Genomic DNA, 72089 nt, shown 5'->3' on the forward strand with positions numbered 1-72089 from the left:
CTGAACTGTTCAGGTAAAATCAAGTTTTTCCATCGTATCCCCATAACCACCCATTTGGAGGATGGGCATTTCAAATCACGAACATCAGTAGGTTTGTACCTGATTTACGCAATTCAAGCAACATCACCCCGCTTTGGCCAAAGGCTTGCATATTTTCATTGCGTCTTGTCTTCTGACGTTTTCTTCTCCGGCCTTTCAGATGTTTGCATACAATGGCGTTATTGCATTAAATAAACTTGACTAATTACATGGCATCAATCAAATTTGAAATTTGACAGAATGTGGCCACAGTGCTGTGTTTGTTAACAAAGTGGCAATCAGCAAGTGCAGAACATATCAAGATCGGCAAATCCTGTTGAAACTAATTACTAACAACAGGGAGCTGCAAGACCCTGCCATGAGCAAGCCTTCAAGAGTGAAAAACCTTTCTGGGATTATAAGTAAGGATCCTGAGCAACCCCCAAAGTGAAGACTCACCCCACAAAGAAACATGGAATACATAAAGATAGCCCCAGAAGCTGGAAAGAGAAGAATTATTTAATTACCACACTGATGAGATTTTAAACCAGCTTGTTATGGAGCTGCCATGGGTATCCCCATTCAGACACCTTTATCCTTCATATTTTATTGTTCAGGATGAAAACTCGTATGCAGTTCTCCTTCTGAAGAAGGGGTTCAAACTTTCCGGACATCTCCTTTTGGTGTTTTTACGTGATTCTAATGCACAGTTCCCCTCCACACATTGGTCTAGTGATATCTGTATTTTTGGCCTGAAGGTCTAGGATCTGGTATCTAGAGTTGATGGACCCACACAGTGGCATCTCTAATAGAACGTTCCACCTCAAAAAAACCCCACAATGTTCCAGTGAAAGAAGGCTGTTCTGTGAGACTATTTGCAGCAAATTCAGAGAGCAAACTGCTCTAGTTTGTTTACCTGGGTGGTCATGAAATTTTCATTGTGTGTAGAATGATAGTGCCTTGGTTCATATACACCCAAATCTTTATTTATAATGCTGGGAGAGAGGCTGTCTTGATTTGCGTCTCTCACTGTTTCATAGCAATCCATTTGGGGCATGGTGTTGACAAATAGGATACTCACTACCCCCAAACCATCCTCCATCATCTGTCTTGCTGAACAGAATTAGGAAATAATCCAGGGGGGAGGTACTGTATTTTCTCTCCTTTATTTAGGTGCACAGATCACTCTGAGGCAATGCTGGAGGCCAGGATGTCATCAAAATCCAGTGGATGGAACGAAAAGGATTGTTCTTCCACAGGAGAGCCGGTCTTCATTTCTCCTTGATGAATCATTTTGGTGATAGATGCAGATAAGAACACTCATGCCCTGCAAGGAAGGCTGCACATGATTTGCCGATGGAATTTTTTTCCCTGCCCTTGTAGAAGGAGATGAAAATGAGGGGTGCAATTTTCCTCATTTGCAAATCATAAGCATGAACCATCTCGAGGAGCACAGTACGGACTAGCCTCCCTGTTGCAGAGGGAGGTGGAGCCAGCAGATTATCATTTGGGTCATGACTCTGGGAGGCTGTAAATAGAGCCAAAAGTTCCTCAGGACCGGGTTTGCATTTTGTCCTACACATCAGATAGACAACACCACTGACAGGTGAGTTGGGGAAGGCTTCTAAGTAGAGACATTCTCAGCTCTGTTTTTTTTTTTTTTTCTTTCTGATGTGATGGGCACACCTGATGGGCTCAGGCTTTTGAAGGGTCCTTTGGCTATTTTCTAAAACTCAATGGATCATCTTAGGCATTGACAAGTTGCTTTCAAACCAACTTTTGTTTAAGTTTCTCTCCTTCCTCTCTCCTTCCCTTCTTTTCTTCTTTCCTTTCTCTTTCTCAGTGAATAACTCTTTGCTTGTGGTCTCCATCATCTTGCTTTTGAGCAAGATGGATTTTTGAAGGAGGAGGTTAGTCTTATGTTCTTAGTGTTATTTTAAGGTACAAATACAAGTAATAGCGTGCCGACAGAAGATGCGTGTTTCTTTTCTTTCATTGCAACGAGTTTTGCTGTTGTATCACTTGTTTATATATTTCCCCTTCCCAATTATATATAACCATTACCTATCCTAAAATCACCATATACGGTCTGGATTTGGACTAATGCAAAATCGAAGAAGTGGATAAATTCAAGTAATCGCCTATTTTCTGGTGATTCAAATTCATTCCACATAGATCTCTTGAGTAAGTTCAGCAGCTCCTTGAGATTATACTGTCATCCACGCATGTTGTAGGGTGGGTTTAGGGACCGAGCCAATGCACTTAACAGCCAAAAAGAGTCAAGCCCCAGGAGTTGGCACAGCATGAGCTCTTTAGAAATGAGCCAACAGGGCAAATTCATCAAGAGTGCAGGGTTTGTGCCATGACAGATTTGGAAACCAGTTTTGAAATGTTGGAAATGGAGATATGTCTCCTTAATCCTGTGAGAATTTTATAGTGAGAACTAACTGAATACATGCATTTTTTTTTCTCAGGACCTTTTATCTTTGGCCAAAGAAAACAGGAAGTTACTCGGGACTACGTGATGAAGCTCAGGTAAATGAAGTAGTAAGCTACATTGCGAACACTTTGAATCTAATGGACAATTTTGCGGCATTTGTGAATTCGGCTTTACAGATAGAGGCATTCAATCTCATGTATTTTTTTCATCTGATTGGCTATAAGATGTCTAAATTGATGCTCTGGATTTGGTAAGTCTATAATAAAACAGGAGCGATTTACGCTATGGATACAAACATAAACTGCAAATTTCCAACACGCTTGTATTATTCTAAAATATTGTAAAAAACAGGAAAATGGGAAAAGGAATTCAACCAACTTTGGGCAGATGAAAAGCATTTTTGTAATTATTGCAATTTAACAATAGAAAAAGTCCTGGGATGTAGCTCCCACCTTCAAGAAATTCACAGCCTTGGAGGATATGTTTGGGTAAAGCAAAGAGTTGCAATCTCACTGGGTCAGCATTGTTTCAGGGTATTGATAAAGGGCTCTGGGTGCAGACAGGGGCAGCGACTATTTCTGTCCTCCCTCCCAGTGGAAATATTTGAGGTGGGTTTTGAAATATGAATAAAGACGAGATAGAGATGGAACCAAGAGTTCAAATGTCACATATTCATTCCCTGATAATGGAAGACAGATCCAGTGGGAAGAGAATTATATGAATACATTATATTTTTCTTTGAGAAAACGGGACTTTAGTTGGGACTGAGCAAAATGTGAGGTAGAACCCAGGACAGCCTCCCTTTGAACACTGCTGGTACCATTCCACAGCAATGGCCAATGCTTGGAAAGAGAAATTCTTGCCTGTTTTTGGGAGATGAGCCTGGTTTCCAATGAGCCTGCTGCATTTATGAGAAGGTGATGTTGGAATAGGATGTGGCTCCTGAAACCAACCAGAGCCGTGTGTTTACAATAAAATCCATGCTTTCTTTTCAGGAACCTCTTGATCTCCCTGTCTTGGATGTGTTTACTTTTAAACACATGCCTGTCACAGGAGGTGAATGATGACAAGCCCAATATTGTCCTAATAATGGTGGACGATCTTGGGATTGGAGATCTGGGTTGCTATGGCAATGATACGATCAGGTATGTCTTTGTATTGAATCATGGTTTTTTTACCTATTGTTCAGGCGGGGAAGATTGATAGATTTTAGGACTGTGTCCATGTGCAAAACCAATGGATCTGTGGAGACTTTGTGAAAAGAAGTAAATAGTATTAAAATCAGGACTGTCTGGATTTGAATCTCGGTTCTGCTCTCACGAGTGGTGAAATGTTGGACCAGTTAGGTAATCTCTGCGTGTCTTCTTTTTCTAATCTGTTAAATGCCCAGGTGAATAGTATATTCCTCTGAGCTCATATAGGCAAGGCACACAGAATAGTCACCTGGCACATAGTGAGTTAGTTATCTGTGGAAACAGAATATTATGATGAGTGCTGATTCTTATACATATTTTGACTCGGTAGAATTAATCATTTCATGCTTGCTAATTTTGGAAGGCAACAGACCTTTTAAGGCAACATCCTTCTATTTTAATAATGGAAATTCTGAAAGGAGAAAAAAGCATGAAACAAAAATTCAGAGCTTTCTGGTGGATTATCAAAGCCATCTAATGAGCCGTGCTTTTACAAAGCTTCAGAGTACATCTTTATAACACGCATGAATTGTACACTTAAAAGATTTTTTTTTGTTGTGTTACTAATAAATGCCAAAGCTGGTAGTCTCTGCTTTCGATCAAAGAAATTAGGAGTCATGAAAACGTAGGTATCAGAATTAATTATTGCAGCCCGTTAAAGGAATTAAGACTCATAAAAAGGTGCATAAGAAAATAAAGAGCAGCAATTTTCAGACAGTGTGTAGAAGGGGGTAAATGTTTTGCTGAAGGTACTAGCTACTTGAGAGGTGAGACCTTAATCAGCAGATATGCCCCAGAAATACGTTTTACAAATCAGTCTTTTCTATGCAAATCGAATCCTACTTTAAAAGACCCTAGGTGATTTTTCACATTTAAACGAAGAATCAGATAAATGTGTTGGTAAAGCTGGAACTTCTTCATGCACTAATTGCCACTCATGATCTCTCTCATGAATAAATCTAAGTCTCATTATATTTCATTTTCATCCCACGAGGCGACTGTTTCTATTCTGTAGAAGTCTCTCTTTTATTCTCTTCAACGTCCAGATATCTTTATATTTAATCATATGTCAGTTTTGGGGACCATTTGTGTGTAAAGCAAGGATGTTTCTCTCTCGATCATGTGAGTTGAACTCATCCTGAGATCTGTTTGTAGCTAGGCATCACTAAGATCTGTAAGTAAATGGCCTTAATGAATCAGTCTAGAGATACTCTATATTTTTATACATATTTTAAAAGGCAGTTTTATACTTAATAGACACCATATTGCACAACCAAATTTTACCAATCTTGCGACAAACAGCTGCCTGAAACCTCAACTGTATTTTCAACCTGAGAAGGGCAGAAAAAGGAGGATGGGCATTGTGTGTAGGTACTTCTTCTCCAGTTCTGAGCTCAGGGAATCATAGTAAACAGAGATATTGTCTACCTGCAGGTAACTCTGTGTCTCTCTGTGTTTCTGTTTCTCCTCTCCCCACCTCCTCTCTCTGATTTTCCCCTCTGTCTCTCCCTCCAGGACCCCTCACGTGGACAGCTTAGCCAGGGAAGGTGTGAGACTGACCCAGCACATCTCGGCAGCCTCACTGTGCACTCCAAGCAGGGCTGCCTTTCTAACGGGAAGATACCCCATCCGATCAGGTGTGTAAACGGAGAAGGCTCTGCCACGCCCTGCTGTCACGTCAGGATGTGAGGACGTGGAAATGTGGCTTGGTCATTTTGAAAAGTGCAAGAGTGCACACACACATGTGCTCGCGTATGCAGCTACGGAGGCCACCATGAAAACCACTGTGCTCCCAGCTGACCCAAGACCACCTTGTGTGGCTAGGTTATGTCTCTTAACCTCTTGATGACTTTTTTTCTGAGAGCCCTGTGTCTGGAAATAGGCCTGACTTTCTATCTGAAGACAAAGAGCGGGAAACTGCCTCGGAAGGAAATAGTTAACAAGGAATGTGTCTGCCCTCCTGCAGGCTGTCATAAGGCGGTATCTATCAGAATGTCGCCAACTTTCATCCCAACGTTTTAGCTCTTGTAAGGATGGGACACCTTTCGTTTCTGCCTTCATCCGATGAACTGCTTGGATTGTTTCTGCCTTTTGCCTTTTACGTATAGTTCTGCTGCGAACACATCTGTACAAGTTTTTGTCTGAATACTTCTTTTCAATTCTTTTGGATACAGATGTAGGAGTGGAATGGCTGGGTCGTATGGCTGTATTTTTAAAGGCGAGCAGAACGGTTTGGTTGATGGGCACAGATTCTGTAGTTTAAGAGTAAGGCGTGCAATTCAGAGACACTAGTATTTATGTCTACTTTTAGTCAAGATCGAGAGGTCCCTTCACCTCTTAAGGATGTCGTGTAAACTTTTACATCCTGTGAGGTTCACAATATCTGCCTTGGCTGGTACTAAGATTAATCAGGTCCAGTAAACCTCTATATATTCTCCTTTTTTTTCTTGTAGTAAGAAGAAAGTGCCAGTCACTTTATGTCAAACTCATTTTCCTAACCTTTTAGAAGGAGTTGTAGAGGGTTTCATGTCTTGAGTCACCGTGTCCAATGTTTAAACCAAGATGGCTGCTCTCTGAGAGTTCTTAGCCTGATTTGCTCTCCCATTTTTATCTGGATCTTCTCTCTCTTTTTACCCACTTTGTCCTGTCTTACTCAATTTTGCTTCCATTCCAGATTTTGCTTTGGGGTTGGGCCCCTATTTTGGAAGGAAGCCAGGAAGCGTCAGTTTTGAGAGTTCATCCCAACAAGATTGTTCTATCATATTCAATGTACCTAGGATCCTTGCATCACCCTTGATGGGACTTATGAAAACCCGTCTGGCTTCAGCTACTCTCCAGGGATTGCCTGTTGGCTATTTTGGGTGTTCTTTTGTTCCTGGATGTTTCAGGAATTCATTTGCTTTCTTCTGCTCCACTCCTGTAAGATACAGATCTTGGGTCTCTGGGTGATTTGTCTCACCTACTGGTTACCTCGTTTTGCCATAAGCAATGTCTACGGCTTTGTAATTTTCCTTTGTGATGACTCTACTTTTGTGAAGGAATCGAGAGATTCCAAAATGTTGTGTCCACTCTTCCTAGATGCACCAACTTCAGGTTTTTGGGAAGAAGTTAGCTTCTACACCTTTGCCACAAATAGAACTTAATCCTATTGTCAGAAAAAAAAAAAAAATCCGTTGCAGAAGCAGTAGGGTTTTCATGAGATTTCATTTCTTGACTCTTTTTCCAATATGTACATTACCCCATTGAGGGCAGGCACATGTCAGATGTGCAAGCAGCAGTTGTCTGTAGAAATAGTACCCTGTGAAGCTGGTAAAAATGCAGGAAGTGTGATTTGGACAGCATGTTTGTGTGTACCTGACAGTATCATGCGTGTGTGTGCACGCACAAGGGCTTAAAGGGGCTTTGTATACGGAACAGTGTGAGTTCTGTTTGGAGAATGTGATTTTCCCCTCCACAGGATGGTTTTCTCTTCCTTTCGGGATGGCACCTCATCTCTCCATCTTCCAGCTCTGAACTCTCCACAACCGTGTCCCTCTTCATCTGACAAGCACCTACTCATTGTGTGTGTTTTTTTACATTACACTTAGGCATGGTTTCTAAAATGGATTCCCGTGTCATCACCAGCCTTGGAGTTTCTTCCGGACTCTTTCTCAATGAAACAACATTTGCAGCCTTAGTGAAGAACCAGGGATACACCACGGCACTCATCGGTAAGAAGCCATCTTTGGTTTTACTCATTTATCGTCAAGTAACTATAGATGTTATTCTATCCTTCACATATTGTTTGCTTGGAAACTGTTTAAAAATGAGTTTCCATCTTGGATATGGCAGAGAAGACTCTCCGTGCCATCTGGCCTCCACATCTGCCATTTCAGTGGCTACCTCCTACCTCCATGTTGACCCTCCCCAATTAAGCTAGTTATATCTTGTATGGTCTTTGGAGGAAAATGTGTGCTCTTGCACCCTCCAGAACTCTCCCTCATCATTGCACTTTGTTCACGTGGGACCCTGTGTTGCAATGCTCTCTCACCCAGCCACACATGCACTCTTTCCTATGTGGCACCTGCCCATCCTTTTCAGACATGGTTCAGGCATGCCTGAACATCCCTTCCTACCTTCCCCCCCGGGCCTTGCCAGGTGTCCCTCCCACCTGTTTCTGTATCACTTCCTCTTTGCACAGACCACACTGTACTATGATGGTCTGTTTCTACATTATTCTCTGCAGATTCTGAAATCCATCATCTCAGCCACTGTGTATCATTTAAGAAATGTAACAAGTCTTCCCAAGAAAACACAGATAGCCTTACGTGTTGTTAACTTTTTACGAAGCGTCAACTTTTGACTCCCTAAAAAATGTCTACACTCTCTATCCATTACCCAAACAGCCAAAAAAATGACTTCTGAAAAATGTCTACACCCTAATTCTGTCACCCAAACCCGGATAAGGAGCACGTACATGGCCTCAGAAAGCTCACATTTACTCCTTTCCGGTCCATCCCTCTCTCTTAGCTCCCCCTTTCTCCACTCTTGCTGCATGAAGGTCAACTCAGAGGAGAAACCTGGGCGCTCCTTTTGGCAATGATCATGGTCCCTGGTTAATTGCATTGCAGTAAGAGGACACTGTGCACTGACAGAAACATTGATGATTACAGGTGGAAGAGATGTCCGAGAGTAACTTGTCGCCCTAATTTCAGAGAGAAGGACATTGATTCTTCCCAAGGCTGAGAGACATATGCGATGTTTGAAAGCGAGTGTTGTACAAGAAGAAGATCAAATTTGTCAGGGTCTCCATGCCTTGCTAGTTCACTCATTGTATATTCTCTCACCAACCTCATTATTCGTTAAAACTAGACCACAAGGATTTCCTTCTCCTTGCTGCCAAAGATGATACAAGTAAACTAACGATGACTCCTTTGGAGCTAAACCTACTGTGCCTGTTTGAGAGGCCTGGGCTTCGATTGTCTTGAAAATACCATGCTATTTTAAATCTCTTTGATTTTTGTAACCAATTTGACATTGATAGGAGAAGACAATCTTAGTTCAGTTGCAGGAAAGAAAAACCTAGGCCAGCAGCATTGCTTCTCATCTACCTACCCCCTCAGGCTCCCAGAGATGTGAGCACGTGCATCCTTGATGTGGCCTTGACTGCATGCAGAAAACTATTAATGTTTTGTTAGATACACATTATTATATGCTCTTAGAGTCCACATGCCAGCAGGACTCACACGGATCTTTCGGTTACCATTAGAGGTGTGGCAAGTTTTACTGAATAAATTCCTTACTTCAATGAACTTTAGTGGGACACCCTAGGATTTACAGCCAGCCAGCTATCCATCCATCCATTCATCCACATTTGGTCCATCCTCCATCATTTATCTATGTCTATCATCTATCTATCTATATCTACCTGTCTAGATATCTATATATCTATTTATCTATTATCTATCTACTCATCTATCTACTCACCCACCCATCCACCCATGTATCTATCTATCATATATCTATTCATCTACCTATCCATATATACATATATACATATATAAATGATATCTTCTATGATTTATTTGTATCTGTCATATCTATCTTTTTATGGATCCATCCATCCATCATTTATATATCTGTTTGTCTTGTATCATCTAACTTGTCTCTGTCATTTATCTATCCATGTAGGTATAATTTACATCTATCTGTCTATCTGTCTATCTATCTATCCATCCACCCATCTATCCATCCATCTATCCATCCATCCATCTACCATTCATCCACCTGCCCATCTATCTGTCTATCCATCAACCCAATCATCCATCCATCCATCCATCCATCACCTATATATCTATTTATTATATATCACCTATCTATCTTTTGGCTACAATTTACATTGATCTATCCATCTATCTATCTATCCACTCATCCATCTGTCCATCCATTCATCTACTACTCATCTGCCTGTCTATCTATCCATCCATCCACTTACTCATCCATCATCTTCTGTCTTATCTATCTCACTATCTAATATCTACCTATCTACCTATCTGTTACCTATAATCTACCCTTGTCTCTATCATATATATATCTTTGTTGCTATGACATTGTCCTCTCTGTGAATGAGAAGCTGCCCAGTTCGCATCCTTGCTGTGAACTCACAATTGTATTGTCCTCCCTTTATTTTTTATCCTATCTAGTCACTCACAACCAGATCTTAACACAAACTTCTGTGAAACAAAGGAAAAAAATGAGCCTATGCTGATGTCAGATTTTTAAGCAAAAGAAAATTACTGCTCCATTTTTGTGCATTAGCCGATTGTTTCAAATGAAGAATGATCACATGGTCTTTATGATGTCTGAGCATATTACGCTTTATTTGTGTGTGTGTGCTTCATTTCAGGCAAATGGCATCAAGGCTTAAATTGCCTATCGCGAAGTGACCACTGCCATCATCCATATAATTACGGGTTTGATTACTACTATGGCATGCCGTTCACTCTGTTTGAACCTTGCTGGCCAGATCCTTCACGTGACGCGGAATTAGCCATTGGGAGCAAAATCTGGCTGTGTGTACAGCTGGTCGCCATCACTGTGCTTACCTTGACTATTGGGAAATTGAGTCGCTGGATCTCTGTTCCCTGGTCCCTCATCCTCTCCATGATTCTTTTTATTTTTCTCCTGGGCTACTTTTGGTTCTCCAGTTACACATCCCCTCTGTACTGGGAGTGCCTCCTCATGAGAGAGCATGAGATCACCGAGCAGCCCATGAAGGCAGAACGAGCTGGGTCCATCATGGTGAAGGAGGCGGTTTCCTTCTTAGAAAGGTAAAGATATTTTTTTTTAAATCCATGCAATTATGCTAAAAAATGAGTATTTTAAGAAACGAGGGTGAGGACTTTAACCAAACTGAGTTAAGAAATGTTATATTGCTAAACACTGTCTAGACAATAATATGAAATGTTTTGGAAGACAGCTGGATGCTTCTGGCAGTGCCTAAGGAGGTGGTATCTTGTTTGAGTCCTTCTTATCAAAATCACAGTCTCTCTGTTGGCCCTGAAATTCATATTTGGTTAGACCAAGCAGGCAGACTCACACTAGACTCAAACTCATAAATCTGGCTTATTAATTTACAATGCATATTGTCACCTATTAATTTACAATGGGAATTATATCTCCCAGGGAACTAAGCAATAGAATAAGTTGGCCACTGCATTGTTTCCCTGTTAGAGAAAAAGCTACTTGAGAAATTAAAACAAGAAGGTTGATTGATCAGATGAGCATGTGATATGGAAGGGATATTATTTGGATAAGGTTAATGGTGATCGTTATAAAGCTTGATGCATCCATAACACGATAGCTGGAAACTTTCCGAGGGAGCCACATTTACCGTCCTCTAATTGCTGGACTTTCTTTTAGGAAAAGCCTATGAACACATTTTTCTTTCTTTCTTTCAACATTGAGGCTTTCTCTTTACCAATCACCATCCTGGGATCTGGCACTTCAAGGTTGAGTTCACATTTAGTGATGACAACAGACATACAAGCACATGATAAGAAATAGGTTCATGGGCAGAAGTCCAGGGTGCTATTGGTCTATACACTAGGGACTTTCCAAGACATCAGGGAAGCCGTGTTTGAGAAAACACAATCTTACCTGAAGCTTCAAAGGTGAGTAATAGCAAGAAGAAGGAAGGGTGGGCAAGCATCACTGGCAGAAATGCGAGCATAAGGAAGAGAGTGTGTGTGCAAGGATCTGCGAGCAGTTTGCCCTGGTCAGCATGTAATGTGCCAAGCCAGGAATGGCTGTAGGAAAAGTCGACATGTTCAACTGTTAGGTAGAGTTGACTGATGATGTAAAGGATTTTGTGTAACCTGATAATTAGCTTTGTCCTTAACCTGTAGCTCAGGTGGAGACAATAAAAATTCAGAGTGTGGGAGAGAGAGAACCATATTTGTATGGTAGATGCAAATGAATGGCTGGTTTCATTTAGGGCAAACTCTTTACTCTGGAACCTTTCCAAATGTGCAGAGTTTAGGAAGTTTTACAAAGGACATGTTGGCATGTTGCAAGGTGGCGTGCACCCCTCTGAAATTTAAAGATGAGCCCTCCTCTTCCATTCCATCAGCCAGTTCAAGTCTTTGCACACCCACACACGTTGTGGCTTAGTATTTTACAGGAGTCCTTTAAGAACAAAAGCTGGTGTGGAAATGTACTTTCATCACTGAAACCTCTGTTGAGTTTCAAAAGTTCTAAGTGATCCGTAGTGACACAATATCAAAAGGAAAGAGAAACTAACAGTGAACAGGGAATCTGAAGATTTGGAAGCTACTCCATTGGTTGACAATGTGGCTACGAGTAGGTGGCTCAGGTTCACACAGACTAGAAATTGCTTTCATCTGATTCTCAGTGTATGCATTTCCTATGACTGCTGTAACACATAGCCAAAAACTTAGTGGATTAAAACAACACCCATTTATTATCTTATGTTCTTGAAGTCAGAAGTCAGGAATTAATCTTCTGGGCCTGAAACTCAAGGTGTCAGCAGGCTTAGTTCTCCTGGATGCTCCAGGGGAGAATCTTGTTTCTTCTAGCTTCCGGAGGCTGCCTGCCTTCCTTGGGTTGTAGCTATGTCACTCATATCTCTGCTTCTGTTGAAAGATATCCTCTTCTCTTCCCTCACGTTGACCCTATTGCCTCTCTCTTGTGGTTGCATTGGATCATCTCCTCATCTCAAGATCTTTGACTTAATCCCATCTGCAGAGTCCCTTTTGCCAAGTAAGGCAACATATTCACAGGTTCTGGGGATTAGGGCATGGACACCTTTGAGGTGAAGCATTATTCTGCCAACCACCCTGAGCACCACTCTTTATTTTGACAGCTTAGTTTGGAATGCTAAGTGCTTTTAACACTTGGAAGTGCTATAAGTGTGACATACTCCACCCCCTTGTCTTCCTAATTTAGGTTTTAAGAATGACATGTCCTGAAAGAGATTGAATGCCACACAGTCAACTCCGGGGTGGAAAACTATCTTACCTGGTCATGAAGACACAGAGTGAAAAAATACTACAGAACTGAAGTCCATCTTGTTTGTCTCTAACAACCGGCCTCCCTGTGTATATTTTCTGTGTCTCCCCCTTTAAAATACAGCATAGGAAATCATGTAATCTCATTCTCTATCAGTATGTATATTAGTTTCCTAGGGTTGCCATTAAAAAAAAGTGCCATAGCGGGGCTGGCGCCATGGCATAGTGATTAAGTTTGCGCCCTCTGCTTTGGCAGCCTGAGGTTCACAGGTTCGGATCTCGGGCTCTCACCGACTGGTCACTTGTCAGGCCATGCTGTGGTGGCGCCCCATATCAGGTGGAGGAGGATGGGCACAGATGTTAGCCCACGGCCAATCTTCCTCACATAGCCGTCTTCCCCTATGTGTGTCTCCTAATTACTTCTTTTTATAAGGACACCAGTTATTGGATTCTGTGCCCATTCTACCCCTATATGACCTCATCTTAACTAATTACACCTCCACAGACCCTATTTCCAGATAAGATTGCATTCTGAGGTCCCAGGTAGACACGGATTGTGGAGTAATGCTATTCCACCCAGTACACTATGGCACCACTCTTTCTTTCTTGATTCATTTTTTTTTCACATTCTTTCCACAATGATATCTCATCAGAGCAGACATTTCCTACAGAGTGGCATTTGTGTTGTGTGCTGCCCTGGTTAGCTGAGGACCTATCTTTTACTCAGACGGATTGTCAGAGCTTGAAGTGAGTCAGCCTCATTCCCTGTGTCCTCACATGCGAACCAAAGCTCTGTGGACAGCTTGCCAAGAAGTTTCTGTCCATGCTTGCTCTAGGGTTGTGAAAGTGCTGAAGTTTCTAAGTAGCCACTCCTGTGCCACTATATCTTTGGGCCTCTTGGGGTGTGCCTCTAGCTTGAAATTCATGAGCCATGGGAAAGTGTCCCAAGCTGGGCTGGATTTGCATTTTAGCTCTGGGTTAAGTAGTCCCCTGTGCGTCCTGGCATCTGAGAGTCGAAGGAACCATGGTGGTGTCACCCCAACTGGGGGAAGCTGTCCAGATGCTGGAGGATCCTGGAAGCCACTCTGGCCAGGATGGTCTCTCGAAGGGGCTGTGTCTTGCCTGTGTCCCCTCTTGTGGGGCCTGGAGAGCAAGGAACTGTGTCTGTGTGACAAAAAGCAATGTTGTTCCCTTTCCCAGATGTTGAAAACTCAAAAGCAATGTGCTTGATGTCTTCTCAGGAACCGTGAAGGACCTTTTCTCCTCTTTTACTCCTTTCTCCATGTTCATGCACCCCTCCCCACGACGACTGAGTTCATCGGCACCAGCAAGCATGGCTTGTATGGGGATAATGTGGAGGAGATGGACTCCATGGTGGGTAAGTTGCCAGACCTAAGTAGACGAAACCTCCATGCTTTGATAGTTCAGGACACCCGGACACTGACCCCGGCTAGCCTGTGAAAGAGAAGGTGGGGATGATTGTCTGAAGAGTGAACAGAATCCCCCCCACCAGGGGCGTTTGGTCTTCCATGTAAACGATATAACAGATCCGACCTGTTATACCCAATCTCGGCACTCTTTGGTTGCAGAGAAAACCTTCATTTCAGGTCTGCTGGGTATTCAGATCTGAGTCTAGGGTGGGGGGACAGTGGTGAGAAGCCAGAACCCGATCAACTGTAGTGAGAGAGAGCAGGGTGGTAAGTGTGAATTCCCGTGCTGTTGTGATACATATATTGGTTAGCAAAAAGGATTCGGCTTTTCCAACATGAGTGACAGAAGAGCATGATGGTCTCTCAGGCTTGCAGGACACAAACTTGAGTGATAGTATTCTCCAAATATAGGCTGTTGGTTTGAAATAGATTTCAGTAAACAAAGAGACACTTTGGAAATCAAGCTTGACCAAGGGGAAGCCATTAAAACGCTGTCAATTCACATAGTCTTAAAAATAGAACATATTTAAAACTTAGTTTAAATAGAAATACTATTTTGATCAAATATATACACAAAGGCACATGTTTATGCAGGCATATGTGTGTATATGGGGTGTGTATGTGTGGTGTGTGTGTGTGTGCATGTGGTGTGTGTGTGTGTGTGTGTGTGGCATGTGTGGTGTATGTGTGTGTGACGTGGTGTATGTGTGTGGTGTGTATATGGTGGGTGGGTGTGTGGTGTATATATGGTGGGTGGGTGTGTGGTGTGTGTGGTATGTGTGGTGTGTATGTGTGTGTGTGTGGTGTGTGTCCGTCTCCCACTTCATACTTTCACCAGGACAAGACAACATAGCGTGTTTTTAAAATGCATATTCTTAACGTTAGACTCTATCTCAGGAGCTTTGGCTATCCTACTTGTCATTCTGTCTTTTTGAAAGGGAATGAAGTAACTCATTCCAACTCAGGATGCAAGGAAAAACAAACAAACAAACCCAAATTACGTACTATTTGCTTTAAAATTTTAAATTAGTAAAAAGTTTTCAAAATATCTAAGTTAAGATAATTAATGATGTGGCATGAAGTCACCAAATAAGGTACTTTGGTTTTGATTTGGTTTCAGTGGGATTTTCTCGGTGGCACTCAGATCCTATTACACAAATGGATGGGTGTGTTGAATGTGGGCAGACACGCCATGATATTTGAAAGCCGTATTTTGAAAAAGTGCAACGGAGATTCACAAGCCACTGGTGCCCAATGTCAGAATTGAACCTTTAAGAAGAATAAACATCTGCTTCCATATGAAATTTGAGAAATACTACCAAGTTTATTGAACCCCAAGATATCTACCCTGAAGCTATAACAGTACCCCAAACCCCAGGAATTGTTGCTTTGCTTGTTAGAAAGGTTAATTTGCAGATGTTCTTGGTTAGGATATCATTCTAATGCATTTGGGGATTAATGTGAATTGCACGCAGTAGTGTCTGACACGATGGGCTCCATTGATTGAATGGACACTTTGACACATGGCAGTTGGTATAAGACATGCACTGTTGCAAGTGTGTTCCAGGTGGATCTCCATAAACATTCTAGGAGACGGGTACCATCTTCATCATCATCATCATTGTCTCCCTTAACTGATGAGGAATCTAAAGCACAAGATACTTAGTGGCTTGCTCAAGGTTACAGGACAGGTCCAGCTGGGCCAGGATTGGAACCTGGACACTCTGGCTCTGTAGCTCAGTGGCCATTTGTGTAGGGCAAAGAGGTTATGAACAGAGATTTGGAAAGAGAGCCAGGTTCTTCTCAAGTATCACCAAACCCCTCAGGATCCAACAAGGCGTAGTTTCACAGGTTCCAGGAAAGCTCCAGAAATTCCCCCCAGCCTGGCTTCCTGCTTACTCACATCCCGTTGGAGGCTTCCAATGCAAATGACGTCTCTTACCCCACCAGGAGAAACACCTCTGAGGCCCAATTAGTCACACATCCTCAATGGGAAAGAATTCAGCAGCTCTCAGCTCAAGAGCAGGTTTCTTGAAAATGGTGAGAAGGGATGAGCTTCCAACATGAGGAGGAGAAATGAAAGTTGGGATCACGGATTGACATGGCCGGACCTGTTTGGCAGTTATGGGGGTTGGAATGAGGTTTCCGGGATGGGGGTGTCTAAGGATTGCAGGGGCACTTGGGCAGCTCCATTGAAGAGGGCGGAGAGCCTATGAGAGTGCAAAACTGTCTTAGAAAGAGAGATACATAATATTATATATAATATTAATAATAAATAAATATCAACTATATACGTAATGAAATTATTAAAGATATATAAATATATATTTAAAATATAATTATACATATTTAAAATATAATATATCTATTTCTGACATTAACTGAAATCTCTAGGGTTTTCAACATAGACACTTATATCCTTCATTGATATCAAGTTACTTTGAGATATTTCTGTTCTTAATATTTAGAGAGATTAAAAAAATGTTAGATAGTTGCCATGGAAAGGCTAGAAATATCTCTCTAGCATCAACTGAAATATGTATATGTGTCATATACATAAATTTATATTATATGTTATATATAAAGCTATATATAATACATGTATAATGTGTAATATACATTTAATATTTATATAAATATATTTAATATATGTTTATATAATATTTCAGTTGATGCTAGAAATATATATTGTTTATAATATAAATTTATATTTATAGAATCGTGTTAGCCATTTCCATGGCTACTTGTTTTTAGTCTCTATTTCATTTATTTTTGCTCTAATTTTAATTATTTCCCTCCCTCTACTGACTTTGGGTTTTGTTTGTTCTTCTTTTTATGGTACTGTTAGGTGTGGTTTAAGATTACTTATTTGAGATTTTTTGACCAGATGTGGTCTATCTTTCAGAATGTTCCTTGTGCACTTGAGAAGAATGTGTATTCTGCTATTTTTGGATGGAATGTTCTCTATATATCTGGTCTAGTGTTTCATTTAAGGCCACTGTTTCCTTGTTGACTTTCTGTGTGGAGGATCTATCCATTGATGTAAGTGGGGTGTTGAGGTTCCCTACTATTATTGTCTTGCTCTCAATTTCTCCCCTTAGGTCTGTTAGTAGTTGCTTTATGTACTGTGTGTTAGATGCATATATATTCATACATATTATGTCCTCTGATGGAATGTCCCTTTTATCATTATATACTGCTCCTCTTTGTCTCTCATTGTCTTTTTATCTTTAAGTCTGCTTAGTCTGATATAAGTATGGCAACACCTGCTTTCTTTTGTTTGTCATTTGCTTGGAATAGTGTCATCCATCCCTTTACTCTGAGCCTATATTTGTCTTTAGTGGTGAGATGTGATTCCTGGAGGCAGCATATTGTTGGGTCTTGTTTTTTAATCAATCCAGCTACTCTGTGTCTTTTGACTGGAGAATTCAATCCATTTAGATTTAGAGTGATTATTGATATACGAGGGCTTAATACTTCCATTTTATCTTTTGTTTTCCAGGTGTTCTATATTTCCCGTGTTTCTCTTCCCTTGTATTTCTAACTGTCATTTCAGTTTGGTGGTTTTCTGTGATAGTTTTCTCTTTATTTATAATTGGTGGCTCTGCTCTGATTCTTTGTTTCATGGTTACCATGAGGTTTATGTAAAAGGTCTCATAGATGAGATAGTCCTTTTTCTGATAGCCTCTTATCTCCATTAGCCTAAGCAGGTTCCATCTCTTTCCCCTTCCCCTTCCGAGTTATTGTTGTCACAAATTATTCTTTTTTGTATTGTGAGTTTATGGCTAAATTGAAGAGTTCATAGTCATTTTTGATGCTTTCCTTCCCTTTATCTTTTATGTTATAGTTAAGTATTTCCTGACCTGTTCTGATAGAGAGCTGCAATTTCCTGATTTTGTCTGTCTACTTATCTCCTTGCTGTAAGCTTTGTAAATCTTTGCCTTTTTGTCACAGGTAAGAGGGCTTCCTTCATCATTTCTTGTAGGGCAGGTCTAGTGACGATGAACTCTCTCAGCTTTTGTTTATCCGAGAAAGCTTTTATTTCTCCATCATATCTGAAGGATAATTTCACTGGATAGAGTATTCTTGGCTGAAAGTTTTTGTCTTTCAGTATTTTGAATATATCATTCCATTCTCTTCTAGTCTGTAAGGTTTCTGCTGAGCAATCCACTGAAAGCCTGAAGGAGGTTCCTTTGTTGGTTATTTTCTTCTGCCTTGCTGCCCTTAATATTTTTTCTTTGTCATTTACTTTTGCCAGTTTTAATATTATATGCCTTGGATATAATGGTCTTTTTGCATTGATGTATTTAGGAGTTCTATTGGCTTCATGTACTTGTAAACCCGGTTCCTTCCCCAGGTTTTGGAAGTTCTTAGCTAGTATTTCTTTGAACAAGCTCTCTTCCCCTTTCTTCCTTTCTTCTCCCTCTGGAATACCTATAATCCTTATATTGCTTTTCCTAATTGAATCAGATATTTCTCAAAGAATTCCTTCATTTTTTTAAAACATTAATTCTCTTTCCTCCTCCACTGGAAACATTTCTATATTTCTGTCCTCTAATTCACTAATTCTGTCCTCCATAACTTCAGCTCTATTTTTTATGGTTTCTAGATTATTCTTTGCCTTATTAATTGTGTTCTTCCTATCCAGAATTTCTGTTTTTTTTTTTATAGTTTCAATCTCTTTGGTGAAATATTCCTTCTGCTCATTAATTTTATTCCTGAGCTCATTGAACTGTCTTTCTGAGTTTTCTTGTAACTCACTGAGTTTCATTATGACAATTGTTTTGAATTATCTGTCATTTAGATTGTAAACTGCTATGACTTGTCATTTTTCTTCTACTCTGAAGTGTTACTGTAGTTCTTCATGGTGTTTGATGAATTGATCATTTTCTGGTACATTTGTGGTAGTATCAGGTCACAGATTCCACCTGCCACCACTGGGGGGGGTGCAGGAGCTATGTTTTCTGATTCTGCCCTGTCTGCTGGAATTGTGTGGGTAGGGCTACTCTGCATTTACTGGGGCTGGCTGCAGCCACTCTGCAGCTTGCACTCATGTGGGCAGGGTGGGGGGGGCGGGTCAGGCCTTGTAGGTGGGGCCTCTGTGCTTGGCAGGGGACCAGCTGAGCTACTGTTCACTACACAGGAAGGGTGCCTAAACCAGGGCTGAGCCACGTGGGTTCCATGGGCTGCTATGGTCCATGGGCAGGGTGTCTTCTGAGTGGGCAGGGTGCCTTCTCACCTGTGCTGCACTAGGCAGGAGGGGCGCCCATGTAGGGGCTGAGCCAGCACTCGGTGGGTCCCACAGGTTGCTGTACTCTGTGGATGGGGGCATCTTCTGAGTGAACAGGATGCCTTCTTGCCTGTGCTGTGCTCAGTGGGCGGTCACCTTCACAGTGGCTGAGCCACCATCATGCAGTGTAGAGTGTTCCCACGAGCGAGGCCACCAAGACACAGTGCTTGCTCCTGCAGGCTGGGTTGCAACTCTGAGAGCAATCATGCAGGCCGGGCTGCCTTCAACTCCTCTTACAGTGGCACCAGCCATTGTGTGAGGATCCACAACCTGGCTCACTACTGCTTGGGCGGGAGAGGAGTGCACTCACCTAGTTCCACTGCTTCCTGGGGATCCAGTACACCCACCTTCAGGTGCATGGCTGCATGGATGTCTCAGAAGTCCTGTTGTGCTGTGCAAGGAGTCCTCTGCTGGTTAATGAATGTCCATTTAGTTGTAACTTAAAGGGGAGAGACAAAGGGAAGAAGTCACTCTGCCATGATGCTGACATCACTTGCCTCATTATTTTAGAGTGTACTCTTTCTACTTACAAAAAAACAGTTTATGGGAAAACAGCATGCTATGTTACACTGGCAGCAGCCTCATACATCTTGTGTTTACCATATCTCTTGATTACATTATTTTCTCTTGTGCATGATTTAATCTCATTTTGCTTTGTTCATCATGGCCCCTAAGTGTATGAAATCCACTGCTAATATTGCCAGTAAGAGGCCACATCAAGTGATTGACCAGAAAATGAAATTAAAAGTGAGTAAGGACTACAATGGTGGAAAATCAGTGATGGTTATTGCTCACCAATTGGGTACATCCCATTCCACCATAGCTACAATCTTGAAGAACAAGAACAAAGTGACAGAAGCTGTTAAAGGATCTGCTTCATTGAAGGCAATGAGACTAACAAAAATTGGAGAAGGGCCTATATTAGATGTGGAGAAACTTCTAATGACCTGGATTGAAGTCCAGACACAGAAGCCTATCCCTCTCTGCACCATAACCATCACAGCTGAAGCAAAACTTTGTGGTATTGAAAGACAAGGCTAGACCCAATTGTGATGTTGAATTTACTGCCAGCTCTGGGTGGTTTAAATGATGCAAGAATCATTATTCATCACATACTGTGAAAGTGAGTGATGAGTCTACAAGTGCTAATGTGAAGGCAGCTGAATAATTTTTGGGAACTCTAGATAAGCTGATTGTGGAGGAAAATTACTTACCAGAGCAAATATTCAATATGAATGAAAACTCTCTGTTCTGGAAATGGATGTGTGAAAGGACTTTCATCCATAAGGAGGCCAAGTCAATGTCAGGTTTCAAGGCTTTTAAGGACATGGTAACAGTCTTGCTGGGGGGCGACGTTATAGGCTATGAATTGAAACCCTTTGTGATCTGGTACAGCGAGAACCTCAGGGCCTTCATGCATATCAATAAGTACACACTGTCAGTGTACTATAGGAGCTATAAGAAGTCATGGATAACCCAGCTCCCCTCCCAAGGTGCCCTCCTGAATTGCTCTGCCAGTGAAATGGAGAAGTACTGTTTGGAGACTAACATACCTTTCAAGATTTTGTTCATTGTTGATAATGCTCCTGGACATCCTCCTTTTATTGATGATCTTCATCCCAATATCAAAGTGTTGTTTTTCTCTCCAAACATCTCCTCTTTGATACAACCAATAGATCAAGGAGTTATAGCAGCTCCTAAGTTCTACAGTCTGAGGAGGACCTTTGCCAAGGCTGTGGCTGCAACTGAGGAAGATCCTGAGAAGACACTGATGCAATTCTGGAGGGATTACAACATCCATGACTGCACTAAGAACCTTGCTTGGGCTTGGGGTGATGTCACCAAAGAGTGTATGAATGACATCTGGCAGAAGACGCTCAAGAGGATCATCCATGACTTTAAGGGATTTGCCAAGGGTGAGAAGGTTGCAAAAATCCACAAAGCTGTGATTGAGATGGCAAACAATTTTAACCTGGGTGTGGATGAGGATGACATTGAGGAGCTCCTAGAGGTGGTTCCTGAGGAATTGATTAACAAGGAGTTGTTGGAACTGGAGCAGGAACACATAGTTAAAGAAGAGGCAAGAGAAAAGGAAACTGCAGGAGAAGAAAAGGAAGAAGAACCTCCCAGAAAATTCACATCGAAGAGCTTAGCAGAAGCTTTTGCAGACCTCAACAAGCTCCTTAAAAAGTTGGAAAACATGGATCCCAACACCGAAAGATTTTCATTAATAGAGAGGAATGTTCATGGTGCATTATCTGCTTATAAGCAAATCGATGATGAAACGAAGAAACAAATAAAGCAAACCACCATGGACATATTTCTGAAAGGAGTGACCCCTCCTCCAGAAGAGCCTCAGGCAGGTCCTTCAGGAGGTATTCCAGAAGAAGGCATTGTTATCACAGGAGATGACAGCTCCAGGTGTGTTATTCCTCCTGAAGACCTTCCAGTGGGACGAGATGTGGAGGTGGAAGACAGTGATATTGATGATTCTGACCCTGTGTAGGCCTAGGCTAATGTGTGTGTTTGTGTCTTAGCTTTTAACAAAAAAAGTTTAAGAAGTAAAAAAATAAAAAATAAAAAAAGCTTGAAGAATAAGGACATAAAGGAAGAAAATCTTTTTGTACAGCTGTACAGTGTGTTTCTGTTTTAAGTATTATTAAAAAAGAGTCAAAAACTTAAAAAAATTCAAAAATTTATAAAGAAAAACTCACAGTAAGCTATGGCTAATGTATTACTGAAGAAAGGAAAATATTTTTTTATAAATTCCATGTAGTTTAAGTGTGCAGTGTTTATAAAGTCTACAGTAGTGTACAGTAATGTCCTAGGCCTTCACATTCACTCACTACTCACTCACTGACTCACCCAGAGCAACTTCCAGTCCTGCAAGCTCCATTCATGGTAAGTGCCCTATACAGGTGTATCATTTTTTATCTTTTATACCAGATTTTTAGTGCACCTTTTCTATGTTTAGATAGGTTTAGATATGCAAATACCGTTGTGTCGCAGTCGCCTACAATATTCAGTACAGTAACATGCTGTACAGGTTTGTAGCCTAGGAGCAATAGGCTAGACCACATAGCCTAGCTGCGTAGTAGGCTGTACCATCTGGGTTTCTGTAGGTATACTCTATGATGTCCACACAATGACCACATCACCTAACAACACATTTATCAGAATGTATCCCGTCTTTAAGTGATGCATGACTGCAGTTAGTAACCACAAAAATGCTTACATGCTCTCTACCATCATCAACCTAAATATATACATTTACACATGTACATTATATAATATATCATGCTATATATAATATAATGTACAGATATATTGTTATTAAACATATTATAATACTATACTATACTATTGTATACCATACTAATAGTATTTGTGGTAATATATGTGTTGAGATCATATATGAGATATTGAGATTATTATATAATATACTATTAGGATAATATTAGTGTAATCGTAAAATTAATTTATTAGACGTATATATTCTAATATACGTACATACATATATATTCTCAAATATTTCTCTGTGTTAGATATATGCATTGAAATTAATACTTCTTTATGTTAAAAATAACCCATTTCAAGGTACAATAAGCAAGAAGATACCATTCATAGTAGCTCCAATACCAACACTTAAATATTTAGAAATAAATTTTCAAAAAATAAATGGTTGTATTGAAGACAACTGACTCATAGAAAGAAAGTTTAATTAGTGGAAATATACCATATTCTGGATGGGAAGAGTGACTTTTATAACACTAGTTGTTCCGAGATTAACATTAAGGCATAATGTGATTCTAATTAAGACATTAATTACTATTATCTGGAGAATGTTCATTATAAAGATGATGATGAAGTATACCTAGAAGAACCAAGTGGTGAGAAAAGAAACTTTCCAAGGACATCTGATGGGAAGGAGGTTGGTAGAAAGAACCAAAAAAGTGCTATCAAAAATAAAAACTATAAAAATTAAAACTCTGAAATACAAGTGCAAGATTTGACTTTTAGATCAGTGAAGCAGAAATAGATAACCTTGGAGCAGGACCAGGGAGAATGACGAGTTGTAAGAAAGGAAGCTTTCTAAATCAAAGTGGCAGGGATGGAATACATTGGAGAGAGTTGGTGTTATGGTTTGAAATGTGCCCCCCAAAAAGATATGTCCACGTCCTAACTCCCAAAACCTGTGCATGTAACCTCATGTGGAAATAGGGTCTTTGCAGATGTAATCACGTTCAGATGTGGTCCTTAGGCCGGGACCCTAATGCAGTGTGATGGGGGTCCTTATAAGAAGAGAAGAGACACAGAGACAGAAACCACAGAAGAACACGCCACCTGAAGACACAGGCAAACAGGGATTACAAGACCTTATGACGATGCACGCAGAGATTGAAATGATGCACCTACCAGCCGAGGACCTAAAGACTGACAGCCGCCATCAGGAGCTAGGAAGAGGCAAGGAGGCATCCTTCTCTAGAGCCTTCAGAGAGAGAGAGAGACCCTGCCAACACCTTGATTTAGGACTTCCGGCCTCCAGAACTGAGAGAGGATAAATCTCTGTTGTTTAAAGCCACTGAGCTCCTAGTAATTTGATACAGCAGCCTGAGGAAACCCACAGAGTTAGTTTAGGAAAAACCATTATCAATTCAATTGGCCTACTTTTCCATGCAGATTAAGGACATTGAATGAAATGGAAAAAAGCTGGAAAAAAACTCTGGTTAAATATTAAGTTTCTCTCTGGATGAGGTATGGAGCTAGTAAAAACCGTAGAAGTCATGACGAAAGCAAAGATCTTTGGATTTCATGAAATATCGACAATACACATCGTAAACAGCATACCTAAGGCCACTTGTAAACTGAGGAAATACGACCAAGAACGTGAGGTTGTTTTAGTTCCTTAATAAAGGAGTCCTTATAAATCAACAATGGAAACACGGAAGCCCCAACAGAAAAATCATCAGAAGCTACACTTAGGTTACAGATCAAATGTGTAAATGTCAGTGTCGGCATGGGAAGAAACCTATTTTCACTCCTCGTTTGACATAATCGCCTCTGAAACACAAGATGCTGATGAAGAACTGAGGAAACAGGCACGCTCACGTGATCTTCTTGGGCATGTAAGATGGTACCTCTTAGATGAGAAACATTTTTGCAACGGATCCCGAGGAAACGTGCAGCAGCTGGGACTGCTCTGAACGCCCACAGCTCAGAATGTCATTGGTTTCACGTGCCTCTTTTTTATTGTTTCAGGCAAGATCCTTGGTGCCATCGATGATTTGGGTCTGAAGAACCGCACTCTAGTCTACTTCACGGCGGACCATGGCGGGCACCTGGAGGTCAGGGTGGGCCACGCCCAGCATGGCGGATGGAACGGAATATACAAAGGTAAGGACAGGAAGTCGTAGGAGTGATTTGACAGTGAATAGGCTCTTTTGCTCGTTATAAGGAAAATTCATAGAATGAAGCAACGAATGCATCAAAAACTGAACAAGTTCATTATATTTGACTCTCTGTAAAAAACAAAGTGTAGTGCCATTAGCTAAAGAAATTGGCTTTAAATCTGCCAACATTTCTAGGGAATGCTAGAAGGGATATCTAGAAATTTGCCTCCTTGGCGACTCTATGAGATGACAGAATATTAACACAAGAAGATACCTTTAAGGGAGTCTTTAAATGGGTTGAATACCTACTCATGGATTATGTCTACAAGACCATCGAGAGACGAATAAGTGGGAGGAACGTGGTAGCTAGGGTACAAAAGACAAAAACTACTGGCTCCTTGGTTATTAAGAAAGCTGTGGTGCTCTCTTCCAACGATATGGCTTAGCACAGAAAGGAGCCAAGCTTGTCTCAGTTTTGACAATTAAATCCACGTATTCTATGTCCTGATGCAACATTTAGTCCATGAAAACACATCCATTAGCCAGCACATTGACCTGGTTGATAACGGATATCCTGATGTTATAACAAAACTATCTGGAAAATGTGTGGTACATTTTATCATAGGTATTGAAAGAGATTTCAAAGTGTTTTCTAGAGGAATATGTATTATTATTCATGCAAATATAGATTCTATAGACTTGGGTTCAGTAAGAAATGATGATTTCTGTATGAATGAGATAAAGCCTCTGCCTCAGTCTGGAGACGAAAAGATGGGAGTATTGGCTCTTTACAGCTTGCACAAGTAAAGTGTGTGCTTAGAAAACAAGACAAAGCTGTAAGGGAAATTGTTATTACTGAAATTCTATTTTTGTCTGTGAGGACTTTTAAAAAAATCTCCATTTCTCAACTTGCTATGATTTAGACTCTAATTTGAATCATTTAATTAAATAATAAAAGTCCATTAACTCCGTAGGATGGACATTCCTCCTCTTTTGGAATCCTGGTTTATGCCCGTCAACCTGGTGTTATTAATATTCCCTCCTGCTTTCGTCCTCAAGAATGCTCAGGTTTGGACATTAAATTAGCATATACCCATACTATTTCATTCAATTACTTTTCAGGGTGCTGGATTCCAAAGTGAATAAAACAGACAAAAATCCCCACCTTCATGGAATTTACATTCTCATGGAGGGAGGTGCACCAAAAATAAATAAATAACTACATTATATGATATGTGATGAGGTAGTAAATATTACAGAAAAATAAAGTGCAAACAAATACGGAGAAAAATAGAGCAGGAACGACTCTGGGGTGGGATTGCCACTTTAAGTAAGGTGTTCCCACAAGGCTTACTGAGAAGGTGACTTTGGGCAGAGGTGCAAAGGAGGCTGGGGATGAAACAGGTGTATATCTGGGGTAACAGCATTCTAGGCAGAAATAGCCGGTGCGAATGCCTCATATTGCATGTTTCATTAGTTAATCAAAAACCTATCAGCAGTCCAAGAGAAAATAATTCTGTGTACATGTAGTGCTGATCCCATCAGGTAGGCACTGAGCAAAGATGGTCTGTACTGATGTTGATTTACATTTTTAAACACTCTTGCCACAGTGACTATTTTAACTGGAACTTCATTGCCTTGTCCCATAGGTGGGAAAGGTATGGGCGGATGGGAAGGTGGCATCCGTGTCCCCGGAATTGTCCGATGGCCTGGAAAAGTGCCAGCTGGAGAAGTGATTGAGGAGCCTACGAGTTTAATGGATGTTTTCCCAACCCTCGCAGCAGTGACTGGCGGGACTCTCCCTCAGGACAGGTGATCTGATAGAATCTTAACATAGCTCCTTTTGATCCTCCTTTGTCTTGAGAGGATTCAGGACAAAGGAGACAGGTACACTTTCTCCCCGATACCTAGATAATTTTGCCTTTGTATGTGGCTATGTCTATGGAGTGTCATTCATGTATCAGGCATCAGTTTTATACGACTATGGTCCATCTTAGACACACTATAGTTTTCATTTTGAAGATGGAAGTGGGAAGGTTTGGAGATGAGAATATGGCCAGTAAGACTCACTCATCCATATAAGAGAAAAAACAATTTTCTAGTTTCTGGTGTGCAGGATCCAGAGGCTGAGATGAAGGTAAGACATTGGATGGATACTTGGAACTCTGTTATAAATATTTTGAATTCCATTCAAGAGGAGTTCCTTCATAGTGCATTGTTCCAGTCTCTCGCAGCGACTGACCCAAGTAGGTTTGAAGCTGATTTTCTGGCAGTTCATTGATCCCAGCTCTGTAAGGGAATCTAAAGGATCCAATCCACTGCTATTTCTCACTTCTGAGCCCAAAGAGTTATTGTAATGTTTCTTTCTTCATGTAAAGGAGCTCATCTATTTCTGAAGGAAAATACAAAGGATCGTAAAGCTAACGAGAAACAAACAAAAGACCTCCTCAAGTTTTTTTACCTTAGTTTTAGCCAATAATAGGATTTATTGGGAATTAGTATGAAATAGTTAAAGGATAGAGCTCTCTTACATTTAGAAGGGTATTTATCAATTTGAGCTAAATGATCCATTTTTTTTAAAAAAAGCTAATGATATTAGTGTAAAGCTAATTTTTTTAAGTTACTAAGCTAATCACAGTCATAAAAATAATTTTCCAACATATCAATGGGGTGGATTGACTTTGGGCATTGCTATAGTTTGGGTTCACAAAGGGTTACAGAGAATCTCAATCTGGAGTAATATTTTCCTTTGAGCTCTGATTAGGATTTTCCTTCAAAGAAATGATTTGACTTTTTTTTTCAGAATTAGCTCGAAAAATGTCATTTCTTCATGCCCTGTACATTTCACTTTTCAATGGGAAACAGAGGTGAATCACTCTGTAGAATTCTGGAAAGCATGCCTGCTTTGGAGAAACAGATTTGGTTATTATGATTCAAGTTGCAATGGACATTTTCATAGAAGTCTTTGTATGAACATCATTTTTTTGTTTCTTTTAGATAAATGCCCAGGGGTGAGAACTCTGGGTCATATTATAGATATAGGTTGAACTTTGTGAGAAACTGTCAAATTGATTTCCAAAGCGGCTGCACCATTTGGCATTCCCACCAGCAATATATGAGAGTCCAGTTACTGCACATCCTTGGCAACACTTGGTGTAGTCAGTCTTTTTAATTTTAGCTGTTATAGTAAGTGTGTACTGGAATCTCAGTGTGGTGTTAATTTGTGTTCCCCTAATGACTAAACCTCTCCATGTACCTATTCGCCATCCACATCTCTTCTTTGTGAAGTGTTCCAATCTTTTGTCCATTCTTTAATTGGATGTTTTATTTTCTTCTTCTTGAGTTGTAAGTGTTCTTTATATATTCTGGATACGAGTTCTTTATCAGATATGTGTTTTGCCAATATTATCTTCCGTTCTGGGACTTGTTTTTTCATTTTCTTACATTGCTGTTTGAAAAGCAGAAGTTTTCAACTTTGATAAGGTCGGATTTATCATTTTTTTTAATAGACTGTGATTTTTGTGATATATCTAAAAGAATGTTCCTGTTCCAAGGTCACAAAGATGTTCTCCTATGATTTCTTCCAGTGAAATATAGTTCCAGGTTTTACGTTTAGGCTTATGGTCTCTATTGAGATAATTGTTTGTATAGTGTGAGGTATAGGTTGAGATTTATTTTTCTTGTTTTCAGATGTCCGATTTATCTAGTGCCATTTATTGAAAGACTGTCCTTCATCTACTGAATTACCTTGGGGATTTGTTGACAATCAATTGACAATATATGTGATGGTCTATTTCCAAACTCTCTATCCTGTTCCATTGATCCATATCTCTACCCTGATGTCAATACCACACTGTCTAAGTTACTCTAATTTTATAGTCAATTTGGAATCATGTGGTGTGAATCCTCAAACTAGTTTCCTCTTTTTCAAAATTGTTTGGCTGTTCTAGATTCCCAGGTAAATTTTAGAATAACTTTCTCGATTTCTACAAAAGATCCTCTGGGATTTTGATTGAGATTGCATTAAATCTATAGATCAATTTGTAGCAAATTGACATCTTAACAATTTTTAGTCTTCTAATCCATGAACATGGTTTATCTCTCCCTTTATTTCTCTTATCAGATGTTTTGTGGCTTTCAGCATACAAACTTTTATCATTAAAAACAGAAGGTATTGGGGCCGGCCCAGTGGCACAGCAGTTAAGTGCGCGTGCTCGGCTTCAGCAGCTCGGGGTTCACAGGTTGGGATCCCGGGCACGCACTGACACATTGCTTGTCAAGCCATGTTGTGGCAGCATCCCATATAAAGTAGAGGAAGATGGGCACCAATGTTAGCCCAAGGACAATCTTCCTCAGCAAAAAGGGGAGGATTGGCATCGGATGTTAGCTCAGGGCTGATCTTCCTCACAAAAAAAAAAAAAAAAGAAAAGAAAAAAAGAAGGTATCCCTAGATATTTCATGCTTCTTGTTGCCGTAATCAACGGTACTTTTAAAAAATTGTAATGCGCAGTAGTTCATTGCTAAAATATAGAAATAAAATTGATTTTTTTAAGGTGGTCTTGTATCTTGTGACTTTGCTAAACTTACTTAGTTCCAATAGCTTTTGAAGGGATTATTAACACAATCATTTTATCTGAGAATAAAGACAGTTTTATTTATTGTATGATCATCTTTAGGATTATCTGGGACTTATTCTATTTTTTATTATGAGGTAGGTTTTATAATTATTGTTTTCTAATATAAGGTATAAGACATTTTCTAGTATAAGATAAAAAGCATACAATTTTTTAGAGATTCTATAAAATCCCTTTTCAAGGTAGCAATGCCATTGCAAATGAAACCGTGGCATGGAGCTTGTGAGACATCCTGTGGCTATTTAGATGGGCATTCATGGATGTGTTCTTCTGTCTTGTCATTTCACTGTAAAAGCTGAGATTTGTTTTTCTCTTTGCCACGAGAGTTGAACGTCCCTGCGAGCCTGCGTGGATTTCCTGAGTGGTCAGCGCACTGTACTCGGGCCCGGGGAATGTCATGGAATGCATTGACCATCCTTCAAACAGCCTGATGGGCAACATCCGTTGAATTCCCTCCTTTGTGTATGTCTGCAGGGTGATCGACGGCCGAAACCTCATGCCCCTGCTTCAGGGCGAGATACAGCACTCGGAGCACGAGTTCCTGTTCCATTACTGTGGAGTGCACCTCCACGCTGTGCGCTGGCATCCAAGAAATAGTGAGTACACCAGCCCCTGCTCCCCGGGGATGCCAAGAGTGGGGTCATTCAAGTCCGTTCTCAACGCTTTCTTCTTCCATCTTCCTTCTTACCCCCCCCCCAAGATCAGTCCTTTCATTCTAGGGTGACCACTGAAAATACCTTCTTGGAAAAGTTTCTAAGAATTGGTCTCCTTAGAAAGGCAGGGGGATATCTCTAAGATGTAAAAATTGTGAATAACAGAACTAATGACTATTGCAGAAGATGTGTAAGGTCATTCTAGGGGTTTCTGATGTTCTACTATAGTTGTAAGGACTGAATGATATTTAGCATTCACCTGTGGGAAAAGAGAAATAGCAGAAAAATGCTAGAGGAGGTAGAAGAACACAAGGGCAGTTGGCACATGGGTTGCATGTCTCTGAAGTGTCTTCTCTTCTCCAGGTGAGGCAGTGTGGAAAGTTCATTATGTGACACCAGTTTTCCAGCCACCAGGAGCTCAGGCCTGCTATATGACCACCTATTGCCGCTGTTCGGGGGAACTGGTCACCTACCATAACCCTCCTCTGCTCTTCGATCTCTCCCGGGACCCCTCTGAGTCCACACCTCTGACACGGGACACGGAGCCCCAGTATGATTTAGTCATCAGAACAGTGGCCAACGCGCTGAAGAAACACAAGGACAGCATCATCCCAGTCCAGCCGCAGATCTCAGGATCCCATCAGGACAGCATATGGCTGAAACCTTGCTGTGGAGTGTTCCCCTTTTGTCTGTGTGACAAGGAGGGGATCTCCTCAGCCTCGGGGTCATCGTGAGAAGCAAGGGTTGAGAGCAGGGAACCGAAGGCTGTTGACTTCGGCACTTTCCAATTTGCAAGGAATGGATTTGAGAGCTAATAAATTCTACTACCATTTCCAATTATTAAAGGTCCGTTGAGGTGTTTTTCGGGGGGATTCTTGGTGATAAGTGTTTATCTAATTCTCAAGTTTTCAAACATGCCTTTCAGAGCTAGGAATCAAGCATCAACAATGCTTAATCCCATTGCCTCTCTTGCTCTTCAAACAAACTCTACATGTAAGATCCTGTGTGCTTCCAACTCATTGATCAGGAGAGGCAAAATACTCCCCATTTAAATCATAATGCATTGAAAGTATCTAGTCTAAAGCAGACAGGAAGCCAACCAAAAGGATTTATTTTTAACAAATGGGACTACATCAGACTAAAAAGCTTCTGTATGGCAAAGGAAAGCATCAACAAAAGAAAAAGACAACCCACCAACTGGAAGAAAATATTTGCAAATCATATAACCAACAAGGGGTTAATTTCCAAAATACATAAAGAACACATACAACTCAACAACCAAAAAACAAACAGCCAGACCAAAAAATGGGCAGACGATATGAACAGACATTTCTCCAAAGAAGATGTACAGATGGCCAACAGGCACATGAAAAGATGTTCAACATCACTAATCATCAGGGAAATGCAAATCAAAACTACAATGAGATATCACCTCACACCCGTCAGAATGGCTATAAATAACAAGACAAGAAATAACAAATGTTGGAGACAATGAGGAGAAAAGGGAACCCTCATACACTGCTGGTGGGAATGCAAACCAGTGCAACCACTATGGAAAACAGTATGGGAATTCCTCAAAAAATTAAAAACAGAAATACCGTATGATCCAACTATCCCACTACTGGGTATTTATCCAAAGAACATGAAATCAACAATACAAAGAGATTTATGCACCCCTATTTCATTGCAGGTTATTCACAATAGCCAAGATGTGGAAGCAACTCAAGCGTCCTTCAACTGATGAATGGATAAAGAAGATGTGGTATATATATACAATGGAATACTACTCAGCCATAAAAAAGACAAAATCATCGCGTTTGCAACAACATGGGTGGACCTTGAGGGTATGGTGTTAAACAAAATAAGCCAGACAGAGAAAGACATACACTATATGATTTCACTCATATGTGGAAGATAAACAAACAATAGCTAAGGAGAACAAATTAGTGGTTACCAGAGGGGAAGGCAGTGGGAGGTGGGGGCAAAGGGGGTAAAGGGGCACATATGTATGGTGATGGATCAAAACTAGACTATTGGTGATGATCACGATGCAGTCTATACAGAAACTGATAAATAATAATGTGTACCTGAAATTACACAAAGATTATAAACCAATATGATCTCAACAAAATAATCGAAAAAAAAAGATTTATTTTTGTTCACAACAAACAGAAAATGAATCAAGAGTGATACAATTTTTCAGCACTACGTGGTCGTCTGCATAGTGATTGGTTTCCGATAGTCCGGAAGGCACTCCGATAGTTGATAAAACGTTGTCCAGAGCAAGGAGATTCCTGAGAGTAGCAAGAAGTGGAAACTGAAAACCTGGGAAGGGGCACCTGCATTGATTTTCCCCCCATGATACTCCAGAACTTTGATGGAGTGTCTTATTTCCTCCTTACTTCACCTTTACGATTTAGGTAGAACCCCACGCATGAATTTCCTAGGGAACCCTAACAAATCACCACATTGTGATGGCTTAAAACAACAGAGACTTATTCTTTCACAGTTCTGGAGACCAGAAGTCCAAAATCAAGGTGTCAGAGGGGCCATGTTCTCTCTGAAGCTCTGGGTAGAATCCTTTGTTGCATTTCTCTCTTAGCTTCTAGTGGTGGCTGGCAATCCTTGGCATTCCTTGGTTGTAAATGCATCACTCCAATCTCTGCTCCCTCTTCTCGTGGCCATCTTCCCTCTCTGTGTACCTGTGTCCAAATTTCTCTCTCTTTTTAAGGACGCCTATCATTGGATTAGTGCCCATCTTAATCCAGTAGGACCTCCTCTTAACTTAATCACATCTGCAAAGACCCTATTTCCAAATAAGGTCACATTCACAGGTAGCAGTGTTTAGGTCTTCAACACATCTTTTAGGGGGACATAATTCAACCCACTACACCCCTATATAAAAGGGAAAGTAACTGGGGCTTGGAAATGTTCTATAATTTGCTCAGGAGAACACGGCTTGTAAGTTTTTGGCCTAAGATTTGACCCCTAGCCACACCAACCCTAAATCCCCAAGGTGTAACTTCAGGAGCAACACAGTTATGGGTGTTGGATCCCTTTTCAGCACACCTCTATTTTTTTATTGTGTTTACTAAGAAATAATATGAAAACCTAACTCAAACACACATAAATGTATTAATATTAAATATTGAACAAGGATTTTTTTTTTCTCCTAAGTGATCCTGGGTAAGCATCTTAGACCATATTAGTCCAGGAAAAGATTGTTTACAAAGGCTAAGTCATTTCTCTGCCACTCCTTGTTCTAAGGTTTCCAAGACATCCTTATGTTATGATGTATCTTATGAGAACATTCATTTTTTGTTTGTTTTTTTATTGAAGTCACATTCGTTTATAATGTTGTGTAAAGTTCAGTTGTACATCATTATATTTCTACTTCTGTATAGACTGCATTGTGCTCACCACCAATAGTCTAGTTTCCATCAGTCACCCTACACATGTGCCCCTTTAACTCTTTCACACTCCCACCAACCCCTTCCCCTCTGGTAACCACCAATCTGTTCTCCTTATCTAGTGCTTGTTTGTTTATCTTCCACATATGAGTGAAGGCATTCAGTAATGGTCCTTCTCCATCTGACTTATTTCACTTAGCATAATACCATCAAGATCCACCCATGTTTTCTGAAATGACAAGATTTCATCTTTTCTATGGCTGAGTAATATTCTCTTGTGTATATATACCACATCTTCTTTATCCATTCATCTGTTGATGGGCACTTAGGTTGTTTCCAATCTTGGCTATTGTGAATAATGTTGCAATGAACATAGGGATGCATGTATCTAATTAGTGTTTTCATATTCTTTGGATAAGCATCCAGAAGTGGAATAGGTGGATCACTTGGTAGTTTTATTTTTAACTTTTTCAGGATTCTCCATCCTGTTTTCCATAGAGGCTGCACCAATTTGCATTCCCACCAGTGGTGTATGAGGGTTCCCCTGTCTCCACATCCCCTCCAACACTTGTTATTTCTTGTTTTGTTAACAACACCCATTCTGATGGGTGTGTGGTGAGGTGATAGCTCATTGTGGTTTTGATTTATATTTCCCTAATAATTAGTGATGTTGGACATCTTTTCATATGCCTGCTGAGGGAACATTCCTTTTGAATTTAGGATGTCGTAGAGTAGAATCTTAAAATTTTACTCTGAGAAAGACTTCCGAGATCATTTCATCAAATCCCCTATGTTATGGATGAAGATAACAGAGTGCGGAGATATGAAGAGGCTTAACCCAGGCCACATGGTAGAGTGAGCAGGACCCCAGGTTGTTGGCACATAATTCAGTTCTCTCCTTCCCTCTGCTTCCTCTAGTCACCTGTTGACCAGAAGGCTGTAGGAGAAAGCAAGCCATACACAGCCGAGAAGCATTTTCTTTTCTGCACAGCGGTATCTACAGAGATGAAAAGATAAATGGTCTGCAGGGTTTGACAGCTGGATTCAATAGCAGTTGTGCTTTTGTCGGCTAGGTATCTTTGGACAATTCCTGCTTCAATTGTTCCATCTGTAAAACATCAATAATTACATCGTGAGGTTGTTGTGAAGATTCATGGAGATAATTCCTATGAAAGACTTAGCACCACAGCCTCACACAGAGCACTAGATAAATCTTTGCTTCTCTATTAGCTGATTCGAAGATGCTTTAAAGTTAAAATGTAGGGTACATCATATATGAAAAAGATGCCAACCTTTGCCATTCATCAAAACACTCCAAACTGGATAATTAATTAACCACTGTCCCCAATTGAAGTTATAAATGATAAAATTCTGTCTACATATATAGTTACTTTAAAAAATTTCTACGTTGATGCTGGGAGAGGCTATGCGTATGGTGTATGGCAGTATCAAATTGCCATGAACCTGAAATGGCTCTACGAAAAAGTATTTATATATGTGTATAATTTTTCCCTTTCTCCCTCCCCCATTATCTAATAATCTAAGCCTTACTGAGCATTAGATGTTTTTAATCATGAAAGTAATTTAACCACTAGGGGGAACACTAATATAGCTGTGTGCATGGCTGACTCAAAATGCTAATAATGAAACAATGTTTTAAATATATACATTTCTTTCATTTCTATAAAAGTAGGGTCCGGGTGAGGGAAAATCCCCTTTCTTCCCTTTCATCTTCTTATGGCTGAACTGATAGTAAAACTGACACAAAACCAGATTAACAGGAGAAAAACCCAGTTTAATACGTACATATTGGAAACCATAAAGAAACGATGCTCGGAGAGTGAACAAAGCAGGCAGTATATATATCTTTTATACAAAGAAACAATAATTTTATGAAGAATTGACAGGACAAAGAAACTTAGGTTTAGGGTAAGTAATTAGTGAGGAATTTAACCAGAGTTTAGGCTTTAGGTAGTAAATTAGCAAGGATTCTTTATACAGGCTTCTTAGACCTGAATTCCCCAGCTCTGGTGACAAGGATGCAGGGAGATCACCTTTCACATGGGAGAGTTATTTCCTACTTTCAGGGGAACAGAGATAGGAGAGTCAGAATGCCCCGTTTGCTTCTCAAGTAACTTTAATTCAAAATAATCCATCTGCTATTGTGGGATATTTTGGGGTGGCCTTCCTGGGGCCCCAACAGTAGCATAAGTTTAAACTCCATTCCTGAAAAAGGAATTTGCAAGGGGCAGACACCCTTTTGAATGCCTCACCTCCGAATGGATCAAGAAAGTCTCCCCCACCTGCCGTGTGCATTTCAAAGCGTAATTGTGTTACATATGCCCCTCTAACTGATGGGTTGGGATGTATGAGCTAAATATTCTGATAGGAATAGTAGAAAGCAAAAATTAGAGAAAGATAGACAGACCCACAGAACGAGAACAATCAAAGGGCATAATGTATCCCATGGAATTTTCTAAGTAGTAATACATTGATTACACAATTAGTGATCTGTTTTACTCATCCACCCCACTGACGGTTAGCCTTACCTGGGCACTTATAAGAATTCAGGCATTGAGCTAAACGTGGAGCAAAGATGTATCGTTTCTTCTGTCCTGAGACCCTTTTGTTTCAGGAATGGAAATAGAAGAGAATTAGAGGTGAGATATGCTCATAAATGATTCCAATACTTTGCTGCCATCAGCTCCTGCCCTTCTGGTCTTGGATATAACTTATCTGAGGAAACAGTGCATCTCCCTGGAATGACATTTTACAATGCAAATCTATGAAATTTGCCTTTGGATGCTATACTGTTTCTGGAGATTATCCTAATCGGGATGGATGTACAGATGGTAGAGACTCCTATGATTAGGGTTATGGAATCTCCATTACTTGGGTCAGCAAAGAGCTCCTGAACCCGAGGTTATGGCCAGAGTGAGTTTCCTTAATACTGTTCCAGAAAACGATGGGAGATGTAGACATCTCGAGTCTCCTAGAAGTACAATCTGCCTGGGTTTCCTGGATACCTCCAGGTGAAGGTTACTGGGTGATGGATAGTTTTCCAGCCACCTATGGGTGATGGTAATGGAGCAATGGACATTTTCTAGTGGCTTTCTGGAGGGTGGCAGCAAGATAAAAGCATGGATTTCTGATTCAGAGAGCTTGCTTCTGCCTCCCCAAGACGCCCTCTTCAATTTTCCATTGATTTAAAAATCTTCCACTAGGAAAATGCCAAATATCCCCCCACATCTCCATCACCTGGATCCTTCCCTTAAAAGAAATCTCTGCTTCTTCTTAGCAGAATTTTTTTGTGTGTGTGAGGAAGATCAGCCCTGAGCTAACATCCAATGCCAATCCTCCCCTTTTTTGCTGAGGAAGACTGGCCCTGGGCTAACATCCATGCCCACCCTCCTTTACTTTATATGGGATGCCACCACAGCATGGCTTGACAAGCGGTGCATTGGTGCACGCCCGGGATCCGAACCGGCGAACCCCGGGCTGCTGAAGCGGAGCACATGCACTTAACCACTACACCACCGGGCAGCCCCGTCTTAGCAGAAGTTTAATCATTGATTCTGACACCTTAACTTTCACCCTGAGAGCTGAATTTAGGTCTTTGCCGAGGGAATATTCCAAAAATCTAGAGCAAGAAATATGCACTTTTGACAACTATGACATACAACTATCTACTGGGGCTTTGGGAGTAAAGTAAATAAATAAAATCTAAAAAAAAAAAAAAAAAAAAAAAGAAATATGCACATTTGAGAGCAATGCTTTGTGTATCTAAACCTACCCTCGTTCTCATTCTGAGTCATAATGACCTAAGCAAGTTTAGTTTGGGGCATGTCTCTTATGTGGTCAGGACTGGCTATATAATTTGAGGGGCACAGTGCAGAATGAGAACGCTGGGCTCCTTCTTCGAAAATTCTTAAGAATTTTGAGCTGATGACAGCACAACATTAAGCCAAGTGTGGTGGTCCCTTCAAAGAGGGAGGCTCTGTGTGACAGTCCAGGGTGAACATCATGAAGCCTGCCCCGATTCTGGGTGACATGCTTCTGAACCTCTTCTAGAACTTGCACTGGCATTCTTGGACAAGCTTCAGTGCCTCTCAAAAGCATCTCTGAAATTTTAGGTGGTGCTGGAGGAGCATAATCCTGTCCCTAGACCCTTACTGTTTAAGGGAAGAGTTATATTTAGGCTGACACTGAAAGATGGGAGGGAGCTGGCCTTGGAAAGAGCCAGGAGTGGAGGAAAAGACATGGAATGAAGATTTATGGCCAAAGCCGTGTGGCTCCCAGCAGGTCCCTGCAGGCCTTTGTGAAATGGGGGAAGGGTGGTTGGGGTCTTGTAGATCACGATGGGCAGCTTATAGGATGTTCTAAATGTGAAGAAGCGTTTTAAGGAAGGCATGTTTTTATCTGGCAATCACTCTGGCTGCTGTGTGGGATGGGAGGAGAGCAATGAGTGCTGGAGAGTAATGCACAGGAGATAGAGGATGGGAGGGGAGATATTGGCTGCAGTAGGCTGTGTGGGAGATGATGGTGGACTGGCCCAAGTAAAAGCATTAGAAATGTCAAAGAATGTTTGGATATGAGACACATATTGGCAGAAGAAGTAACTGGACTTGCTGGTAATTGGTTGTGCAGTCGAGGTGGAGAGGAGCAGAAAGGACGCTTATCACAGATGACTTCTTGTTTTCTTGTTAGAGCCACTGGAGAGATGCTGGTGCCATATGCAAAGAAGGGCCTGGAAGGAGGAACCTGTAAGTTGCAAGCTCTGAGTTGGAGATGCCACCACGGAGATATCCCAGTGGAAATACCATGGAGGTGATAGATGGTGAAACTTGGATGAGAGGACCCCGTTGGACTGGAGATGACCAAGAGGAACTTGGGGAGATTGGCTCCAACCACACTAGCTGGTTTCCTTGATCACGTAAATGTATGTCTCCCACTAATTCAAATTGGCTCCTGTCTTCTAAGAATGTGGTTTCAAGAAGTTCATTCTTTGTTCCCCTCTGATGCTCCAAAAATACCAAAGGTACTCCTTTTAAGAACAGACTCCTTCAAAATCGTGTGTCATCTGTGCCAATAAAGTTATTACACAGGGATGGTGTGTGACCTAGGAAAATTGAGAACTGACCGTATCTCTTTTGATGTAGTTATTTTACCTCATGAATTGAAATCAGCTTTGAAGCAGGTTTTTAAATGCTTCGTATATTCATTCAATAAGCATGTCGTGAGTGTATAATACACTTATGAGAGTGTGCTAGGGATGTGGCCATCATCCTTGTCTTCAACTTGCATTCGAATGGAGGAAGAGACAAATACAGGAGTCCCCCTTATTCATGGTTTTGCTTTCTGCAATTTCAGTTACCTGCAGTCAACTGCGTTCCGAAAATATTAAATGGAAAATTTGAGAAATAAACAATTCATAGGTTTTAAATTGTGGGCCGTTGAGTAGTGTGATGAAATCTCGCACCATCCCGCTCCATCCCTCCTGGGACGTGATTCATCCCTTTGTCCAGCGGGTCCACGCCGTGGATGTCACCCGTCCATGAGTCACTTAATTGCCACCTTGGTTATCAGATCAACTGTCACAGTATCTCAGTGCCTGTGTTCAAGTCACCCTTATTTTACTTAGTAATGGCCGAAGAGCACAAGAGTAGTGATGCTGGCAATTTGGATAGGCCAAAGGGAAGTTATTGTTGTTAGTCTCTTACTGTGCTTGATTTATAAATTGAACTTCATCATAGGTATGTACGTACAAGAAAAAATGTAGTGTATACTGGGTTCGGTACTATCTGTGGTTTCAGGAACCCATTGGGGGTCTTTGAATGTATCCCCCGCATATAAGGGGGGACTACTGTACTGAGGTTGGCAGTTACTCCTGAGTTTGCTTTGGGAGAGGTGGGTTTACGTAAATGCAACATGGACAGATACATAATTACATCCTTCTGGCTGTCAAGTGGGTTTTGGACTAAAGAAAAAGAAGACTGGATAGAGGGAAGGTGCTAATTAGGAAGGTGTTGCACTCAGGAGAGTAAGAGATGATGAAACGTTGAAGCTCGGTGCAGGCACTAGAGCTGGGAGGATGTGGGCTGATCCAGGAAGATATTCAGATTGAAGCAACAGGCAGCGCAATTAGATGATAGTCACACCCTCGATGAATCTACTTCAGTATTATTTTTCCTGTTTCCTTGTTCAGGACCGTCTTTGAGAAACAATTTTTTATGGTTGTGAGGGGTCTCCTTTGACCTTTTGTTCCATTAATAAAAGGCAATGATGGAACCACATCAATGCTGAGTGAATGGCTGGCCCTTGCCTTGGTATCCTAGGGAATTTTGTGGGACTGCTGGAGGGAAGTAGTTTGATCTGATGAAACCTGTGGTCACTCAATGAATGATAGAGAAATGGCTCTCAGAGCTAGAGGTTATCCTTTCATAACACATTTCCTTAGGGATTTATGGACAAAACTTCTGGCTTGGACAGGTAGTCTAATTTGGACCATATTTCTTTTCCAAATATTAAGTCAAGGATGGCTGTCATTTCCTGTAATGCGTGGCTAACTGGGGTCTGGGAGATTGTGGACTCCAATCCTGGCTTGGTAACTGATTTCATGACTTGAGGCAAGTTCACAGAAATGTACGGTGAGAAGCTCCCTACGGATCTCACTGCTTAACACTTTGGATGGGAGAAGTCACCCACACACCTCCACAGCCTGCTCCATCCTTATAATGTAGTGCACATTCCTCTCATTTCAGCCTTGAATGTCTATGGAGATGAAAAATAATGACCCTAAGATTGTCTTTCAATGGCCCTCATGTGAAACTCATGACTCAGTCACATGTCTTGACTTTGCTCTTTGAAGCGACATTCACCACTCAGCGTATTTTTTCTCAATTGCGTTCTCTGCCTTTTTACCTCTTCCGTTCCCTCTAGGGTATCTCCATCCAACCGTCTCTTGAAAGGAGGCATCCGTACTTGACCAAATATTGAATAAGAGTCTACCAAAACCTGAGAAGGCTATGAGTTATATGTTGATTTCTATACCTCCAAATTATATGGAGCTTCTTATCATGTTGGTCATTTGAACATCCCAAAAGCAACATTGTAAAGAGGTTCGGTGAATGGAATCATCCTGTTACTACATGTTTTGATGTATACATCTGTAGTCTTTATGGGGCAAGTAAGAAAGTAAAAGGAGAGAAGAAAAGAGCTGTTTTGTTACAATCTCTGCAAAACTTTGGGATTGTGCTAGATTTCTCTGGACCCCTCACAGAGTAAACAACAAAGAGAGAGGAGCATATTCCTGTCTCCCATGGCATAGATGTGTCTGCTTTTTATGTGAGCCCAGGAGAGACCACTTGGGGGCCCCTCTCAAACTTGGAGAAGGGTTTGCATGATGCTAATGTTGTCCTGCAAGACCAAGTGGACACAAGAATAAGAGGGTGCACCAGTACTAATGAAGTGATTTCAGACAGTGATTCTGATCTGTAAATTCCCAAAAAACATGCTCACTTGGGAAAAACTCTTATGGTAAACACATCATGTTTACTATTTCTAAACTGGATTCCTTTTCTCATATGCATCTACTTTTCTTCCTTTCTGATAAAGGGAAGATATGCTGCCTCACCTGGTTAATTTCAGACACAAAGCATCTCTGACAGCTGGAAATTGGTAGACGGGTGTGTGAACTCCATTCTCATCTGTGCAATTCTATGGCTTTCCCTAGAGTGGTAGATGACAAGAAAGGTAAGATGTAGCCAAGAGGGGAGCAGCTATGGGGAATAATTTTTTTATGCCATGAAACCAAGACTCAGGTGGACACCCACACACCTTCTTTGAGAGGCAATATTGTGATACAGATAAAACCCAGTCATGCACAGCCACACTTCAAAACAGAAACAAAGGTGCCCAGCCACCCCGTTTTCCAGGAGTGGTTCTTGCATTCAAGGAGATGGGTTTTTCTAAAAAGAAGCCAGGAGTTACAAGAAAGTGCCCGTATGAGTTTCCTGGAGCTACTGTAACAAATCACACAAACTCGGTGGCTTAAAACCACAGAAATTTATCTGTTCCTAGTCCTGGAGACCAGACGTCTGAGACGAAGGGGTCGCAGGGCCACACTCCCTCCGGAGGCTCCAGGGGAGGGTCCTTCCTGCCTCTTCCAGCTTCTGGGGCTCCAGGCATCCCTGGGCTGGTGGCCACCTCTCTCCCATCTCTGCCTCTGTCTCCACGTGGCTTTTCCTCTGTGTCTGTGTCTTTCTTCTTCTGTCTCTTATAAGGACACCAGTTGTTGGACGAAGGGCCACCCTCATCCAGGATGACCTCATGTCTAGATCCTTGACTTCATTCCATCTGCAAAAATCTTTTTTCCAAATAAGGTCACTCTCAAAGCTTCTCAGATTAGGACTTGGACAAATCTTTTAGGAGTCACCACTCAACCCACTATAGACTTTATATTAGATATTTGCCCAGTGGCCAGTGGATTAAACTGGGTTTCTGTCTGTTTTTCAGGGTTGAAAAAGGAGCTATAATAAACTGTTAATCCTGACATACCACTTGGTATTTTAGCAAAACAAAAATTCCCTAGATTTGCTTAATGAATCCTCACAATACATAGCAGGTAATCGGCTCTTACATGTTTGTTTTGAGTCTTGGATGAATTAAGGGGAAAATTTAAAAATTGCTAAAAATCTCACTACCTCCTGCCAGCTCACCAGACAACTTTTATGCTTCATAAGCAGCAAAAGAAATATAATTTCTGAGAGAATAGATTTCCTTGTACACATCAACGTCACTGGAAAAAGTAGCTGGGTGGAAAAGGCTGAAAAAATGAATAGAGAGTGATTTTCAAGATTTCCTTTCATTAAAAACAAAGCTTGAGGGTTCAGAGATGTAGAAAGTGAAGTGCATTTTTTTGTAAAGGAAAGAATTTAAGATTTGGAGTGAATGGATGAATATCAGCAGCGAAAGAATGGCTGAATATATGACAGTGGTATCTTTGTAGAAGACAGCTCTGAAATGGTTCTTTGAAACTCATCTTCTTACACGTTGTGTCAGTCTGATGGAGCTGTGCAATATTGGAGCTCAGGACCCATGTTTTACAGATCCACATGAGATTCTGCATACAAAGAAACATGCCTATCTATACTGCTTCTGGTTATTGGTAAAATTAAATAAACACTCTCAGTTATTGTGTCTTTCTGCATTTGCAAATTCTTGGTTTACATCTAACCTCAATTCTAGAGGAAGTCTATTATCTTGCTCTTTAGGGATCATAGGTGCTTTTTAAATACGATGTGGAATTTCCACTCCCATGAAAAAAGTGGTTCCATTTCAGATAGTGTCAGCTCAACTGGTGCTTTTGAAACAAGTCAGAGTCTAAACTCTTTGGCTCTCTAATCACCACTGTGGAGTTAAAAATATTAACGGAAATTGTTAAAATTTGGAGAAATTCTGAACAGATGGATAGACCATAAACCATAGGGCGTCAATGACCCTAAGCCAATGCAGGAGAGAGTCATTTTAAAAACTGATGATGAAACTACAGTTGGATCAGACCCACAAAAAAGATGTATGGTAAATTTTATTTATACCAGACAAATGTTAAGTTAATCATTGCCTCTGGTTAATGCATATTCCAGATCTGGTGACACTGTGGATGAAATCTCAGGTCACTTGTTGTTTTTGCAGAGTTACATGGAAACATTGATTAAGTCCAAATGCAGTCAGAGCTCAGCTGGCTTCCATACCAAAGGGCTCTGATGACTTCCTGAAGTGAGAGGAATGCGAACTCTTTGCAAATGCCTCCTACACAGCACACTCTGCTGAAAATGTAGTGGCTACTTGGTTTTACATCATTCTATCCATGCAGTAACTTGGAAAAGTGATGAAACCTTGAAGACATATAGCTATACAGCTGATGGATGAATGGAAGGATGGCTGGGAGAGTGGTTGGACGGGATGGATGTATGGATGGATGGGTAGATAGATAACAGTTAGAGAGATAGAGATAGGAATAGATAGATAGATAGATAGATAGGTAGGTAGATAGATAGATAGATAGATAGATAGATAGATAGATAGACAGAAAGACAGATAGATAAATAGATAGATAGATATAAATAATTCAAAATGTCTAGACTACAGGATAATGAACAGAATACATATTTTGTACCTAAACTCTCCATATGTCTCTGAGCCAGTGCTAGCTCCGTCCTTCTCAGTTGCAAAGGGAGGTCTCAGGCTTTTCATTTGTACGTCTCTCCCTCTGAGACCTAACCATTCTCTGCAGTGAGGTGCATATTTACTCTAAGCACACCAGCCCCAGTGCTGAGGCCTCTGCAGTTAGGACACAACCATAAAAGTGGAATCCGAAAGCTGCCGTAAAGTGCATTGGACAAGGGCGTGTTGGGTTGCAGCTCTAGTTGCAACTGACCTGGCTGTGTCTCTGCCCCGCGTGACCTCAGCCCTTCCTACTGGGCTCCACAGACGTTCCTCTTCTTTATGGCTCCCCAGAGCACGCAAGGAAACCCCGTTCTCCTCCTCCCAGCCTGGGGCAAAGGACAGCTTGATGATCCCGGGAGAAATGTGCAAAGAGCATTTCCTTTGAGGCCAGTTAGACCTGCATTTCAATCTGGGCTTTGCTCCTCAATCCAGGTGTGATTTCAGACAATTATTGCACCTCCCCGGACCTCCTGGAATGTCCCGTTAAATAACGGGCATCGTATGCAGTGACATCGTTCACGAGGCAACCAGACTGAAATGAACACATTCAAACGTGCTAAGTCTTTGTCTGACACAGAAATCACTTTTGGAGATGTGAGATTGAGTCACTGAACCAGTTACTTTGAGGAAACAAATAGCTATTCACTCAAAACTTAAGCAATTTTTTTTTTAATATGTGATTTTGACTTATTTAGAGCTTTGCCTTCAAACAGATATGTGAAAACATTGGGGATTTTCTCTCTTGGATCCTGTGCACTTGGGGTCCATATCACATAATAGACATTCAAGTAGAGTTTGTTGAATGAATAAACAAATCCTCTGAAATGACTGATGCTAATCCCTGATGTTGCTTGCCTTAGGGTACAATGCAACTTTTTTTTCTTTTTTTTTTTTGTGAGGAAGATTAGCCCTGAGCTAACATCTGTTGCCAATCCTTCTCTTTTTGCTGAGCAAGAGTGGCCCTGGGCTAACATCTGTGCCCATCTTCCTCTCCTTTATATGGGATGCCGCCACAGCATGGCTTGATGAGCAGTGTGTAGGTCCACGCCCGAGATCCGAACCTGCAAACCCCGGGCTGCCAAAACAGAGTGCACGAACATGGCCACTATGCCACTGGGCCAGCCCAGCAACATTTTAAAAATATAGGTCAAAGTTTTCATAGATAATCAAATTTATTATTATTATTTTTAACAGACTTTATTTTTTAGAGAAGTTTAAGTTCCCAGAGAAATTGAGCAAAGAGTACAGAGATTTCCCATATGCCCTCTGCCACTACATACACACAGCGTCCCCTGTTGTCAACATCACCCACCAGATGATACATTTATTATAATTGATGAACGTGCATTGACACGTCATAGTCACCCAGAGTCCATAGTTTACATTAGGATTCACTCGTGGTGGTGTACATTCTGTGGGTTTGGACCAAAGCATAATGACATGTATCCACCAGTATAGTATCCTACAGAGTATTTTCACTGCCCTAAAAATCCTCTGTGCTCCATCTATCCATCCTGCCTCCCCCTCAACCCTTGGCAACTGCTGATCTTTCTACCATCTCCACAGTTTTGCCTTTTGCAGAGTATGGTTGGAATAACATACTCATATAGTTGGAATAACAGTATGTAGCCAATAATAAATTTTAAAAATTAATATGCTGAGTTATTTTCTTGGAAATGAAACTGTTTTTTTGTCAAAGAGATGCTTGAATAACCATGTGTCAGACATTTTATTTCCATTACCTCTTTCAATTCTAACATCCTCCCGAATTAGGTCGTAACATCCTCATTTTGCCGTGTAGCTCAGAGAATTCAAGTTCAGACAGGCTATGAGGTAAGCATCCTGAATTGCAAGTTGCAATATTGTGATTTATAAGAAATATATATTTGGTCATTCAGGTGGCCAAAATATGTTTCTCATATATATTTGGTCTTCGTCCACAGTTCCTGGCTCACTGCTCCCAAATCCCTTGGAATTTCCTAAGTGTTGAAAGTGATACAGGTGTCTTGTTTATGTGAATGAAGGTGACTTTTGGATCCCACCCGAGGATGGGGGCTGGTTGCCTGTAGAACCAGCCACGTGATGAGAGGATTAGAACGCTTAGTCCCATCTCTCTGATTTCCAGGGGCGGGAGGGAGGCTTGAGGTTGAATCAATTGCCAATGGCCCCTGACTTTGTCAATCATGACTATGCAATGAAGCCTCCATAAAAACCCAAAAGGAAATCTTATTGGCTCTTCTTTTTCAGAGGGCTTCTAAGGTGGGGAACCAGAATGCTTCCATGCGCTTCCGTGATTGGCTCCAGGCTTCACGAGGACAGAAACTCCTTTACTCAGGACCTCACCCTGTGCATCTCTTCATTAGGCTGTTGATTTGTATTCTTTAATATCCTTTGTAGTAAGTGGGTAGTCTAGTGAGTAAATGGGTTTTCTTGAGTTCTGTGAGCCGTTCTAGCAAATTAATAGGACCCGAGGAGGGGGTTGTGGAAGCCTCTGCTTTGTAGCCAGTCCATCAGAAGTACAGTTAACAACCTGGACGCAGGATTGGCACCCTGAGTTGGAGGGGGTCTTGGAAACTCCAGTTTGTAGCGACGAAAAAATGAAAAACAATAATAGGATACATTGGAGTGTTACTGAGCAAGGGTTCTCTCCATCCATGCACACAAAAGCCCATACTGTGGTATCCCAGTCTTTGAGGGAAGAAGGTTTATTATGCAATCAATTGTTAAGGAGACAAGAGAACAGCTCTCAGCTCTGTTTCCCGGAGGGTATGGGGTCAGGTTTAAGGGGTCAGGGAGAACGGGCTGGTGTGCGAACCGCTGGCAGAATGACTTGCATTGGCGGATCAAAATTTCCTCTTCTGTAAGTGCTGCTGGCTGGCTCTCTGCCCCTGAAAAATAGCCTTAACTTTCTGTTGTGAAGATGAGGTCAACACAGGAAACAAGAGTGAAGTTGTTATGTGAATTTAAGTCATTCCCTCCTCGACTGATAAGTTTCTAGAGAATTAGTCATCCTCCCCTTCCTGGCGCGGAGAGGAAGGCACCCTTACAAACGGAGATTTCTCTTATAAATGTAAATTTCCCTTACAAATGGGTAACTTCTACTAGGTTTTCAGAGCTTTTCCGTGTGTCTGCTGTTTCTTAAAAATAATCAGCCTAAAATAATTCTTATGCCAAAGGGGCATATTTGGGGATGGCAAATTCTGTTCCTGGTGGTTACAGGAGTATATGGGGAAGCCATTTGGTTTAAAACTAATTTATCCGAACTTCTTTTTCCAGAAAGGTCTGACGTGGCCTGTTAAGCATGCATTGTCCATCTGCTTTAAATGTCGACAGTGTCTCAAAGCTAAGAATGATGCCTTTAAAGATAGGGATGTTGCCTGCCCCATATCAGCATATCTTTAAGGATAAGCAATTCTTCCCAGAAACTAAGGATTAATTACCAATCTGCTTTAACTCACCTTGTGACCACTGACTTGGTGACCCCTGACCAGCTGTGCCAGTAAAGCATCTCGTGACTGTAGTAAAAGAGGTAATCCTGTCATATGTGATGGATGCTCTTTGTTCCAAGGTGGTAGATACCCACTCTGTACACCCCACTTCTTCCTTCCTTGGTGCAAATTTCTCCTGCGCTATCATCCTCAGACCTGGTTCATAATAAACTCACCCCAATTTTGATTTATAGATTGATTATAGATTATTTGTGTTGACAGCGGTTGGTTGATCAGAAGCACAGGTAACCACCTTGGCTTGCTACTGGCATCTGAAGGGGAGAGCAGTCTTGTGGGACTGAGTCTCAACCTGTGGAGTCTGATTCTATCTCCAGGTGGATAGTGTCAGAATTGAGTGGAATTCTCGGACACCCTGTACAAGCCAGTTGTTGGTGTGGGGAAGCCTACACGCACACACACAGGTTGGAACTGGGCCCAGGAACCCTTTTGCACAAGCCCTATGCCATTTAGTCTGTATTTGCTTTAGGAAGCCCCAGAGTCTGCTGTTGACCTTTAGGGTCAATAACTTTGCCAATCAAGTGCTCTTGGACAAGTGGAAATCTCCTCAGAGCTGAGATTTCCTATTGGTTAAGTGTCCTTATGTGCGTGATGTGTTTGGGAAATAAGAACAGGGCCATTCTTAGTTGTAATTCATGTTGTACTCTCTGCACTTCTGTGTTATTGCACATCCGAAGGATGAGTGGAAGAGAAGGCCAAAACAATTTTGGACAAATGCCTCGTGTAGACAGAGCCATTAGTTAGAGAATCAAACGAGACAGGGACTAATGTAATAAGTTAAATATTCTTCCTGGTTCCATGGACACATGGGAGGAGTTCTGAGTTTTCATTGGGTGGTGTGATGAAAAAGAGTTCTCTCCCTTCCTTTGGACAACTTATATGGATTTTATCATACCTTACAGTTTGGGGCAACCAAATAAAACACAGAAAGGTTGTGGGTATTGTCAGATCCTCCCTAATATAAAGATGTGTTGAGAAACCTTTGAGAGGCTCTGGGTAACTCACTGGGGGTCTCTCTTCCTCATCTGTACAGGAAGTGTGGATTCACATGGGAATCCTAGAGGGTGCTCTGGTCTTCAGATGCCCTTCTGTCCAGCTCTCTGGGGCTCCTTCTCATAATTAGTGACATGCAACCCCCTCCTCTCCTAAACTGAAACCTCCAGTGCATATAACCTCTCTGCGTGCAAATGGAGAAGGAAATGCAATGTCTACCTGCAACAGAGGAGAATTAAGGGTGAATGATTTCTGTTACCATCGTTTGTATTTCCGTGTTTTACGAAACTTATGGTAAAGTAACCACGTGCATGGGTCAGCCTCCACTGAGTATATCTGGATTTCAAAGAAATAGGAAGATAGGAAGTCATTTGTATGGGAAGTAGGGTACACACACCAAATAAACAGCTACAGGGGTGGGCGCTTGAATAAAAACAAGGGCTCGAAGAAATAAATGCAGGTGAAAAATACATGTATAGGAGAGCCAACAGGAACGTCAACTTAATTGAAATAGCCATCACAGACTAAGAAAAAGGATAGATGGTGAAGAAATGTAAAATAAAGCAGAGATATGCTCATCTTGGAGGTGCCATTATCGTATGTGTAGAATCCAGGTAGGTTCATATTTGTAATCATGAAAAGCGTGGTCCAAAAATCAACAGAAGCCAACCTCATCACCTGTCTTGCCATCCCTTGCATCTGGTCACAGGAGCTGACCCAGACCCCGGGCAACAGAGAATGGAGGACCAGTTGGGAAAAGAAACAGAGACCACAGAGCATTCATGAAGGTGGCCTCTGGGCATGGCATCAGAAAGAGGATGGTTTAGTGTTTTCATGTTCTTGGGATAAATATCCAGAAGTGGAATGGCTGGATCATATGGTATTTCTATTTTTAACTTTTTGAGAAAGCTCTATTCTGTTTTCCATAAAGAATAATTCAAAAAGTTATATGTGCCCCTATGTTCGTTGCAACATTATTCACAGTAGCCAAACAACTGAAGTGCCCATCAGCAGAAGAATGGATAAAGAAGATGTGGTATATATATATACAATGGAATACTACTCAGCCATAAAAAAGACAAAATCATGCCATTTGCAACAACATGGATGGATCTTGAGGATATTATACTAGGCGAAATAAGTCACACAGAGAAAGACAAATGCCGTATGATTTCACCCATATGTGGAAGATAGACAAACACACAGATAAGGAGAATAGATCAGCAGTTCCCAGAGGGGAAGGGAGTGGGGGGTGGGCGAAAGGGATGAAGGGGCACATGTGTATGGTGACGGATGGAAACTAGACTATTGGTGCTGAGCATGATGCAGTCTATATAGAAGCTGAATAATAATGATGTACACCTGAAATTTATACACTGTTATAAGCCAATTTGACCTCGATAAAATAATTTAAAAAAAAAAGAAAGAGGATGGAAAACAAAGGTGTAAACATGCCTCAATGGTGTGCATTGTGGTTTTCCCAGCGGGGATTGTGATTTTCGTTATCAAAAGTCTGCTCATGTCCTCTCACACTCCATTCGTCCTGCCTGCCAAATGCTGAGCTGGCAATGTTATGCAAACAGTCTCGTTATTCTCCAAAGAGTGGAAATAAGTCAACTTGTTTCCAAACCTTTCCAACTAAACTGATTCAATTGTGCTTTGGCCTCAAAGCTGTTTTTAAGCTCATTTGGCTCATCCTAACATAAATCCTGCTAATGTTTCATATTCATTGCTAATGGACTAATTACTCAATACAGTAGTAGAATCTAATTGATTTTTGAATGGAATCAACATGGTGAGTTTTTTTAATCATCCAAAAAGATCGACATCCAAAATGTTTTTAAACATCCCAAAGAGAGAGATTTATTTCTGTCAGTTTTCTAAAGTCTATCTGCATCGAATTTCTATAAAGACAGAAATAACAAGAAAGATTACTTATAAATAATATAAGCATGGTGATGAATCCTATGATAATCCCTTTTACCTTAACAAAAATGATCTCATTGGTCATCATAGCTAGCTAGCTAGCTAGTTATACATAAATGATACATGGATGGATAGATGGATGACAGATAGATAGATAGATAGATAGATAGATAGATAGATAGATAGATAGACAGACAGACAGGTAGACACATATGAAGTTACTTTGTTGGTTAATAATTCAATTTTGTTATTTAATTGAATCAAGAATTATACAAACACATCAAATAGTGAACAAGACGTCTGAAAACAATTTCTTCTGGAGAGCTCTTTTGCTCCATGGTGCATAAAAATCTATCCTTTAGGGGAACCCTCTTAGCTTTATTAATAACTCTGACAACAACACACATTGATCTGTAGAGTCTTTCACTGAGATTTTTTTGACAATCAAGTCAGGCTGTCAGCTGCTAAAATGCCCGATTTAACTTTTTGAAAGTTGGCTCACGTCCCACCTGTTTCAACAATGATGATCTGCGGAAAAGAAATATTTTATTACCGTTAAGTAACTTCAAGAGTTTTACAAACATATGGGTAAAACTTTGTATCTATCATCAATAATTCTTAATGGGACACTCTCTTTGACTCATTACTCATGAAGCACATATATGCTCACAGTAAATCTTCCTCCATCTGTCTGAAAATTTGCTTCACATGTAAAACCACGTGCAGTTGTAAGCTCAGACGGTTTGAAGGTTTTTCTACGTGAGCATCTGGTGAGACACTCCACAGTTGTGTGGTCAGCGCTGCGCGTTCCTCATCGTAGGATTATTGCACCTCATCTAAAGTCCCAGGAGGCCCCCTGAAAATGACAATCACGCACTCATCATTTTGAAAACGGCAAGAAGCTGTCCCAAATTTCCAAGTCATCCTTAAGAGGTCCTGAGGCCCCTCTTGAGAAACACTGCTCTGAAGCCTGTGGAGGGACAGGGAAGTGGGGAGAAGGCATTCACAGAGGACTCCTTGTCAGACTCAGAATGTATAAAATATCAGAATTACAGTAAAAGCGTAAAATAAAGCCCGCAGCTGGAAGCTGGCCCTGTACTCAACCTGATTTCCCGTCTTCTGCGGGGAGATCCCGGATTAAAGAGCAGCTCGCTAGCACCCCCTGATGCAGCCTGTCTCCACGTCCATCTGGACCACAAAATGAGACAGATAGACCCAAACTTCTCGTGGACCCCAATTTAGGACCAATATGCTCATTACTGCCAGAACGTAAGAGGAATGTCCCCGATGAGACCTATGAGTCAGAATGGACAAAAATAAGGAGGGGCTTTCCATTGCTCTCCTGGGGAAAGGAGGAAAATCTATTTACCTGACAGAATACGAGATTTATTTTATTTTACTTTAATTGTCTTTCTCTAGGCCTGGGGTCTGCTGGCTTTTTAAATATAGCCACCCAAGGAGTGAGCTCTCTCTTTCTCTCTCTCTCTCCCCCTCTCTCATTCCATCTCTCTCTGTCTCTCCATCTCTCTGTCCATCTCTCTCTCTCCATCTCTCTCTCTCTATCTCTCCATCTCTCTCTGTCTCTGCCTTCTCTCTCTCTCTCCTTCTGTCTCTTTCTTCATCTCTCTCCCCCTCTCTCTTTCCATCTCCCTCTCATTGCGTATTAAACCTCACAGGCATTTGCCATTTCTAGACATCCCCAGGGGGGCTCACCCACAGCTTTGGGACCGTTTGGGGCTGTGCACACAGTGGAGCGGACCCGAGGCTCCCTCCACCCACTGGAGAAGCCCAGCAGACCGTTGCCCTTGACAGCGTGGTCACATTCACACAAAGACCCCAGCCCGTTTCCCGGGAGGGATGGCATCCGGACGACAAGCCCCTCTTTCAGAAGTTCCAAGTTCTGAGTTCAGAAGTTCCAGGCATCTCTGATAGACTGAAGCCAGGTGGCAGGGATGGAAGACAAAAGCCTCTGAGCAAACTCCCAGGTGTCATGAGCATCCCTGGGGGAAAGGCCGTGGAGAAGGAGGAGGAGAAGGAGGAGGAGATGGGAGAGGAGGAGGAGGAGGAAGGGGTTGAGAGTACTGGGTCCCTAAAATGGGAAAGGAGCAATCAGCAGGAAGCAAATCCTGCCTCAGCAGGAAGCAAATCCTGCCGGCATCCATCTGCCCTCTGGGTACACGAGGCCACCTGTTGCCTCCTATTTTTGTTTCCTGGAAAACAAACAACGACCGAGGAGACCCCGGTCCCCAGGGATGGGGTGTCCAGGCTGCTAGGAGCCTGTGGCCAGGCTCGGAGGGGGTCCTCCCTCTTCTGGCAAAAAGCCCCATGAATTCCTCTCAAAAGACATTGTTTTTGTCCCCAAGATCCATGGATTCGATCTTGTGAGGGGCGAGGCTGTGTTCTCTGACACACACGGAGATCCTGTGATCAGTGTGTGCGTTCTAGAGGGATTTTCCAAGTGAAAAGCATTTGTTGATCTGTCGATGCAAATAATCCATAATTAATCTATACATCAAAATAGGGGTGAGTTCATTATATGAGCCAGTTTTGTGGACTATAGCCCGGGACCAATCTTCCCCAAGGAATCAAGTTTTCTGAAAAAGCGGGGTGTACAGTGTGGTTATATACTGTCTTGGAACAAGGAGGGTCCGTCACTTTTGACAGGAATATCTCTTTTACTGCTGTCACGAGATGCTTTGCTTGTGTGGCAGGTCAGTGGTCACCAGATGAGTTAAAGCAGGTCTGTAGTTAGTACTCCGTTGCTGGGAGAGATGCTTATCCTTAAAGAAATGCTGATATGGGAGAGGCAAGATGCCTAGATAGGCCTCATTCCTGGCTTTGGGGCATTGTAAATGCTTAAAGCAGATGGACCATGCATGCTCAACAGGCCACGTCAGGGCTTTCTGCAAAAACAGAGTCAGGTCGACTTGGTTTTAAACCAAATGGTTTCCTCGGACCTCCAATATATCTTAACTGATTTTCACTGATTCATCAGATCTGAGGATTTTAGTTTTGTGGACAATCAGCCTTGTCAGCATGAAGGGGGGACATCCCTGTTCTCCCTGTGATGTTTGGAATGGCCGGTCCCCCCAGTCAAGGAGTGGTGTTCACAAACTGTGAAACCTTCCAGGATAGGCGATCAGACGGGTCACGGATCTTTGCGGTTACCGGGGTTATTCAAGTAATTTTACGGGGAGTGGGGACACCAGCCTCCTTCCTCCGTTGCTGTCCTGTCTGGCGGTTGGCTTTTTCCCAGCAGTGGACGTCTGTATTTCGCTTCTGACCTCTGGGAGAGGCTCCCCAGCATCAGAGCGTGACTCGACACTTTTGTCACAGTGGTAATAATAACAGATGCCTCTGCCTGTTCGCAGAGTCGCTTAGGTTTTTGTTCTTCTCCATCCAAGTATTGAGGCTGTCATCCCGGGAAGGATGTGGGTGAGGTTTTGTTCACACCTCCCACCGGGTCATGGAGCTGGAGACCCTGGTGAAACACACACACCCACAAACACACATACCCACACGCATATACACATAAACACACCACATACACACACACACACAAAGACACATACCCATACACACAAACACATACACATAAATTCACATACACACACGCATACACACATCAACACACGCATACACACAACCCACACAGACACACAAACACACACAACACACATACACACAAACACACATACACACACAAACATAAACACATACACACAAACACACACATATAAACTCACATACACGCATACACACATCAACACAAACACACACAGACACACATGTATGCACAAACACACATACACACATAAACACAGACACACATACACACACATAAACACAGACACACAAACACATACACACATATAAACTCACATACACACATCAACACACACATACACACAAACACAGACAGACACACATACACACACATAAACTCACATACAGACACGTACACACACAAACACATAAACACACATACACACAGATGCACACAAAGACACATACACACACAATGTCATACACACAAACACACATATACACACAAACACATAAACACACAGACACACACAGACACACACAAAGACACATATACACAAACACACATGCAAACAAAAATACAGACTTTCAATACTGGTTCTGGAAGCAACTTTTTCTTCCTTTTTTATTTTCTCGTTACACTATTTTACTTCTATTTTCCCGCTAGAAATAGAGGTTTCAAAGGGGTCACGTGAAGGCTGTTTTTCTGAGAACCGCAGGGCATGGTGCGGATTTCTGATTTATTTTGTCTTCCAGAGTGAGTGTGGGAGGACGTAAGACATAACTTGAAGCACAGTAAGTTTTAGCCAAAGCCTGTGGATTCAGGGTGTGGCTTTTGATCGTATTTCATTTTTTTCTGAAAGACGTTAGAGGGAATTGATGTTCTTTGGGGCTTTTTTGAGTGTTTTGCGGGGTTACAGATTTGAGAAATGAGGAAGGGTATCGATGTTTGGCGTGAGCTGCAGGCAAAAGTGGACTGAACCAGCTTTCAAGCCTAATTAAAGCCATTTGACCCAAAAATGCTCGGATTATGTCCGTGCTGCATGAAATAAAATTAAGAAGGACTTCACATAAAGGAAAAATATGTCAAATAAAACACTTGTAGGCGAGTTGAGAAAATGCAAAAGGGGTTATTGTTTCCATCAGGTGGACTCCACTTTGATTCAAACTTATTTAAATTTAACATTTTACAGAGTGGTGTCTCGCTGAAAACATCTTAGCACTTGCTGACTGAGAAAAATAAGTTTCGGGCCCTTTTATAAGTTCAATGGAGACGACTGGAAGAATTAAACATAAAATATATAATTAGCAGCAATTTGGAGAAGGAGCAGGATGGAGAGGGAGGATGAAGCGAGGTAGATTGTTCATATTTCAGAGTGAGGAGTCAAAAGACTTTGCTGAATGTTAATTGTGAAATGGAAGTGTACCTATCTTGCGGAGAATTTCAGACACGATCGTGCAGAACTAAAAATGGAAAAGGACAAAGCCATTTCCATCTTACATTTGACTCTATGGATGAGAAGAGAGGAGAATTGTTATGTTTTCATGTTTCTGAACACTGTAGCTTTTTATTGCTACATCTCATGTATCCACAGATTGCCTTTGTAACAGGAAAACAACCAGTATATTAAATTCTGCGTCATTTCTGTGCTGGCTCATTTTAGTTTGCTTCTTGATAGTAGAAGTATTAATCTCTCTTTTTCTTAGGGGGCGTCAAGAAAATTTTGTTTCTCAGATGCCGGGTGTCTGCTATTACATTTGTCGACACAAAATAAGCAACAACCATTCTGTAGATAAGAGAGATAAGGTGAATTTTAGTTGAGCCACGATGAGGATTGTAACCCCGGAAGGCTTTTCCAGAAAGGAAGAAAGTGTTCCAGAGAAGCACGGTTTTCAGTACAAAGGGTTTCTTATACCTTTTTAGAACAAAGAACATACATTAAACACACCCAGGATATGTATTCATCCAAGTTTCAAAGAGGTATTCAATTGCAAATCAGCAGATTAACACGACCGGGAAGTGAAAGGGACTAATAAGGGAGGGTAGGAGGGGAAGTATGCATTCTCATCTTAAGAGAGTGCATTCTTTACTTTAATGGTTAAAGCAGATGTATAATGTGTGTTTGACAGGCCCTGAGTCAGGCTTCTTTAGTTCAAGCCGAAACAGTTTTGAACCGGAAGTTACCCCATATACCTCAATATGTGAAAATCTTTTATCAATTGTTTTGAGCTAGAGGCAACTGAGAACCTGCAGATATAGGAAAAGCTCTTTACTTCCCCTTAACTACCTAAAAGTAGAGTAGAAATTTTCCATTTTATAAAGGAAATTTGCATTTATAAAGGAAACATCCATTAGTAAAGCTGTTCTCTGTACCGGGAAGAGAGCTACTTCCAGAGATAACTTTTATCATCTGAGAGACTCTTTTCTGCATAACAAAACAACCCTTATTTATCAGACATTTCCCACTTTACACTTCCCATAACTGTCCTTCCCTACCCAGAAGCCGTAAACTCCTTTTCCTTTGTTGAGCATAAGATGGTATATAAACCCTATGATCTGGCAACCTCCTTAAGCCACGTATTTCTTTGTGAACTCCTGTGCATACATAAGTACATAATTAAAGCTAATTATTCTCTTATTAATCTGTCTTTTATCAGTTTAGTTTGCAGGCTCCAGGCGCAGAACCTAGGAGGGTAGAGGGAAAAGATTTTTCCTCCCATACACTTGGCCTGTAGAAGCATCACTCCAATCTCTGCCTCTGTCTTCACATGGCCTTCTCCTTTAAAGTTCTCTGTGCCGTCTTTTCTCATAAGGACACATTACAAGGGGTTGCAGACAAGGACCTGGAAGGGTAGAGGGGAAATTATTGTTCCTCCCTATCGTCTTCCGTCATCTTCTGTGAGAAGATGAGAGTGGGAGAAGACTCAGTTTGGTTGATGAGTCTGGGGGCAGGAAGTGGAGTGAATTCTCAGCTGATGGGTTTTCCCTTCCCTGGAAGAGTGGGGTAAGATTATCCATTATATCATACATCTATTATATACACTTATATCTATTAAGTGTTTTGGGAAGGGTCTTGGTGGTAGAAGACTCTAATGTTAGAGAAGAACAGAGGGTTAATAACCACTTTGGTCACCGGCAAACAGTAGGATGGCAGGAGGTTTTGAGTCCTGTTGGGGGTCAGGGACCCCGCTATGCCGTTTCTACTAATAATGAGCCTCCTGGGGTGAAGGTGTGGGAGATCAAGATTTGGCCACCTTGAAATCTATCTCTTTACCTTGGTTGTTTTCTCTAGGGACATTTGACCTCCCCCACTAACTGCCTAAAAAATTTGACATGGTGGCTCCTTCCTGGAACAGATCTATCATAATGGCTGTAAGGATAACATAAGATAGAGGTTACAATAGAAAAGGCACCAACAAGCCCATCTTATAGGAAGTTCTGTCTCTCTGGCCACATTCTCTGGATGGCCCTGCGAGGAGTTGCCAGACAATCATTTACATTTATACGGAAAATTTCCATTTGTAAAGGTATCTCCCTCTCTGTTTTGGGAAGAGGGGGGGAGGGAGGGGGGGATGGCCTCATTTCTAGAGGCTTATCAATGTGGAAGGTGAGGCCTTAAGTCTACATAATAACATTACTCTTGTTTACTGTGCTTTAGTGGTAATCTCCTGTAACTGACTCCCCCCACCCCCAACATCCTCCTTTGTCATTGGCTGAACATGGTATTTAAGATGAGAGTTTCTGCTATTGTGTTGAGAAACGCAGCGTCCCTGCTTTCTCCCATGTATACATATTATTAAACATGGTATTATTTTCTCCTGCTAACCTGTCTTGTTAATTATTTGGCCAGCCATAAGAACCTTAAGGAAAAGGGCAGAGGGAGATTCTCCCTCTTCCCCCGACAAAGGGAACCTCTGGCAGTTGGGGTCGTCCAGAGATGGTCAGTTTCCAGTTAAGTGTTTGGATGAATATGGGTCAAAGAGTTAAAACTTGGGGAGAATTCTTCAAGTGTTGGGCGATGGGATTTAAGCTGGATGGACATGACAATGGAGGAGACGACCCAAGTAGAGACGGATCCAGCAAAGGAGGCAATGAATTGGACCATATATCTTTACAAATATGGGTGTATTTTTCCCCCTTCTCTCAGGCTATTATTGCCTCATTGACGAGTATCACCAACATCATTTCCTAGCACAAGATGCTAAGTGTCTGGCGTGAGCATGGTTCCAGCATGTCAGATAATCTTAGAAGAACAAACTGTCTTTAAAGCTGTCTTGTCTCCACATCCTCGCCAACCCATGTTATCTTTTGTCTTCTTGATGGTAGCCATTCCAACAGGTGGGAGGTGGGATCTCATTGTGGTTTTGATTTGCATTTCCCTGAGGATTAGCGACGTTGAGCACCTTTTCGTGTGACTGTTGGCCATTCGCGGACCTCATTTTAAATCCGTGAGTTGCACACCAGTGAGCCGTGTGGGAAAGCTTAAGAATGTTCTCAGTTTACATGTTTTATAGGAACCACTAGCTGTGCAGTTTGCTATTCTAGCCACCCAGAAGGTAAGCTCCCAACAGATGCGACATTTGGAAAAATAAGCTACTGCTCTTTTTAGAATATTCAAGCATATGTCTTGTTGAAGAATAATTCGGTTTTACTTAGAGTTTTTAAAAAAATATGGTTTTACCATATAAGAATCCATTTATACAGTGTTCGACATCATCGTTAAACAAGCTTTCTATACTCAATGACTGTGGCCATCGTAGGGGCCGTGAAGACTATACAAGAAATGAGTGGGAAGCTGGACGCTCGCGTCTTCTGTGGAAATGCACAATCGCATTCAGTTATTTCTTCTTTTTCATGCTTAAGGAGGTAATTGATATCGCCACGGATAAAATACTGGGCTTCTGGTTTCTAGGAGAAATTTTTGTCCAAGAGAATTTTGAAGCCAACCTTGAGTTATCTGGCTCCAAATGAAACCAAAAGTCTAAGGAAGGTCAACTTTTGGTAAGACTAGAAGAGTTGTAACATGTACGGCTCATTTAATTTATAGCTGTACGTCTGTATATTGAAGGCTCACCTACGGAAGCTGGAAATACATCGTCTCACAGCCTTTATGGTCGCTCATACAAGGCTGGAGTGGTCTCTTCCAAGAATCTTGCAGATCTTGTCCCAAACCTTGTTTCCCCAATGCCCCTGAAAAATAAGGCGATTTCAGGCATTCACGGTGATATAAATTGGGATCTCCTGATAGACAAACTAAAAGCAACTTTCTGAAGGTCCAGATTCTTGGACGAAGAAAATTATACTTCTAGGAATACAACTCAAGGAAATATTTTAAATTGTAGGTGCAATAATGTTTATTCTGATGTTGCATATAACATTATAATAAAGAGAGAGAATACAAATATGTCAGTGGGAGATTGGGAAATTCACTTAGAATAAATATATTCAATGGTCTATTATATGGCTGTTAAAAAGGATCAGGTGTTTATTTATATGATAAAACGAAAAAATTATGGTATATTGTTGAGTAGAAAACAAGTTACAAAGAGTATGTGCAATATAATGCACTTTATGCTAAAAATTATATCAATAAATTAATTAAAAGTTTGCAAGTGAAAGGATATATGTTAAATTATAACTGAAATTATAAGGATGTGAAAAAAATAAAGGAAGTGTTCTTTTGTTTTTAATCTTTCATGCATGTGTATATTTAACTTTTTTTTTTTTTTACCATAAGCATTTTTAACCCATTTATCTAAAATGCAGTGAGAAAAAAAGAAAAGGGAGATGTAATATTGGGAAAATCTCTTTCTCCTCTCTCCTGTGGGTTGCTGTTTTTTGAAAGCCTTAAGAACATAGAAGTGTTCAAATAATTCTCAAGCAAACAGATGTGTATCTGTCATTAGACCATTTTAAAACTGATGAAATAACTATATCTGTGTGTTTGTATGTTTTATACATCAGTTTACAATATTAAATTCCTCTTTCAGATGAACAAAAATCCTCTCCAAGGAGTAAGACTTTGGCTCTCAGCTAAGTGAACTTGTTCTTCTACTTTTCACAGACAGACACAAATGGGAAAGCTGACCCCACCTTCCCAACCCGTTAATCAAGCTGCAATCTTTTTAGCTGGGAAACAATTTTCATGGGATACTAAGGTCCTGTCTTTACCTGCAGAGAATAAATAGCTTCTCCAACTTTGTGCAAACTCCTTTTTTTGTGTGTGTGTGAGGAAGATCAGCCCTGTGCTAACATCTGCCAATCCTCATCTTTTTTTTTTGTTTTTTTTGGTGAGGAAGACTGGCCCTGGGCTAACTTCGTGCCCATCTTCCTCCACTTTGTATGGGATGCTGCCACAGCATAGCTAGCCAAGTGGTGTGTCTGTGCGCATCCGGGATCCGAACCGGCAAACTCTGGGCCGCTGCAGCAGAATGCGCGCACTTAACCCCTTGCGCCACCAGGCTGGTCCCCCAACTCCTTTTGAAATTCCACTGTGGATGAATAATTACAGAACAGTCACTTGGGTGCAAGGAGGAGACTTCACAATTTGTGCATTAATTCATCAATAAATGCTTTTTGGGAAGCCAAGATCTGCCAGACGCTGAGATTGGGGTTAGCCACGCAAAGGAGACCTCAATGGATTTCTTCACCTTCGTGAGCTTTGGGCTCAGGAGGAAAGAAGGGCAGACAAATGAGCAGGCTTCGATGACACCTGGTACAGATTGCCTTGGGCAGCTGGGCATGCTCTAGGGACGGGGATAGAGGGATCAGAGCAGGTTTCCTGATGCCAGTGCACCTGACTGAGCCCTGGGGGGGTGATTGGCAGGTGGCAAGATCACCTGGAGGGAAGAAGGAGGGAGCAGGCTCAGGGTTTCTAGCAAGCAGATGGCAGTGCCAAGGCTCAGAGACACGAGAAAGCAGAGACCTGGGGAACTGAAAATAGGAGGCAGGGCACAGGGAGTGAGGGATGTAGAAATGATGCTGTGGGCGTAAACAAGTACCACCAAATGAGAACAGGCAGAGGCTATTTAATTCAGAGCTGGTTTTAGCAAGGGAGTCAGCCACCATCACTCACTTTTGGTGGAGACTCAAAGGCGGGCAAAGGAGTGGATAAAAGAGAAGTTTCCAGCATGGCCTGATTGGAGGCTGTTGGCACCGGGAAGGAGCTAGAGATGGCGAACCAAAAGTGGGGCATCCTATGTGATTGGTTACAGGTGCACGTTTGCCCTTCTCTGGTTGGTCCGAATTTGGAAACGGGGGCTAAAATTAAGGATGCTGGCAGTTATTGGTCAAGCTCTGGCCATTCCGGGCCAATTGCCACAAGGGGGTGTTGGGCTTCCTGTGCAGGTTGTTGCAGGCTGTAGGACAGAGTTCTGTTTTTAGAGATGGTCTAGCCATTGTCTGTCTGTATAATCAGTCTCTCCACGGTGAGGATTTGGGATCATTTGTCAGGAACAACGATCATTTAAGTGAGCTCAGGGAATTTTTTTTTCTATTATTCATTGACTCATTCTTTCTCTTGCATCCGTTCCAATTTCTGTTGTGGGGGGAGTGGGATTGGTCTGTGATGACTGCTTTGGCCCCAAGGAGCGGCTCCGTCTTCAAGGGCACCAGCAAGGAGGTTCCTGGGGAGTGGTCCGAATCCGTTTGGAGGATGGACGGTGCCTCATGGGGACCTTCAGACATGTTGTCACAGAGGATGATGCAGGAGAGAAATGAAATGACCTGGTGCCTTGTTGTGTGGAGTTATTCTCTACACACTCACTCAGACTAGAGGAGTGGCTCATGAAACTTTGGGGAGGAATCTCCCCAAAGACTGGACTTCCCTTAGCAAGTATCATTGTTAATGCAAACCATCTGCTCCAATAGAAAAATAGAAAAAAACAAATCAACCTCAGTTTGCTGTGAAACAAGACGAGGCTTTGGTTTTCCACCAAGAGGCAGAGCACTAATTAATTTTAAAAACACTGACCGCTTTTGAATTAATTCGGTTCTTTCGATGAAAACCATGTGTGACGATGGTGTGTGTTTTCATTCTTCTATAAGCTTGAAACTCTGAGTGTTTTTGCAAGCTTTCTCTGCCTCTCAAAACCCTCAATACCTCATTGTGAACTGGAGTTTCGGGTTACTCTCCTCAGGGCTGTTGGAACAAAAACCTACATTGTGAGCGGCGGGAGAGGAGGGGTGAATTTTAAGGAATAAAGTGCAGAGGTACAAGTAGCAGAGGTGAGAAAGCTGAAGAGAAATGTACTCAGTTTGTAAATATGTCTAGAGCTGGCCACATATGCCTATTTTACGAACCATACAGCGGCAGATCAGACCCAGAAAATGGGGAAAAAGAAAATATGAATGAGCTTATGTGAGAATATAATGGGATATTGACAGTGATGGCTTGGGGGCTGCAGTTGAATTTAGGTGTGTGTGTGGGATCAAAATTTTACTGGTCCTCCAAGAGAGTATTGATTCAAAATACAATTATGTTTGAATAAAGAGTGGCTTGTTTTATAGAGAATTTATAACTTACTGACTCATACTTGTGCTTACCAGTCAAATGCTTTTCTGTGAAAAAGGAAAAGTAGAGATATTTCAGAATAGGACAGAAAGAATTAACAATAGAGCCCCAGGAGTGGGTCCACATTCTCCTTTGGGTCAAACGCATTTCCACAGTAACTATGCCTTCCTCATAAGGAATTAAATAAGAAGAAAGCCATGGATCACTGTGTGCATGTAAGTTATTAATACTCTCTTTCTGCACCTGTAGTGGCTTTTCTTAACATCATATATAGAATTTGTGAGCAAGAAACCTCAATGACCATGAGAATGAATAAGTAGGGAAAAGTGGTCTTGGTTAGATGGGATAAATTATGATTTCATGCCTTCTATACCATAGAGGATGTTTATGCAGTGCAATTCATATAATCAGGTCTGATGAATTATAAATTCATTCACTTCTTGTCAGCACCTGATAAAATTCAGATGCTCTGATTCCGAGAAAACTGTGACTATCCAGAATTTTTGAAGTGCAACAACTTCAACACATAATGAGGTAATGCTTGGTCTTCCCAGAAGTATTTTCTGAATAAGTGGGGGAAGATATGGATGAAAGAATGTATTAAAGATGCTACGATGTCAGCATCAAAGCCAAAAACACTTGGAGCTCTAAACACTCACTTACATTATATCCCAGGAGGAAATGTTGGTCCTTCAAAAGTGAGTTAGGAAGATAAATGACTTGGGGGAAGTGTCATGTTCAGCAGAGATTGCAAAACGTTCTTGTCCCATCATAAAGAAATGCTGTCATGATTTAATTGTTAAAATTCTCAACGGTGATAATCAAATAGAGAAAGAACATTTTGAGGGGTGAATAATCACGTTGGCAATTTTGAACAATCAGCTGGAGTAGATAATTAAAAACGCCACCTCATTTTATGAGATGAAGCCCATGCCTCTTCATAGCATTGCTGCAATATTGGGAACATAATTAAGGCATATACTATCATATATACGATAGACTCCACTTCACCTGGAGGACTGGAGTCAGGGCATATACTGTCATACATATGGTAGACTCCACTTCACCTGGAAGACTAGAATCAGAGCATGTACTGTCATATATATGGTAGACTCGACGTCACTTGGAGGATTGGGGTCAGGGCATATACTATCATATATACGGTAGACTCCACTTCACCTGGAGGACAGGGGTCAGGGCATATACTGTCATATATACGGTAGACTCGACCTTACCTGGAGGACTGGAGTAAGGGCATATACTATCATATATACGGTAGACTCCACTTCACCTGGAGGACTGGAGGCAGGGCATGTACTATCATATATACGGTAGACTCCCCCTCACGTGGAGGCCAGGAGCCTCTGCGCACGTACTCTCATACATACGGTAGTATACCCCTGTGTTTAATGACACCATTATAGCCCGCCCTGCCTGTTTTGCTTTCTACAGGCCACTGCCTGTGGATTTGGTCAAGGAAATTCCCCCACACCCCGTAAGCCATTGGATGAAGTCATCTGCTCAACCCCACTCACTGATGTGAAACTACCAAATTGCAAACACTCCTGTACGGAACCTGGGCGGCCCGTTTTGGATTCCGTCCTTCTAAGTGCGTATCCCTTTAGGCACTTCCTGGGCACTGGTTTCGGGTTGCTTTTCTGCAGAGTGCACCTCTTCCTCGGGCAGCAAAATGGTAGGGTGGTGGGGGTGATGGCTGGGTGGCTTCTGTTTACCAGTGTGCTGGTCAGGGTTCCCCAGGGAGACAGAACCAGGAGGATACAACTGCGCGTGCAGATTTATATTAAGGGAGTGGTTCATGCGGCCGTGGGAGCTGGCAAGTCTGCAATCTGTAGGGCAGGCCAGCAGGCTGGAGACTCAGGAAAGCGTTGGTGTTGCAGCCTGGAGTCAGAATGCCGCAGGACTGCCGGCCGGAAACTCAGGCAGAATCTCCTTTTCTTTGGGAAAGCCCAGTCTTTTATTTGTATGGCCTTCAACTGATTGTACAGGGCCCACCCACATGATGGAGAATACATTGTGTTATTAAAAGTCTACAGATCGTAGGTGTTAATCCCGTCGACCCAATACCCTCACAGCAACACCTCAACGAGTGTTTGGCCGAAGAACCAGGCACCATAGTCTAGGCAGGTGGTCGTAGAAAATTAGCCAGCACAACCTGTACGCAGTACAGTGCATTGAGATTGAGGGCTGGAGCGTGGAGGGGGCGAGAAGGTCCCTCACAGCAAACAATTACCACTTTGCTGAGAAGGGGGCATTGAGGACATGTGATGGTTAATTGTACTTGTCAACTCGGCTGGGCCACCCTGCACAGAAGTTTGGTGAAATATTATTTCTGGGTGTGTCTGGATAGTGTTTCAGGATGAGATTAACATGTGAATCAGTGGACTGAGTGAAGCATATGGCCTTCTCCAATGTGGGTGGTTCTCATCTAATCAGTTGAAGGTGTGAATAGGACACAAAGGGTCACCTCCCTCACGTAATAGAGAATTCCTCTCACCTGACTGCCTTTGAACTGGGACATTGGCTTTTTCCTGCCTTTGTTGCTGATCAGAAACATCGCCTCATCGTGGGTCTCGAGCCTGCTGGCTTTTGGACAGGAACTTACTCCACCAGCTCTCCTGGGTCCCCAGCTTGCCAAACGACCCTGCAGAGCTTGGGACCTGTCGACCTCCATAGTTGAGTCAGCTGGTTCCTTATAAATAAATCTCTTGCTCTCTCTCTATATATATAACCAATAGGATGTGTACACACACACACACACACATACACACACACACAGTCATGTGTTGCATAATAACATTTCATTCTTTGACGAACTACATATACGAAGGTGATCCCATAGGATTAGTACCATAGAGCCTAGGTGTGTGGTAGGCTATACCATCCAGGTTTGTGTAAGTACACTCAATGATAGTCACACAACAATGAAATCACCCAAAGATGCATTTCTTGGAATGTATCCCCATCGTTAAGTGATGCATGACTGTATATATATGTGTGTGTTGTCTATATATACACATGTATATAAAATCAATAGGATTTTATATATATTATATATAGGATTTTATATATTTAATATATATATATAGCATTACATATAGGATTATATATATATTATCTATACATAGCCAATAGGATGTGTGTATATATCTATCTATATCAACATGTATATCTATACCTATGTCTATATCTATCACTATATGTATAACTGTATCTATGTCTATATCTATATAAAACTTCTAATGGTTCTGTTTCCCTGGGGAACGCTGGCTAACACAGAATGCACGGCCCTGAGCGTGTTCCTCCCTGGATGACAACTCATCCTCTTACAACTCCAGGACGAAGTGGCTGCTGTGGTCGACAAAGGGCTGGGATGCCCTTCCATTTTAGGCTTCCTGACCCGGGGGAAAGTTGGATAGGTGGACGCATATATATGCAAGAAGGATTTGGGTGGCTACAGAGAAGGCTGGTCGGCTGTACATCTTTTAGACCAAATAATTACTTACTACTAGTAATGAAAAGTTACCGTGTGTTAATCGTCGTGTTAACCCTTTACAAAGAATCCTCCTGTTAATGTTAGCCAACACTAGTTCTTTTTTTTTTTTTTTTTGTGAGGAAGATCAGCCCTGAGCTAACATCTGTGCTAATCTTCCTCTTTTTGCTGAGGAAGACTGGCTCTGAGCTAACATCTATTGCCAATCCTCCTCCTTATTTCCTTTCCCAAAGCCCCAGTAGATAGTTGTATGTCATAGTTGCACAGCCTGCTATTTGCTGTATGTGGGACGCGGCCTCAGCATGGCCAGAGAAGCAGTGCGTCGGTGTGTGTCCGGGATCCGAACCCAGGCCTCCAGTAGCAGAGCGTGCGCACTTAACCGCTAAGCCACGGGGCGGCCCCCAACACTAGTTCTTAACACCTGCTAGGGCGTCTTCTAAAACTTTATTACACATTTCAGCTCACCAGGGCACACAACCTCCTGAGGGTGGCGTCATTATTATTTACCCCATTTGCAAATAAAAAGAGTGAGGTTTAGAGAGGGGAGCAAAGGGCTAGAGCCTGACCCCAGGCTGGGAATCAATCAAGTTCTCCTGTGCCTCCCATTCATCTCTTAAAAGAACAAGCCTCTGTTTGCACCCTGAACTCCTCTGTTCTCCTTTTCAGCAAATAGCTCCCTTTTGTTATTCAAATGAAGGAAGTAAGGAGCCTGGACTTGCCGTAAAAATTTACAGTTGCTTTGCTTTTATGAATGGGGAATACAAAACAAACTAAAGGGCACATTATTTTATAGACAGAAAAAATTTGCTTGGAGGGATTTCTCTATGTAAACAAACTTCAATCAATTTGCCCCAATGCGATATTCCTAATCCAGGCAGATTAGCACCTAAGGATCTAAATGCAGCTGTAGGAAGGCAATGGATCCTTGGGGTGGACTCCTTCAGCCTGCTGACCTCCTGAGACTTCACAGGCAGCCCCTGTGGGAAGAAGGAAAAGAAACAACAGACTTAACCACCCATGAAATCCCACAGCCATCAGGGACTGGGGAAGGAAGTCTGTTATTTGCACATGGGGGGAAAGAGATGCATGAAACTGTTTCTCTGCAAAAAAATATACGTTTACTAGTGACTGGGAATGAAAGAAACTCGATTTCCTCATTTCCAAAGTCAGCGAAATTTTGTGGTAAAAATACAAGTGTACCGATAGAGGGCAATCATTTTGTTTTTAAATGAGAGACTATTTTTAAAGCAGTTTAGATTTCCAGAAAAAGAGGCAGGAGATAGAGAGAGTTCCACATGACCACTCACCAGTACACTTTCCACTGTTATTAGCATCTTGAATTAATGTGATACGTTTGTTACAATTGACAAGAGATTTTCACGTATTGAAGTTGTAAGTGAGGGAAAAAAAATTCCTCTGTTCTCTAGGTTCTTCTGGCTGGTCTAAGAACTAAATTGATATGAGAGAGAATAACAGGAGAAAATCAAAGTTTAATCACATGTACGCACGGGTGAAACCCAGGAAAACTGAGTAACTCACCAAAATGACTGAAGCCACCACCTTAAATATCATCTTCAGCTAAAGACAATGGAGGATGTTGGGGGTGGTAGTTTGGGACCTCAAAGGGGAGGAAGGCAATTCACACGGAGATAGAAAAGAGAATGTTTGGTAAAAAGTGTTTGCTGGGCCACCTATAGGCAACCTGACCGGAGAGACAGAACTTTGATAAAAATGGGCTTGTTGGTGCTTTTTTCTTATCACACTTATTTTGCATTATGCTACAGTTATCTCACAGTATTAGCTGCTTCCTGGCACAGACCTGCTATCTTAAATTCTTTTAGGCAGTTAGGGGGAAGGTCAAAGTTTCTTTCAGTCTTTTGTTCATAAAAGTAATCAAGCCAAAGAGACCCATCTTGGAGTGGCCAATTCTGATCTCCCACAAGGTATATGGGGTAACTATTCAAGTTCAAAACTGATTTGGCTTGAACTAAAGAAGGCTGACTTATGGCCTGTCAAACATGCATTGTACATCTGCTTTAACCATTAGAGTAAAGAATGCACTCTCGTGAGATAAGAAAGCATATTTCTCCTCTGACGCCCTATTGGTAACACTCAGATTAGAGCCTTTCCCAACATCAGGGTCATGTTGACCTGCTAATTTGCAACTGAATACCTGTTTGCAACATTGACGGATATGTATCCTGGGCATGTCTAATGTATGTTCTTTGTTCTAAACAGGTATAAAACTATGCTGAAAACCAGGCTTCTCCAGAATGCTTTCTTCCTGTCTGGAAAAGGCTTTCCTAGGTTATAATCCTCAGTTTGGCTCAAGTAAAACTCACCTTATCTCTCTTATCTATAGAATGGTTATTGGTTATTTTGTGTCAACAGTTCCCATATAACCACTCACTCTTACAGTTTCCACTATTACTAGCATCTTGAATTAATGTGATACATTGGTTACAATTGAGGTGATATGGATACATTATTATTAACTAAAGTCCATTGTTGACATCAGGGTTCATTCTTGGTGGAATACATTGTATGGGTTTTGATAAATGAGTAATAAGAATGTATCCACCATTACAGTATCATTACACTGGATTTAATGCCTCAATTTAATGTGATACTGAGAATATAAGCAGAATTGATGTAGAATTCCTGACTGTATGACACTAGAAGTTTTTAAAATCCTCAATGCGATTTCTTGGCATCACTAGAAAAACCAATCTCTCTGTTAAAAAAATACAGAGTTGAAGGTTTCCTTGCTGGTCCAGACCAAGAAAACCCTGGAGGGGATGCAGAGGCAGTAAGAAAAGAGATCCCTCTATAGGGAGCCTGTTATATATTAAGAAGGTAAATTGATAAGCACCAAACGTTTAGGACTAAGTGGTAAACTGCACAGTATAAATAAAAGTATAATGTGTTTTAAGAAAACTGAGGAAAAGGTCAGTCTGCCACATGTGAAGTCATAGAGTTTTTACGGCACAAACAGAACTTAAGGGAGGAAAAAAGTTTTTTAAAAAAAAAACAAATCTTTAATGCAGGTCTTGTTTTGACTTCCAGGAGAGAAGATTTACATAGGGACCTTGTTGAAAATCTTCAGAGAGTGGACTTCCCTGGTGAAGTGACCCCCTAAGAGCACACAGCAAATTCTTGTTGAAGAAAGCAGAGTTTTGGCCAATCCAGGTAGGATATGGCTATTCTAAGAAACTTAAAACCACCCAAGAGGGGTGAATGGGCATGGTGTTAACCCAACCCTTCATCATCCTCTTGATTTGTTTTTTAGGTAAATGTATGTTCCTTTTCATGGAAACGTGGTGGTGTGCTTGGCACACAGATGAATTTCAGTGTCAGGTTCAAACTCACTTCAAGGGACACTTTCCTTCCAACTCAAAATGCTCATCCTCTGGGTCTGCGTTGGGTTGCTTTTGGGTTTTAGGGTCTCTCAAACTTCGTCCAGGAACCCTCTGCCTCAGAATTACTAAGTCCTTGTAAAACAGCAGATTCTTGTGACATATCCCAGGGTAACTGAATCAAAATGCCTGTTGAGGAAGCTGGAAAATTCTATCTTAGATAGTCCTTTAAGTGGTTGATGGGGTGCAGGACACTTTACCCCAAAATGTGGAACCTTGGCATTTTGGATATTTTAAGCTGGAGGAGTTGGAGAAAATGGCAGAAGCAAGAAGGTCTCTCTGACCTTCACCACCCTTCTCCCCTGAACGAAGTCATCAGACCCTCACGTGAGAGGTGCCCTCCCAGTACTCGGAGGAGGGGAGCATCCTTATCTCCGAGACAGGGGGACACAAGAAGAATCCTCCCAAACAGACTTTGCTAAATTTCCCCCAGTTTCCTGCGCTAACCTCATCCTCTCAACCCTGTCATGTTCCTCCATGACCGCCCACTCTCCATCAAACCCGCCAGGACAGACTCAGGTCTGACTGTGTCCTCGGGTCTTCATTTCCTCACGAAGACCCCCATGTCACATAAACTTATACTAAATAGGGCCGGCCCTGTGGCTTAGGGGTTAAGTGCATGCGCTCCACTGCTGGCGGCCCGGGTTCAGATCCCCGGCGTGCACCGTCGCACCACTTCTCTGGCCATGCTGAGGCTGCATCCCACATACAGCAACTAGAAGGATGTGCAACTATGACATACAACTATCTACTGAGGCTTTGGGGGGGAAAAATATAAATACATAAAATTATTAAAAAAAAAACTTATACTAAATAAATGTGCATGCTTTTCTCCTGTTCATCTGTCTCTGTCAGTTTAATTTTCAGACCCAGTCAGAGACCCTCAGAGGGCCCAGGAAAACTGTTTCCTCCCGTTTGCAATTCTTAGCTGAATAAAGTTTGAGGACCTCCGATTGAATGGAAGGCAGATGGGACCAGAAAAATAAAATGAATAAAAATGTTACAAGGAGCAGACACATAAAAGCACCCACATGCAAACACACAGCAACGTCAGATCGACACAAATGACGTGAGAGACATGTTGTTTGCATGCCTTTTGAAAGCGGTGTTCTCTATATGTAAAAATATTGAATTGCAACATAGCTCCCAGAGGGAAAATTGGATGAAGGAGTTCGGGGCATGCGACCCTCCAAAATGTGTTGCTTTGGCGTGTTGATTATTTTGAGCTGGAGACACTTGAAAACCTGCAGATACAGAGAAGTCTGCTCTGAATTATCTGACTAACATTCCCCCAGAAGGAACCCAGTTCTCAGCATTCCCCTCCCGGGAATGTCATCGACCTGGAAGATTGAATCTTGTCAGAGAAGAGGAGGCAAGAGGTCGACCCCACACCAGACAGACCTTGTCACAAACTGTCACACCTCCCATCTGTTCTTCTAAGGGTCCAGCCATCTTTCCTAAAATCATTGACTCTCTCCTGTGGGGCCCACATCCCCCTCCCGCTCCCCTATTAAGACAATAGATAAGTTCTCAAAACTCACCACTTTTTGGGTGTTCACATTTTTTTCTGTGACACCCCCATGCACATAATATTAAGCATTAATAAATTTGTATCTCTTTTCTCCTATTATTCTGCCTGTTGTCACTTTATTTCACAGACTCGGCTTTCTAACCTAGGAGGGCAGGGGGAAAGTCTTTCATCCTCCTCATCAACAAAAAAATGTTATCAGCATCCAGAAAGCGAGATAACATATTGACCAGGATGCAGAAGCCCTTACCAAGGAAACCGCCACCCTGTGTGTTTATGCCACAGATAGCTTTGTACATATATGTACATATTTGTATACTTAAATATTTGCATATATATATATATGTGTATATATGGCGTGTGTGTGTGGTTTTGCTGGGCCATATGGAATGCATAATTCAGAAAACCTATATTCTTTTCTGATGCTAACTTAAACTGATTATACTGTAGAGCTAAAAATAACTATTCTACTAAAATGATTAACATATGAGTTATTGAATCCAGAGACTGTGAGTTTAAATTTTCTTTCAGACAAATATTTATTTATTTTTTATTATTATTGTTTTTTAATTTTTTATTTATTGCAGTAACATTGGTTTATAACATTGTATAAATTTCAGGTGTACATCATTATACTTCTATTTCTGCATAGATTACATCATGTTCACCACCCAAATACTAATTACAACCCATCACCACACACATGTGCCGAATTATCCCTTTTGCCCTCTCCCCTCCCCCCTTCCCCTCTGGTAACCACCAATCCAATCTCTGTCTCTATGTGTTTGTTTATTGTTGTTATTATCTATTACTTAATGAAGGAAATCATACGGTAACAAATATTTATTTTATTTTATGCTTGAAAGTCAGCTCCCCTGTACAGAGATGGCACAGAAATGAATGAGTGTGTTCCGAGAAAACTTTATAGACACGGAATTTTGGGTTTCACATAATTTTCACACATTCACTAAATAGTTTTTCTTTTTCATTTTTTTCCCCCCAACCATTTACAAATATAAAAACTGTTAGCTCAAGGGTCATGCAAATACAGGCAACAGAAGGCACTTGGGGGTGGTTGATTGACCTCTGATTTATGGAGTGTTGGGTTTGTGAATTTGAGGTGGATTTCCAAAGATGGGTTAAGTAACACCGGAAAAAAAATTACAAAACCAATATTTTTCTGACAGTGTTCTCACCTAAATCCTAGCTGGCGTTAGTGTTTATATTACAACATCTTGTTTCTTTACTAATATATTACAATGTTGCTCAACTAAAAACTGTGAAGTGTACCTTGTTAACAAGCTTCTCTCTCTGGTCTCATTTCTAACTCAAAGCTAAGAAGAGACCGCCTGGTTCAGATCAAACCCTTATGATGAATAATAAACACTGGCTTTTTTGGTCCCCCTCATTCTGCAGCGACCACACAGGAATGCTCTCATTTAAATAAAAGATGTTGA

General features: G+C 41.5%; 1 protein-coding gene and 1 long non-coding RNA gene across 2 annotated transcripts; both read left to right on the top strand.

Moving 5' to 3' along the window:
* The first annotated feature begins 2542 nt into the window (after positions 1-2542).
* LOC147911610 (arylsulfatase F-like) lies at positions 2543-30790 on the top strand. Its single transcript, XM_087427832.1, has 10 exons — positions 2543-2553; positions 3454-3603; positions 5167-5288; positions 7239-7361; positions 10037-10460; positions 13901-14037; positions 24639-24773; positions 26419-26581; positions 29878-29999; positions 30420-30790. The coding sequence occupies exons 1-10, from the start codon at positions 2543-2545 to the stop codon at positions 30788-30790; spliced, it is 1758 nt and encodes a 585-aa protein (XP_087283958.1).
* Positions 30791-63658: 32868 nt separating this feature from the next.
* On the top strand, positions 63659-70696 carry LOC147911611 (uncharacterized). Its single transcript, XR_015550806.1, has 3 exons — positions 63659-63786; positions 68755-68877; positions 69960-70696. It is a non-coding gene; the product is annotated as an uncharacterized LOC147911611 (long non-coding RNA).
* The last annotated feature ends 1393 nt before the right edge of the window (positions 70697-72089 follow it).

The sequence above is a fragment of the Ceratotherium simum genome, chromosome Y, assembly GCF_057802395.1.
Source record: "Ceratotherium simum simum isolate JZ-2026a chromosome Y, ASM5780239v1, whole genome shotgun sequence".
In the NCBI taxonomy this organism is placed as follows: Eukaryota; Metazoa; Chordata; class Mammalia; order Perissodactyla; family Rhinocerotidae; genus Ceratotherium; species Ceratotherium simum.

What these genes read in the sequence shown, in the direction of transcription:
- LOC147911610 (XM_087427832.1), top strand. An exon ending in ATACACCACGGCACTCATCG is followed by an intron (nt 7,362 to 10,036) that starts GTAAGAAGCCAT and finishes GCTTCATTTCAG; the next exon opens with GCAAATGGCATCAAGGCTTA. An exon ending in GCGGTTTCCTTCTTAGAAAG is followed by an intron (nt 10,461 to 13,900) that starts GTAAAGATATTT and finishes ATGTCTTCTCAG; the next exon opens with GAACCGTGAAGGACCTTTTC.